This window comes from Gobio gobio (genome assembly GCF_949357685.1).
Source record: "Gobio gobio genome assembly, chromosome: 4".
Lineage (NCBI taxonomy): Eukaryota > Metazoa > Chordata > Actinopteri > Cypriniformes > Gobionidae > Gobio > Gobio gobio.
Window position 1 is genome coordinate 15,999,194 of NC_137100.1, and position 72,089 is coordinate 16,071,282.

At 41.7% G+C, this 72,089-nt stretch overlaps 1 protein-coding gene across 1 annotated transcript; it reads left to right on the forward strand.

Annotated features, from left to right (window-relative positions):
• Positions 1–27,227: 27,227 nt before the first annotated feature.
• Positions 27,228–54,502, forward strand: LOC307124745 (uncharacterized protein; the record flags this gene model as incomplete). The annotated part of the gene is made up of 19 exons (XM_079814188.1): positions 27,228–27,236; positions 31,942–32,032; positions 32,112–32,299; positions 32,366–32,463; positions 32,534–32,697; positions 32,765–32,957; positions 33,027–33,168; positions 33,251–33,283; positions 38,227–38,341; positions 38,421–38,608; positions 38,675–38,772; positions 38,843–39,006; positions 39,074–39,266; positions 39,336–39,477; positions 39,560–39,632; positions 42,768–42,887; positions 43,394–43,448; positions 51,122–51,293; positions 54,329–54,502. 19 exons carry the CDS (start codon positions 27,228–27,230, stop codon positions 54,500–54,502), a joined length of 2,412 nt encoding a protein of 803 aa, XP_079670314.1.
• Positions 54,503–72,089: the final 17,587 nt, after the last annotated feature.

A 72,089-nucleotide genomic window follows, 5' to 3' on the forward strand; every position in this document is an offset into this window, starting at 1 on the left:
GCTTTGTGGCAGGGCGCATTATCCAGCTGAAAGAGGCCACAGCCACAGCCACAAGGGAATACCGTTTCTATGAAAGGGTGTACATGGTCTGAAACAATGTTTAGGTAGATGGTACGTGTCAAAGTAACATCCACATGGATGGCAGACCCAAGGTTTCTCAGCAGAACATTGTCCAAAACATCACACTGCCTCCGCCGGCTTGCCTTCTTTCCATAGTGCATCCTGGTGCCATGTGTTCCCCAGGTAAGCGACGCACACGCACCCGGCCATCCACATGATGTAAAACAAAACATGATTCATCAGACCAGGCCACCTTCTTCCATTGCTCTGTGGTCCAATTCTGATGCTCACATGCTCACTGTTGGTGCTTTCAGCGGTGGACAGGGGTCAGCATGGGCACCCTGACTGGTCTGCGGCTATGCAGCCCCATACGCAACAAACTGCGATGCACTGTGACACCTTTCTATCAGAACCAGCATTCATTTCTTGAGCAATTAGAGCTACTGTAGCTCATCTGTTTGATTGGGCCAATCGGGCCAGCCTTCGCTCCCCACATACATCAATGAGCCTTGGCCGTCCATGACCCTGTCGCCGGTTCACCACTGTTCCTTCCTTGGACCACTTTTGATAGATACTGAACCACTGCAGACCGGGAACACCCCACAAGAGCTGCAGTTTTGGAGATGCTCTGACCCATGGGAAAGAAAGGTGATTTAAGCAATCTTGAGCGTGGCATGGTTGTTGGTGCCAGACGGGCCGGTCTGAGTATTTCACAATCTGCTCAGTTACTGGGATTTTCACGCACAACCATTTCTAGGGTTTACAAAGAATGGTGTGAAAAGGGAAAAACATCCAGTATGCGGCAGTCCTATGGGCGAAAATGCCTTGTTGATGCTAGAGGTCAGAGGAGAATGGGCCGACTGATTCAAGCTGATAGAAGAGCAACTTTGACTGAAATAACCACTCGTTACAACCGAGGTATGCAGCAAAGCATTTGTGAAGCCACAACACGCACAACCTTGAGGCGGAAGGGCTACAACAGCAGAAGACCCCACCGGGTACCACTCATCTCCACTACAAATAGGAAAAAGAGGCTACAATTTGCACGAGCTCACCAAAATTGGACAGTTGAAGACGTTGTTGTTGCCTGGTCTGATGAGTCTCGATTTCTGTTGAGACATTCAGATGGTAGAGTCAGAATTTGGCGTAAACAGAATGAGAACATGGATCCATCATGCCTTGTTACCACTGTGCAGGCTGGTGTAATGGTGTGGGGGATGTTTTCTTGGCACACTTTAGGCCCCTTAGTTACAATTGGGCATCGTTTAGATGCGACGGCCTACCTGAGCATTGTTTCTGACCATGTCCATCCCTTTATGACCACCATGTACCCATCCTCTGATACTTCCAGCAGGATAATGCACCATGTCACAAAGCTCGAATCATTTCAAATTGGTTTCTTGAACATGACAATGAGTTCACTGTACTTAAATGGCCCCCACAGTCACCAGATCTCAACCCAATAGATCATCTTTGGGATGTGGTGGAACGGGAGCTTCGTGCCCTGGATGTGCATCCCACAAATCTCCTATCAATATGGGCCAACATTTCTAAAGAATGCTTTCAGCACCTTGTTGAATCAATGCCACGTAGAATTAAGGCAGTTCTGAAGGCGAAAGGGGGTCAAACACAGTATTAGTATGGTGTTCCTAATAATCCTTTAGGTGAATGTATGTGTATTTGTGCAGTATTCCCTCTCTTACCATCTCTTCTTTGGACCCTGCATGTAGTCACTTGACTATACAACACATAAACAATAAAATGAATTCCCTACAAATTTTCATAATGAAATCTTACAATTGAGTAATCTTTGATATACTATTGCAGTGCACTTGGCCGTTCCAAACATGAAGCTCTCCTCCATGTATAAAAAGGAAGTCCAGGTGAAAGCGGTGGTCTGGACCTTTAAAGCAGTCTTATGATGAATGCTTTTGGCAGGCCGGCGGATGATAGAGTGGAGCGAGTGATACGATAGCGCCAGGCTCTTTGAAGCCTGGCAGAGCCTGAAGGCATGACTCCACAAGTCCTTCAGTCCCTCATGAGTTAATGTCCTAATCTGTTTTCAGCAGAGCCCTCACAAGCATGCGCAACAGCCAAGGGCAAAAACTAATGAAATGCTCTTTTAGCCAGCCATCATTAATTGGTCACAGTTAGAGAGGGAATGTCAACACCGAGGCTATTATCTGCTCTCAATCTCCACAGACATCCACACAAATGTTCCAGGGCTTTCAATGCTCACTCCATCTCTGTCAAAACACCTCCATCTCCAGCCTTTCAGCCACTGAGAAAGTGTAATGACTGTATTCAGTTCCTATATATATATATATATATATATATATATATATATATATATATATATATATATATATATATATATATATATATATATATATATATATATATATATATATATATATATGATAGATATATATATGTAGAAAGTATGGTAACACTTTAGTTTAGGGTCCAATTTTCACTATTAACTAGTATCTTATTAGCATGCATATAGGATGTTGACTGTTTATTAGTACTTAAAGTACATATTAATGCCTTATTCTGCATGACCATATTCTACTTCCTTTAATCCCCAATACCTAAACTTAACATCTACCTTACTAACTATTCATAAGCTGTAATTAGGAGTTTATTGAGGCAAAAGTTGTACTTAATAGTTAGTTAATAGTGCGAATTGGAAACTAGATTTTGTTATTGACCATCTTTGCATGTATGTACATTAATAATAACATGTTTAAAGTGTACTGTTGTACTGACAAACATTTATGGTAAACTAAAATACATGTTTATAAAAAAATGTTCAAGCCATTTCTATTAAAACTTATGTCATGCATTTCAATCTATTTGCATTTACACATTTTTAATGATGAAGTTGCAATGCAATGCATTTACTGTAGAATGTTAACTTAAACAACACACTACAAGTAGCCCTTTACATGTGCTTCAGTTTGTTAGTCACATCAAAATTACTTTACATATTTAAGACATGACCAAACATGACTAAAGCATGATTTAAAATGTGATTTTAATTTGACATTATGGCAAAGTGTACTTTTTAAACTGTGTACTTAAAGAAATGTATAGTCATGAAAGTGATTTTTATGTGGGTTTTTAAAGTAGGCACATTTAATAAAGTTAAGAGCACTTCTTTTTTCACAAGGATTCCAACATGCAAAACAATTATTCAGAAATATTTTTTTTTGCAGTCTACTGAATGTATTTTTGTCTAAATTTGTTGAAACATGCCAACCCGAAGAAAATGGTTCCTTTAGCTTAATTTTGGTTAATAAATAAAATAAAATAAAAATAAAGAAGTGAAGTAAAGTGAAGGTAATTAGAATCCTGAATCAGTTAAATCAGGTCAAAATTGAGCAAATTCAATTTATGTACATTGAATCAAAATTAAATCAAATGTTCAAATGACTTTCCACTGTGTCAAAACACACAAACTGATCATACTGAAAAATATATATATTGAGAGATTCAAAATGTACAATACAATGTTCATATTTAAAAAAAATTATAAAAGCTAAAACATTTTATTACAAAATTAAAAAAAGTATTAAAAGTCAACCAGCCAGCATTTAAATGCACTGTATGAAAGGAATTATTTAAAAACTCAGACTATCCTGTGAGGGTTGTTCATGACAAATGGAGCATAATGAAGTGTGGCCGTTGTGTTTAGTTGAATGTATATCAATAGATATGATGAGACAGTATGTTCTTGTGCAAGGCGTAGTGGGTGCCATGAACACTGACCTCGGGCTGAGGTGTGAGGGGCAGTGGGTTAGTGCTAATGGAGCTGTGGTGAAGAACAGCTGATCCCAGAGCTGGAGAACACAGGCCTCTCTTCAGTGTTTTGTTAAGGTACTCTGGCTTCTTCAGTTCTGGACTGACGTGAATGCTCAGAACAAAACATCACAAATATGGTGGTGCCAATCGACAACAGCCTTAGGCCCCTCCAGAGTCCAGCTCAACACTCCTGTTCAATACATCACACAGCAGGAGAGAGCCAAAGGACTGCAACCAGCCCTCCAGCCTGCAAGAGGCCTGCAGGGACACGCATAAATATTCCATTCCCAGGACTTCAGCATCCAGAATCAGCCTTGGTTTGTCTGTCATTGGGGCTGAGAGCAAAGCCTACAGATGCTAATGAATGATGAATTATCCAAAACTGCATTTGTATTAATACTTTACTCATAAAACTTTGCTGCATTTGTATTAATACTTTGCTCATGCTGTCAAAGCTTACAGTGAGTCACAAAACATGGGCTACATTTATTTAAAAATAATAATCATTCATAATGTTATTATAAATATAATTTTGTATACACTGCTCAAAAATGTGGTGTCAGTAATATTTATTATTTTTATTATTATTATTATTATTATTATTATTATTATTATTATTATTAATGTCTTATTCGAAATGAATACTTTTAGCAATTGATCATTTATAAAATACATTTATATAGTTACAAACAATTACTATTTCAAATAAATACATCAAAGTGTCCTGAATTTTTTTTTAATAATGACTCCACAAAAAGATGAACTGTTTTAAATATTGATAATAATAATAATAATAATAAAAAAATCTTGAGCATCAAATCAGCATATTAGAATTATTTCTGAAGGATAATGTGATACCGAAAACAGCTAAAAATTCAGCTTTGCCATTACAGGAATAAATTACATTAAAAAAGTATGTATATATATATATATATATTTTTTTTTTTAATTTTTTTTTTTATAGAAAACAATTATTTTAAATGTTAATAATATTTTACAGTATACCTGTTTTTATATTTGATCAAACTGCAGTCAAAACATTAAAAAATCTTACAGAACCCAAACTTTTGGATGGCAGTGTAGTATAGAAACCCCACAGCAAATGGAGTTGTCATATAATTCACCCGCCTTTAGTTATAAACCGACACCTTTTAATTAAATTATATCAAAATTAAAGTTCTGCTTTACAGACAGTTTAATTTCATAAGCTGTAAGTGATTTCCTATTAAATATTCTACAGATTCCCTTCAAATGAGTGGTAGAAGTCCATCATGGAACTTTAATAGAAAAGTATAATTACTTATCAGAGTGAATTATCTTTTACAGGGCACTAGTTATCAAAAGTTATCTAGCCATGGCTGGCAATTATTAAAGCCTTAATCAAATATGGATGGTCATTTGTTAATTGAATTATTGCAGACCATCAGAGCGCGTTTGGGAGGTGAAAAATGAGCTGTGAGACAGAAACTGAGATCTATGCTAGATATGAGCTTGAGACATGTGTGGCACTGAGCAGTTGCCTGTATAGAGAAAAGTTACAGGAAATCAAATGTAAGAGGCTTGATGGATCTGAATGTTGAGTTATAACTTCATTTACATTTACATTTGGCAAACACTTTTATCCCAAGAGATTTATACATTACAATGTATGCATTTTATCAGTTCATGCATTACCCAGGAATGTGTGACCTTGACCTTGTTGATGCTAGCGCCATGCGGTTTGAACTGCAGGAACATTTTATGTGAGTCTTATGAAACTTTTTCTTTATCAAATGTAGTTTTCCGCAACATGCCATTCTTTTCCTTCTCATAAATCGTATGACATTGCTGCAGGCCGTGTGAACACAAGAACATTACAACAGTGTCACATGTCCAGCTGTGGTTTCCACAGTTTTGATCTCAGAAACGTCTGTGACTCTGTGACTAACTGACACCCACTGATGGGCCAAAACAGAGATAATCTAACAGTGATTCAGCTGAGTAGCAAACACACTCCTGCTCCATACGTCAGTCGCTTATTCCTAACTCTCTCTCGCACACGCTCAGAGGAAATGGAAGCAGGCAGTGGAACAGCAGTAAGAGATTCAGAGGGGAAATGAGAGGCAACAGCTTGGAACAGCACTTCCTGCCTTTGCACTTCAGAGAGCATATGAAGTATATGCCCAGTCCTTAACAGTAGAATACAGATAAATGCAAAAATATCTTGTGTGTGCTTTTAAATGCATCAGACTGGATTTTTAATTTGCGTGTCCCCTTTCAACATCTTTACATTTTTATGCACTGTATAGAATAAAACAAAATCTATTGTTATTAGTCTATTTCCTAGTATTATTCCTCGTCTTCATGTGCTTCTATACCACATTCCGTAACAGAAGAACCAACCGATACCGTATCAGCATAGATTTACCTGCTGTGCTACTGCTTTGCTTGGAGCTGCTTGCATCGCAGAGGGAGTATTAGTGAAACTCGAGGGTTCGTAGGGTAGACCCGCCCACATTCCCGTCACTGTGTGTGAGCCTGAGATGGTCCCTGAAGGATATTTGGATGAACTAAAGGACTTGTTGACTTAATAAACTAGTTCGAGAGGTGATACTCAAGCCCCCTATATCTCCAGTGGTTCCTGTATCTCCAGCGCCCTCTGCATCTTCAGAATGCCTGCCCAGCCTCCCTCTCCCACCTCCTAAAACAGCCTGTTCCTCAGCACCGCCAGTGTCCTGAAGCCCTTCTGCATCTTCCTCTTACTATGAGGATCTGCTGAGTGTCTACAGGCCACCAGCTCCAGCCAACCTAGAGGATCCCCTAGCTCTCTAGATCCCCCACGCTTCCTCTGCCTGTTGACACTTCGGCTCCACCCTGACTCCTCCTTCCCTCTGCTCCACCAGAAACCATCTGCCATACGGCTCCACCGGGCCCCCTCGTTCCTCCGGCTTAGCCTTGGTCAGACCTCATCCTGCCTGCATCTTTGGCTCCATCTGGCTCCGCCCTCCCCCCGGCTTCGCCTCTGTCCTCTGGTTAACGGGCTCCACCTCGGACACTCGTCACCACGGCTCCACCTCGGTCTCCAGTGCCATCGATCTCAGAGAGCTCATCTGCTCCACCAGGTCTCCATCTTCGTTGGCTACATCTCTGTCAGTCATCCCCAGGGTGTCGTCTTCTATCAAGTCGGCGTTAGCATGGCTCCTCCCGCCTTCAACTCTGCCCTGAGGCCTAGTCCTGGCTGGCCTCAGGGTCTACATCCGGCTCCTCCTGCTCCTGGCTCCTCCCACCTTCCACTCATCCATGGACTGTATTATTTATTCTGGACTCTTTTGTTTCTTTCTTACTCCACTCCCTCCTCTAGAGCCCCCTCCCTCCTCAGTTGGACTAGGTATGGTGGGGGCATAATGTAACGTACGTTCTGTGCCCCCCCCCCCCCTTCATTGTTTTTTTGGTTCTGTCCTGTGACCTATTTTTCTGCAGTCTGTTTAATAAGTCATTTAATTCACCTTTGTCTTGTTAATCAACTTATTAGTTCATGCTTATAAGCCTTCAGTTCTCTTTAGTGTTTGTTGGTTCTCGTGTTCTACTCCTGCGTTTATCCCTGTTTCCTCAGAATCTGTACAAAATTCCTTTTAGAAATCCTAGACAGTGGATGATTGTGCGTACATGCATCCCCACTCAGTCTCCTCCACTCCAAACCATATATGAAGTTTACAACACCTAGTTTGACTATGCATAACCTCATCTGCATATCATTTCCATATGCATATTCCCATCCATGTGATACTACCTTTAATAGTTGACTATAAGACAAAAACAGACTGTACATTTGGTTTGTGCAGTTACACTGCTAAAAATCAGTCAGTTTCCTTGTCCTTCCTTGTCCTTGTTCCACAGACATTCAAATATTTTTTCCAAAGTTGTATAAATTACTTTTCACCAAAAAACTCTGTGTAAAAATCATTGCTGTAAGTCCAGCCCAGAATGTAAAGAGTGTAAATGCTTGCTGTACTCACATCAATGTTTGTGATGCTATTTGTTTTGTGAGTTTCTTATTTAAGTATCAAACAAATATCATCAGTGCAGGTATATATTCTGTCCTTCTCTCTATATGTACACAGCTTGTCCAAATCTGTTCTGGAGATGCAGATGTAACATTTGTCATGTCAATAAAACTATTTGCACTGAATTGATTAGCTGTAAGGCTGAGGGGCTCCCTGTGGACTTTCTGACAAGAGAGAGTGAAAATATGTGTGTTTGTGTGTGTGTGTGAGAGAGAAACAGGGAGCAAGAGCTGATTCACTAAACACAGATTGTATCAGTCGTGTCGCTGCTGACGGGGCTGCGCTGACTGTGTCTGGGCCAGTGCTGTTCAGGGCTGATACTGCACCCTGGAGATAGTCCAGATAACAGCACTGACATCCTCTCTCATTCACACAGCTGCGGGGGTGGACAGCCTCTCCCCTGGGACAGAGGACCGCTTCACCGAGGGGCAGGAGGGGGAGCCTGAGAAAGGGCAACTGGAGGAAGAATAGAAGAATTAAAATAATCTGCATTAGGTCTGAAGTTACCAATTAGTAATGTTTAATTTGCAAATAAATCATTATTTATATTGCTACTTTATATAGTTGAACTTGCACTTTTTATAGGCTTTGCAAAGCACTTGCCTATAAGGGAGGGATTTGTTTGGGAGTAAAATTTATCTCGGTTACTGTTGTAACCTCCATTCCCTGATGGAGGACACAAGGCATGGTGTCAAGGATTGACACTAGGGGTCGCACTTGGGACCCCCAAACACCTCTGATACTTGAGAAAAGGCCAATCAGGATTGGAGAGTGGAATTTGCATGTCCCACTCCCCCAGACATATGTGTCTAAAAGTAGATGGCGTGCATCCACTCATTCAGGCTTGTGCTGAGGAGCCGAGAGAGTGTCCCGCCTTCCAGCAGGTAGACCAGACCCTTGTGGCAGGAGGGACACCACATCTTGTTCCCTGGAGGTTACAACAGTAACCAAGACGTTCCCTATCTGTCAGTCATTTCAACATGTTGAGGACTGACATTAGGGGTCCCTATGGAAAATGCTACAACCGCTGAAATGAGTTACAAGATATTGGCAATGCTAGTTGCCCACAGCTCACCTGCTCGTACCTGACAACACACGGGACAAAACTGGCTCAACCCAGAGATTATAAAATCTCACAAAGGTATTGGGTGTCGTCCAGCCCACTGCTCTGCAGATGTCTGTTAGAGAGGTGCTATTACCTAAAGCCCAGTACGATGCAACACTGGAGTGTGCTCGATCTCTGAAAGGGCACAGAACATTTAAATATGCTGATATGCAAAGGCAATAGCATCTGCGATTCAGTGGGCCAACCTATTTCCTTAAGCCTTCCCCTTCTTCTGTCCCCGAAACAGACAAAGAGCTGCTCAGAGCTTGTAAAGCGCGTACAGGACACAGCAATGATAAGGTGGGGTCTGCCTCATCTCAAGGCAGCACTTGCAAGTTCACCACCCCAAATGGGTTAGTGGGAACTTTAGGCACATAGCCCGGTTGGAGTCTCAGGAGTATGCCGGACGGAACTCAAGGCATGTTTCGCTGACAGAGAATGCCTGCAGGTCCCCATCCATCTTGATGGAGGTGAGCACGGTCAGGCGTGCCGTCTTCAATGAGAGGGCCCTAAGCTCAACTGACTCGAGTGGCTCAAAAGGTGCTCCCTGTAGGCTCAGCAAGACTACAGAAAGATCACATGAGGGAAGAAGGCATGGCCTAGGATGATTCAACCTCTTGGCACCTCTGAAGAACCTGATGATCAGGTTGTGCTTCCCTAAAGACTTCCTGTCTTGCAGGAAGGAAAGCACTGACACAACTGCACATCTCTGTGGGTCTTCCCCTCAGTAAGCTCACCAGTTAGCGAACAGATTCCACATCAAAGCATAGGCCTGCCTCATGGAGGGGGCTCTAGCCTGAGTTACTGTGTCTTTTGCACAGTCAAGTCTTCCACGTCCTATTCAGGGGCCAAACATGGAGGTTCCAGAGGTCTGGGCGTAAGTGCCAGATTGTGTACCGTCCCTGAGAAATTAGGTCCCTCCTAAGGGGGATTCGCCAAGGAGGGACTGTCGCAAGGACCATGAGCTCTGAGAAACAAGTCAGGGTGGGCCAATATGGCACAAACAATACAACAAACAATAGTTCTTGCTGACTTTGCACAATGTCTGTGCAATCAGGCTCACTGGGGGAAATGCATATTTGCGCAGGCCCCAGGACCAGCTGTGTGCCAGTCTCCATTCTACTTGGAGTGTCACTTTTCGTAACATAAACACACCGAAATCGCACATTCCACCTGAGGAACCTCCGTATACCCCCTGGGTGCCCCACCGTCAAGGGTAGTGAGGGCGGAAGACCTTGTGAATTGGGAACAGTCAATAAAAGGTGCCCTGCACGACTTTGTGAGCTCCTCATGTACTTCCAGGAAGAAAGGCACAGTGACGAGTCACACTTTGAGCCCATATACCAATCATCCAACCATGAGTGCTCAGAACAGGGCAGAGGATTCCACTCCAGCCCAATGTTCATGACAGCCTGGGCAAGCATGGCCACCAACTCTGCGCCATACTCAGACTGGGCTACCGCACCCACGCTGATTCTTCTGTGTCAGAAGGCACTAGCCCATGCTCCGATGCCACTATTGACAGCTCATCCTCATCCGGAGTTCAGAATGGAAAATTAAGCCCATCATGACCCTCAAAACACTTTGGCGCAACCATAGGCACAAGTTAGGAAAGAGCCGATAGTGTTTTTCCAAAGAGAATATGATATTGTTGGATCCACAACCTCACATAAAGTAACAGCACAAGCCTGATCTTGGCCTGTCTCATTCATCTGAGTATTTATAAAGACAGGCCAATTCTTCTGCTTAAATCTGTAACTGCCCACAAAATGAGTGTCTGCCTTTGAATTTAGAGTGTTCATTAATAGGATATTATGTGCAGCAGGAGTCCATAGTAATAGAATATTACACACATGGTCTAAGGGATCCTCACTGTCTCTGGGGTTGATGAAATATCAATATACTGACATCACACATTAAATAGGAATTGGGGACAAAACATTTTAGTTTAGATTAGGTTTAGATGTTAGTTTTTATGAATTTATATATTTGTAGACAAAGCTAAAGGACCATGTAACAGACTATGAACAGGCTATGATTTATTTTAATTATTATTTTTTTTTACATGTATTTACATCATAATTTAATTTGTGTCAACTCTAAAAATGTTTAATTTGATCCATCTAACAACAGTGTGAAGTCTTCAATTATGTAATAGTCAAGATAAGTCAAGTCCCCTTTATTTACAGTATATAGCACTTTTTTATAGTACAGATTGTTTCAAAGCAGCTGTACAGTAATAACAGGAAAATAATGCTACAAAGTTTGTTTTGGCTGCGCAGCAGATCTAGAAGAAAATAGGTTCTTAGTCCAGCTTAAGTAAGTTCAGTGATGGAGGCAGATCAATAATATTGTTGAATATTTAGTGTTCCCAACTAAATAAGCCAAAAGCCAAAGGCGACAGTGGCAAGGAACCAAAACTCCATCAGGTGACAGAATGGAGAAAAAAACCTTGGGTGGAACCAAGGCTCAGTCAGGGTGCCAGTTCTCCTCTGGCCAATGACAATCACAATCAATGATTATGATTCAGGCAGCATTACAGGTCAGAAGTCAGATAGGATCGGAACATTCAGAATATGTAATATACAGAATATGTAATATTCAGAATATGTAATATTCAGAATATGTAATAATTGTGTACAGTAGAGGATCTAAGTGATAAAATACATTCTTTATTTTTTTATGAACAATCCAGTTCCTAAATTTCTTAATTCTCTACCCTCCTTTTTAAAAAATATCAAGCATATAACTAATGTGCTTAGGTACATAAGAGACAATATCATGTAGTTCAGTTGATGTTTTAATATTTTATCACAATAAATTGAAAAACAAAGAATAAAACCTTCATCTGGTGGTGTTAAATACTGACGGTGTTGATAAAAGTTATAGGGTTAGGTTAGTTGTGATGCTTAAGGTAAGAGGCTAGGGATTGCACTATATTAATGAACGTCCTTACAAAGACAGCCTTACAAACAGGTGTGTGTGTGTGTGTGTGTGTGTGTGTGTGTGTGTGTGTGTGTGTGTGTGTGTGTGTGTTTGTGTGGGCATGTCTGCAAGTCTGCAGTAGATCATACACTTCCATCTTCTTTTAAAGTTCACAGGAGAAATAATGTGACTGTGAGCATATTTGTAGATTTTATGACCAAAAAAATTGATTTTCAGGAAAGAAAGTAACATTTTTCATTAGGATAATTTTTTGCCTAGCAATCGTTGAATTGTAGGCTTTTAAATAGAATTATTTAGCTTATTTAACATGACCTGAAGACGCTATTTCTCTAGTTTAATTTGATGCTTTGTATTTATGCTAACTTACAAAACACATGCTAAAACAATTAGCTAAGCTATGGCTGTTAGGTGTGGGGATAGTTGTAACAGTTTATTTAAAATGTTACAACCAACCCCTATGAGGATTCCAATGAGTATCCAATCCTGTGTCGAGGCAAAATCAATTGCGTTTTTTTGTTGTGTATCGAGGGATTTATTCAGTAAATGTGTTTCCATCATAGTTTATGCTCATGTCTTCTTACCAGCTAAAAATGATCTGCATCAATTGAACGCACAAGATTTTTTGTGCATATTATAAGAATGAGCATCTTGATGTTTCCATCCAGCGTTTTTTATGCAATATCTCAAAATGTACATAAAAATAGGTGGATCTTGGAAACATAGCTAGTGATTGAACCCTTATGTGACAGGAATACAGAGGCCTGTTGCATGAAGCTAGCTGAACAAACTCTGAGTTTTAGAGTAGGTTTAGAGTTGACAAATCCAGATAAATCCAACCTGGTGTAGATCACGTTCAACGGTCTCTCAAAGCTTGGTATAAACGTTCTCTGTCAACTCAGGTTTAATCCAGAGTTTGTGATTAACTCTGAAGCGCGTGCACCTGAAAGTGTGACACGTGCGGTAAACAGCCAATCACAGTGTCCGTTTGATTCACTTCTCGCAAAAGAGATAGTGCAATTCACTTCTCTTCTAAAGAAAATTATCAGGATATTAAATGCGTTTACAAAGCAGGAATAAACACTGCTGCTGCAGCGAAAGTTTGAGAAGGCAACTGAAAGAATATCTGACTACATCAATACATGATGTGAATCAAAGAAATATGCCTAATAATTATAGGTTCACAAAGAGCTCAAATGAAAACACGTTGTCAAAGAATTATGAATGTATGTATTATATTTATATTAATATTAATATTTGGCTACTTGTCAATTAATATAATAATTATATGAATATATTATATGGATTAAAAGTAATTATAATTCATATAATTTAAATATAATGAATAATTAGTACCAGAAGACGAGCAATTTTGTCTCTAAAGTTTTTTCACTATAAACTGCTTGAATTTGGAACGAGAGGTACAGGAGGTGTGGCTTTATTGCATCTTTACTTGCAGCTGATTGGTCCAGTTTGGGTTTGCGATCCCTAACCCAGAATAAAACCTGCTCCAGAACAGGTTAGCGGTGTAGTGTAAGTTACGATGGTGAATAACACTGCTAAAAACCAATCCACCTTCTTGAGCGCGAAAAACCAGAGTTTGCTCAAACTAATCTCTAACTTACCTGGGTAGCAACTGAAACCAGCTTTGTGCAACAGGCCACAGCACTTACACTCACACAAACGCACAGCAATTCTTTTGCGCAAGATTTAATGTTCTAAAAATTACAATATAATGTTTGTTTTTTTTGTCAGATTAAATTGTTCAAAACAGTTTTTTTTTGTTTTGTTCTTCAATGATGTTTATTTAAAAAAATGTATCATGTACACTATAAAAATGTTTAAGGTTGTACAACAAAAAAATTCTTAGTACCAATTTCCCGTAGCTTTTGCCACACACAGACATGAAGAATCAGCATAAGAATCTCAACAATGGTGACATGCTTCATGCCGCAATGCGTGCTGGGAGCCAACAAACTATTAAAATTATGGCTCCCAGCACGCATTGCGGCATGAAATATGTCACCATTGTTGAGATTCATATGCTGATTCTTGATGTCTGTGTGTGTGTCTAAAAAAAAATCCCACAATGCATTTAAAATTCAAAATTCAGAATGACTGATCTGCTGCACAAAACTTTTGCTGGTAAATATAATATATTATTCATACATAATCACTTTCAAACAGGAATAAAGTAGTACAATACTCCACTTTATAATGCTGTTATCTAGATCTGATCATTGGTTACGGCTTTCTTTGCAACAAATTAAGCGTTTTGTTAAACACTGTTACAAAAACCACAAGAGTCAAACTGCCCAACTAAAGGAAACACTCATCACCAAAATGGTGACCAAACATTTTCAATCAAAAAATTCTACATCGGAACCGCTTAATTCTTAATAAGAACTTCTGTTTCCAATAGACAAAAATTGCTGAATTGGCTCAACTACAAAATATTTGTTACAGAATAGTTGCACCTCTCCAAAAAACAAATAATATCAAGTTGACTCAACTAAAAAATTATTTTGTGTCACAGACAACTTATTTTCAGTTCGTATAACTGTTATTAACAAAAGTTGAGTCAACAAGAAAAAGTTAAGGGAAATTAGTACTAAGATTTTTGTTGTTGTACAAGATTTTTACAGTGTGGATTTTTGCTGAACCAATAAAACAAAATCCGTCTTTTCAACTCTTTTTCAATTTGTGATTTTTACAGTGTGTGAATTTTTGCTGAACCAACACAACAAAATCAGTAATTTCAACTTTTTTCAAGTTGTGTTTTTTACAGTGTAGGTGTTATTTCAGCAAATTACCCCTCAGTGTTACATCTATTCCCAGCTGGTGTTACAACTCACCCCAGTAGTGGGGTAGATTGTAACAACTGAGCTCTTTGTATTTGACATTAACTCACATAATATGTGATTTGTAGCAGAGGGTTAGGCTACAATGTATCGATATTTGAGACATCTAGCACAAACAACCACTGAGTAAATGATGCTCAAACAAAAAGTGTTACAACCATCTCCAGTCTCCCCTACAAGGCATGTAAATCAGGCCAAATATATACAGTATGTAAATAAAATCATGAAACAATTTTAGAATAATTCCCCAAATGCAAAAAAATAAATATGTATTATATCACTAAAGGGTTTTGTGAGCACTTATCAACTCCATTAGCTTAGCTACAATTCAACTCTGTCATAAAACCTGACTGAGTTGACAAAATTTTATATTTTTCCATCTTAACCATGTGTTGTAGAGTGGAGCAATTTTGTCCATTTTGGCAGTTTTACATTGTGACCTCATGTCTTTTCCAAGAATAGAGAATGTATTTAAGATAATACTTAAATATGTATAGATATTTAAGACATGTATGACATGTAAGACATGTTTTATCCTTTACAAATCTATATCAGTGGCCAAGAGAGCTCAACACGTTGCAACAGAAGAAAACACATGCAAATAGACAAAACACCAGTGTCAGAGATCAGCCAGGCTCCACCACCCAATCACAACGCTCCAGATCACCAGAGTACTAAATCACCCACACCTGCACCTCATCTCCTCATCAGCATGGACACATATAAGCACACACCTCACATTCACTCATTGTCTGGTCTTGTTTGAGTAAGGACTCACCCACTCGTATTACTTACCTGCGTCACACGAAGATTACCTACCTCCTGAAATCTCCTGTGTCATCGTGTCTCCTTTTTCTTCCTGGTCCTCTGTGTCTGTTCCTCGTCTTCTTCTCCATTCCCGGACTCCCTTCCTGTCATCGAGGTGTGTGCACTGGTTTCCGTCAACATCGCCATCTAAAATCTCCACATCATCCTACAATAACAGACTGTCAGTATTCTAATTCTCCATTCAGCTACCATCCCTCATCTCTGATATACTTATTAATAAGCTATTTTATATTTACATTATTTCTGCTTGTGAGTCTCTGTTCCATAACAGAAGACCAGACCAAAACAGCAACATGAGTACCCTGGATCCGTTTCAGGAGATTGTGGATGCGCTTAAGCGAGCACTTGGTGGCACCACTTCCGCATACACGAACACCGCCACTCCTTCACCACCAGTGGCCGCCAGTCCCGTGGCCAATTCAGCGCCGAGGGGGACTGCGATGGATTCCTCCTGCAATGTTCACTGGCCACTAAGAGATGCAGTCACACCGCTTCCCCACGGAGAAGTCCAAGGTCACCTTTATGATTTCCTTATTGATGGGGCGAGCACTCCAGTGGGCCAGAACAATCTGGGATCAAGACAGCAGCGTAACTCAAATGCTAAAGAATTTCACTACACACTTCCATGATGTGTTTGGAGTTCCCAACAGCGATTCTTCTATCGGTGAGCAATTGTATCATCTCCAACAACGGAAAATGCCTCTGCCTGATTATGCTCTTCAGTTCAGGACCCTTGCTGCAGCCAGCGGATGGAATGAGCGCTCGCTCCTCACCACCTATTGTCTAGGACTCAATCCTAGGCTGCGACTGCATCTCGCTGCATACGGCGATGCCATCGGACTAGAACAATTCATCCATCTCTCTCTCAGCACTGATCGCCGTATGCAGGACTAGCTCTCCAGAACCAGAGCCCATGCAACTGGACACCACTCAGCTCACTCCCACTGAGCGGCAGAAGAGGCTGACCCAGGGTCTCTTTATTTACTGTGGAGCTGGAGGACATCTCATCACCGCCTGTGCCATCCGTCCACCACGCACCATTGTGAGTGTCATCCAGTCAGAGACAGTTAATATGAAACCACACACTACCAAAGTAATCATTACTGCCTCTTATGTCTCTCTATCAGTATCCGCTCTCCTCGACTCTGGGTCAGCCGGGAACTTCATCTCCGACTTCCTCTGCTGCCAGCTCAACCTCCAGAGGAGATCCACAGAGACCCATTATCAAGTTACTTTGTGGATCCTGTCCAGTTGCAAGTGGGTCAGTTGCACACCAAATCCATCTCCTTCCTGGTTCTGGAGAATTCCACCGCTGGTATCATCTTAGGGCGCCCGTGGCTAGTGCAACATGACCCCGTAATCTCCTGGACATCTGGGGAGGTCCTGAAGTGGGGTGACTGCTGTTTCCCAGGATACTTCCCTTACCTACCTCTACCTGTCACGACACTTCCAGTTAATTCCACCTCCATCGAAAGTCCAGCTGAATAACAATCCATTGACATTCCCTCCTGTTACGCCCCCTTCAGTGATGTGTTCTGCCCCAAACGGGCGTCGTCGTTGCCTCCACACCGGCCATGGGACTGTGCCATCAACCTCCTTCCAGGTGAGCCAGTGCCCCACGGGAAGATCTACCCTCTCTCGATTCCCGAACGGAAGGCCATGGAGGAGTACGTGGAAGAGGCTCTCCAACAGGGCTATATCCACCCAAGTCTCTGTCCTGGACACCAGCCGCCACCCAGCCTTTGCAGAGCCTCAAGGATGCCCTTCACCAGCGCACCGCTCCTGGTCCATCCAGACCCCAACAAGCCCTTTATCGTAGAAGTTGATGCTTCCACCACCGGGATAGGAGCGGTGCTTTCGCAGCAGCGGGGGAACCCAGCGCGACTCCATCCAGCCTTCTTCTCTAAGAAGCTATCCCCGGCGGAGGTCAATTACGACATTGGGAACCGTGAACTGCTGGCTATCAAGCTATCCCTGGAGGAGTGGAGACACTGGTTGGAGGGTGCTAAGGAGAAAGTCATGGTGCTCCCTGATCACAAGTATCTTCAATATCTCTGGGATGTTAAATGGCTCAACCCAAGGCAAGCTAGATGGGCTTTGTTCTTCACTCGTTTCAACGTCATAATCTCATATCGGCCAGGAACCAAGAACCTCAGAGCAGACGCTCTCTCATGTCTCCATGCTCCCGATGAAAAAATCTGAAGATCCCGAGCTCATCCTGCCCCAGAACATCCTCCTTAGCCCCATCCAGGGGTCCATCCATCAACAACCTCCCTCCTCCAATGCAGCGGAACCTACTCCGCCGGGGTGTCCATCAGGAAGGACGTATGTGCCCAGGTCCCAACGCATTCCTCTCCTACACTTGACATATACGTCTGTGGGTACTGACCACCCAGGGGCCAACGACACTCTCTCACGGCTACAAGAATGCTTCTGGTCGCCTAACATGGCGAGAGCGGTCAGTGGATGTACAGACTGCGCCATCTCCAAGAGTCCACGTCATCTTCCATCCAGCAAGCTCCTCCCTTTGCCCGTTCCTCAATGCCCCTGGTCACACCTAGGAGTAGACTTCACCACAGATCTGATCCTTCTGATGGTAACACCTGTATTCTCATTATTGTTGATCGATTCTCTAAATCTTGCTGTCTGATTCCCCTGAAAGATTTGCGCACGGCAGAAGACCCAGGCAGACACTAGGAGATCTGAACCAACCACCTTCCAGCCGGGCCAGAAGGTTTGGCTCTCCACACGGGACATCAAACTGCGCCTGCCCTACAAGAAGTTGAGTCCTAGATATGTTGGCCTCTTCACCATCCTCCGGCAGATCAATCCAGTCACCTACCACCTCCAACTACCTGCACACTACAGAATTCACCCCACATTCCATGTTTCACTCCTCAAACCATTCCACTAACCTGTTTCTGTTCCTTCCACATAGCCAGGCCAGACAGAGGAACCCCCCCCCCTTCCGTTGATTCTGGAGGATGGAGCAGTCTTCACGGTGCGGGAAATCTTGGACTCCCGGCGCCGTGGTGGTTGTCTGGAGTATCTGGTGGACTGGGAGGGCTATGGAACCTCCTTGCCACGTTCCACGATTCTCACCCAGACTGACCGGCACCTCGAGGGAGAGGTCGACCACTGTGACGTTGGGGTCCTCGGCCCACAGGAGCAGGCCATGGAGAGGGGGGGTACTGTCAGAGATCAGCCAGGCTCCACCACCACCCAATGCTCCAACGCTCCAGATCACAAGAGTACTAAATCACCCGCACCTGATCCTCATCAGCACGGACACATAAGCATACACCTCACGTTCACTCACTGTCTGGTCTCGTTTGAGTAAGGACTCACCCACTCGCTATTTCCTACCAGCTTCACACGAAGATTACATACCTCCTGGATATCTCCTGTGTCTCCCTGGTCCTCCGTGTCTGTTCCTAGTCTCCTTATCCATTCCCGGATTCCCTTCCTGTCATCGAGGTGTGTGCATTGCTTTCCGTTTCCGTCACCCTCGCCTTCCACAATCTCCACATCATCCTACAATAATAGAGACTGTCAGTATTCTCATTCTCCATTCAGCTACCATCCCTCATCTCTGATATACTTACATATTCATCTCCATAACCTTCTGTTATCAAACTCTTTTATATTTACATTATTCCTGGTTGTGAGTCTCTGTTCCATAACAACCAACAATTGAAAAAAAACATCTTCATTAGTTTAACACATGTGCTGCAAATACTCACAAGGCAACTAAATAAAGAAATGCGCTGCAAATACAATGCACATATGATCAGGATGTTAAAATAAACAAACTCACTTTCAGTTCATCGACAACACCATTGATGAGTAGACATTGAACAATAAGCGGTTTGGTCCCCTTGAAACATTCCCATTGTGGTCTGTGCTATTTGCAGCGCTTTTCTGTATTTGGCTGTGTTGTGCTTGTGCACATTTGCAGCATATGTTTTCAAACTGATGAAGATCTTTTCTTAACCCTCAGAGCCCGACGGCATCGCCCACGACGTCACACGGCACCTCCGATAAATATCTATATTATTTCATGAAACTTTTATCGATTTTCTTACCGTTTTTCCAGCAGAAAGCTAACGAGCTAGCCATCACGGGGGTGTCTTTGGTGTCTTTGTAGCCTTTACAGAAGGTTTTCTATCCAGCCTGGAACATGTGCATCTTTTTGGAGTTGTTCAGCAATAAATCAAAACGCTTACATCCAAGATATATCCACTTGATGTCCATAGTTTATAAATTTGCCGTCATTTTTGCCGCTAGCGCGATGCTAGCTGCCATTTTGGATGAGGGTTTGACCAATGACAGGCTGATCCGTCATCCACGTTGGTGTGCGTCATTACGCATGAACCACAGCTCTGTTATTGTGGAGAGATAGAGACGCACGGCTAGTGTTGAGGAGAGAGAGAGAGAGAGAGGCGCTGCAGTTTTGTGGAGAAAGTTTGAGGAAAAAATCCAGTAAATATCCAAAATCCAAAGAGGCCAAAAGCGCCTGGACTTTTTTTTGAAAAATGTAAATAGTTTTGGTTCTGTATAAGTTATCATGTTTATTCATGAGTTCCAGGACTCCAAAGACTTGAACAAACTGTTTTCCAGAGGAAATATGCTTAGCTTTTATTTATTTGTGTGTGTTTTCAATAAATATTTGAGTGATTCAATTTCCGTTTTATGTTTTCATTTGTCTTTATGGTCCCATAACTTATTTTACATTCAGGTGACATCAATGCAACACAAATATACTGACAGTGCAACTTGTCTTGAAAAAAAAGGTGTGTCAATTGTCTGTGCACAACAGGGTTGATGTTTTACAAGCTTTTTTAGTAAATAAAACCAGGCGGAAAATTAATTGTAAAAATACCCTTAGGTCTTAAAGGGTTAAAGGGATAGTTCACCTAAAAATGAAAATTCTGTCATTAATGACTCACCCTCATGTTGTTCCAAACCCATAAGACTTTCGTTCATCTTCAGGACACAAATAAGGGTCTTTTTGATGAAATCGGAGAGATTTCTGTCCTTCCATTGACAGCTACACAACTAAGAACTAATGAAACTTCAAAAAGTTCATAAAGAGATTGTATGAATTAAGCGGTTTAGTCCAACATTTTCTGAAGATGATGAACAGATTGAATTTAGGCTTTTATTCACATGTAAGCATTCATCAACTCACATCCGTTGTGGTAAACAGAAGCTCAAGCATGTTCATTTGAAGTCAGAGAACCAATGAGGATTCTCGTGTTACGCAGCACGTTTGAGCTTCCGCAAGAACCAATGAGGATTCTCGTATTACACAGCACGTTTGAGCTTCCGCAAGAACAAATGAAGTTCATTCTTGTGTTAGGCAGCACGTTTGAGCTTCCACAAGAGGTTTGTTCAAGTGCGTCTGGGTTGATTGAGATTCTGTTTATGTTCACTGATAATTGTTTATCTGTAAATAAAAGTCTAAATTAAATCTGTTCATCATATAAAGCGATCAAGTCTTTTCATTTGGACTAAACTGCTTAATTCATATGGGTTCGTTTTACTGTCTCTTTATGAACTTTTTGAAGAGTCAAAGTGGTAGCTGCATAGCTGTCAATAGAGGGACAGAAAGCTCTCAGAAAGTTTATTCTCTCTTGGAATAAAATGAGGGTGATTTAATTAATGAGTAATTTAATTTGCGGGTGTTTTTTTCCGGCCAATGTATTTCTCAATTATCAATGCATTAAAAAACAAAACAAAAAAAAAGGTACAAGACCAATCACATTTAGTACAAAGTTAGAAATACCTAATTTTGCACACACACACAAAAAAAAAAAAAAAAACCTTTTTAGTGGTGCTTAGATTTGAACAAAGTCATAACTCTAACATTAAACTTTGTTGGTAACTTGTTGCACATTGTTAGTCTGGTAGAACTTTATTTTACAGTCCAGTTCTGCATGTACATACTATGTACTGGTAATTGCAATATCTAGATCATATCTAGTATAGTTATATCCTTATAGTTATACCTTTATAATACTCAATACATTCTTGTCTGGTTCGCTATCTTTGTGGGGACTCTCCATAGACGTAATGGTTTTATTCTGTACAAACTGTGTATTCCATACCCTTACACTAAGCCTACCCTAAACCTACCATCACAGAAAAATTTCTGCATTATTATATATATATATAAAAAAAAAAGTATTCTGTGTGATTTATAAGCTTGTTTCCTCATAGGGGGCTCAATTTGGGTTGCCACAGTGACACCGGTCATTGTCATGAGATTGTGTAGTACCAACCCGTTCTCATTAGTCTGCGTATAAATGACACGACTTTACACTTTCTAAGTGCGTGTAATGCATACGCCAAAGTCCAATTTTGTGTGCATATGATACACCAATCTTTCCCATTAGCTTCAGTGGAGAGCAGATGCGTCCAAATACCACGCATCATCTTTAACGACAATGAAGTCACCAGCGAGGCTCAGTTCGCCCAGTTCACCTGATGCGCGAACATCTTCAAAAAGGTAAGTAAGGGCAAGAGTATTTTTTTGTAATGAGATCATGGTGTTAACGGTATTATTTTAATTATTTCAGCGTTTATAGGCCTACATCACGTTACATAGGGTATGCGTTCAAATGAGTTGTTAGTGGAATAATGGGCTGCTCAGTTATCCCAGCGGGTAGCCTACCATTGACATTAGCCTAAACTAACCTGTACCTGTTGCAGATTTTTAAATAAATAAATCTGTAAAAAATAATAATAATCATGCTGTCTTCAGCTTTTAGACATGGCTGATGACAGCACTACAAACATTTTTATTTATTTATTTAAATTTAAAACAGATTTATTTTATTTATTTATTTCCAAATTGTGGGCAAAAAAAAATCAATTTAACGTTACTGTCTATAAATCGCCCCTGCAAAAAAAGCATTCCCAGCTAACACACAACGTAACAGTTACGTAATTTATTCGGACTTTTTGGTAATTTCATGACTTACCAACTGACAACGTAGTCTCAACGTTGTTTGTCTGTAATTTCCTTACCATAAAATTACCTTTTCACAACCTTGTCAGTACGATCTCTGGATGTTACAAGATTACCAACAACGTTCAGATACGTACTCCACACGTAATATTTTGGTAATTTTATGACTCAATGACAACGTAACTACAACGTTGCATGCCTGTAATATCATTACCATCAAATTACCAACACACAACGTCGCCAGTACGATCTCCTAACGTTATTAGATAACCAAGGACGTCCCAGATACATACTAAATTCGTAATATATTGGTAATTCCATGACTTACTGGCATCATAAATGCAACGTCACCTGCTCGTAATTTCATTACCATCATTTGCAGGTTCTTTATGTTCTGATTTATTATGTTCTTATTATCAGAATTTGCCATTTAAACTGTGTAATTAAACGTCAAACACAAGATTGAAATTCCCTTTAAGTTAAATTTTTCTTTTCAACAATTAAGAATATGAACAATCTTTTTAAATACAGTGACGTGACCAGCGCGGGCCTCCACAACTGAAGAGGCATTATTATTAGGCACATTAGGCAATATTATTATCAATATTATTATTAACAATAGTAATTTTTTTCAGGAGTGTTAAACTTTTTATTACATAATATTTCATAGAAAACTTTGGAATAATGACAGACATGGCCTGTCTACATCTAACAGATCAACCGATACAGAATGAGAACGCGCTTGCCTGGTGGCCGTTGAGAGTTGCCATGGTAACCGTAAACACAAACAGAAACAGCTGGAGAGGACAGCGTCGACATTTCTCTCTGTTTTATCGCAAGTTATCTAAAAAATAAATAAAAAAAACTTCAACAACGGCGTCAGATTGGTTGAGTAACATAACCTACAGTCTCCTTCAAGTATTTTTGTTACTATTTATACCTCTTTGGTATCTCCTGAATCATTTGAAATGTCACCTAGCAAATGGTACGTCGCTAGCATAGCATATACGTTATGTTTATAATGCTGAGCACAGAGCATCTTGAATGCTTTCATTCATGTTCCGCTGTATGTCCTATGTTTTTGTTTAATAATTTGGGTGTGTTTTATAGTTCGTTTTTGTGTTTTTCAAAATAAATGAACTGAAGTCACTTTGAGTCTGCATTCGTCATTCACAGCTATTGAAATAGCCTTTAAATTAGTTTGGGCAAATGAGGACATAAATTAAGATAAACTACAGCATGTCCGCCTATTGAAAAATAAATAATTATAAAAATTACCAACTGATTACCAACACACAACTATTGATCCGTGACGTTAACTATTGATCCGTCACACAACTATTGATCCGACTACGTTGCAGTCACTAACTGGCAACGTTACAAAGTTACGTTGTGACAACGTATCCGGGAATTTCCCTTTTCCAGTAGCCACAACGTAACTAGTTATGCCACCACAACGAAAGTTTAGTCAGCAGATTACGTTGCAGCTACGTAACAGTCATGTATTTGTGTTAGCTGGGACTGTGTATGAAATGTGCTATACAAATAAACTTGCCTTGCCTTGCCTTGACGGATAGATCTGTAGAGATAGCTCTGGGGGTTCAGTCAATGAAGATTTTTCTGTAAGGGGAATGTTTAAATGCACAGTTACCTGACAAATATTTTTTACGTAAACCTGACTCTCCATTTTCTTCCACTTCAGATAGGGGTTATACTATATATAAATATTTTATTTTATTCACTACGAATATTTGAATTCTATTTCTGTGTAAAGCACTTAGAATTGCCATGGGTTTGAAATGTGCTGTACAAATAAACTTGCCTTGCCTAATGCTAGTTACCATTTCAGCACGTCTACAAGCAAAGCTGAATGCACCAAACATCTACCCAAGGTACTTTGGGCAAGCTCCAGTAGCAAAACTGAGAATTAATCTTTTTATTTGTCTTCAACATGACAAATCTGACCAATTGGAATCAAGAAACATCACATGCATATAATCTTGAGAACCAATGGAATCTGCCAGTTGCATAAACTCTCACTCGTGCAAGTCTGGAGAATCATGACTGCTAATGAAGAGGGAGGGATTATCGTTAATTAGCCAAAATCTGTAGAGTACAAAAAGACCAAAGAGCAGCATCTCAGCAGTGTGACTAGCTGTTGAACAATGGCAGGAAGTTGGTGTGCTGTTCAGTCTCTGGCACTTTGTGTGTGGTTTTGTGCTTTCTGTCATGCTGTTCCACAGTGGAATTATCCGTCCAAGAAGCCTCAAACTCTGATATTACAGCAAACTGACCAGCGGCTTCAACAACAAGCTAGTCAACAGTTTTCTCCGCAGGTTCAACAGAAAGCTAGTCAGCAGTTTCCTCCGCAGGTTCAACAAGCTAGTCAGCAGTCTCTTCCGTGGGGTCAACAGCAAGCTAGTCAGCAGGTTCAAGCTAGTCAGCAGTCTCCTCCGTGGGGTCAACAGCAAGCCAGTCAGCAGTCTCCTCTGTGGGGTCAACAGCAAGCCAGTCAGCAGTCTCCTCCGTGGGGTCAACAGCAAGCCAGTCAGCAGTCTCCTCTGTGGGGTCAACAGCAAGCCAGTCAGCAGTCTCCTCCGTGGGGTCAACAGCAAGCCAGTCAGCAGTCTCCTCCGTGGGGTCAACAGCAAGCCAGTCAGCAGTCTCCTCCGTGGGGTCAACAGCAAGCCAGTCAGCAGTCTCCTCCGTGGGGTCAACAGCAAGCCAGTCAGCAGTCTCCTCCGTGGGGTCAACAGCAAGCCAGTCAGCAGTCTCCTCCGTGGGGTCAACAGCAAGCCAGTCAGCAGTCTCCTCCGTGGGGTCAACAGCAAGCCAGTCAGCAGTCTTCTCCGTGGGGTCAACAGCAAGCCAGTCAGCAGTCTCCTCCGTGGGGTCAACAGCAAGCTAGTCAGCAGTCTCCTCCGTGGGGTCAACAGCAAGCTAGTCAGCAGTCTCCTCCGTGGGGTCAACAGCAAGCTAGTCAGCAGTCTCCTCCGTGGGGTCAACAGCAAGCTAGTCAGCAGGTTCAAGCTAGTCAGCAGTCTCTTCCGTGGGTTCAACCGCGAGCTAGTCAGCAGTTTCCTCAGAAGGTTCAACATCAAGCTAGTCAGCAGTTTCCTCAGCAGGTTCACACTAAGCAGCCAGTGGCGCAGGCAGAGCCTCTTGACAAATGTGCTGTAGCTGATTATGAGCAGATCCAATGTGGTCCACCTGGTATCAGTGGTGCTGAGTGTGAAGCTATCAACTGCTGCTTTAACGGACAGCAGTGTTACTATGGGAAGGCAGGTAAGAGTGTCGAGTCAATGTAAAGGTGTTCATGTTCTACTGATCCTCAGCAATAACCTGCTCTTTTGCCCTTCCAGTGACTGTCCAGTGTATAAGAGATGGTCAGTTTGTGGTAGTGGTGGCTAGAGATGTTACTCTGCCTCGCTTGAGCCTGGATTCAGTCCGTCTCCTGGGTGGAAGCGACCCACCTTGCAGTCCTGTGGGATCCACACCTTCCTTTGCTATATACCAGTTCCCTGTCACTGCATGTGGCACGAGCATGATGGTGAGTAGCTGCTTGTGGTTCTGCATGGCTTAGAATGGACTGGATGCCAACAGTTACTATTTGCAGGAGGACAGTGGATATGTGGTGTATGAGAACCGAATGACCTCCTCGTATGAAGTGGGTGTTGGACCACTTGGTTCCATCACAAGGGACAGCCATTTTGAGTAGGTGCTCTTACGCTTTAGCATGAATGTTAATCCTTGGCAAATGCTACAAGCTCACTTTGTTGTCCAGGCTTCTCTTCCAGTGTAGGTACTCTGCTACTGCTGTGGAGGCTCTGGTTGTGGAGGTCAACACTGTTCCTGCACCACCACCAGTAGCTGCTCCTGGACCCCTCAGAGTGGAGCTTAGACTGGCGAATGGTCAATGTGTCACCAAAGGCTGTGCAGAAGGCAAGTGTGCATAAGTATATTCTAAACTGCAGGTTACAGCAGTTTCTGATTGAATGCTGGTGTTCTTCCTCAGGGGACGAGGCGTACACGTCCTACTACAGTGGTGCTGATTATCCGGTCACAAAAGTCCTGCGGGAGCCTGTGTATGTTGAGGTGCGCATTTTGGAGAGGACCGACCCCAACATTGTCCTAATGCTGGGACGTTGCTGGGCGACATCAACCCCCAGTCCACTCAGTCTACCCCAATGGGACCTTCTGGTCGATGGGTGAGTAAGGCCAGTCTTTATCCATCTAGTGTGCTGTAAGGCAACTCTGACGGCCTCTTTGTCTTTCAGATGTCCTTACCAGGATGACCGTTACCTGACCACATTGGTGGCTGGATCTTCTGGTCTTCAGTTCCCAACCCACTACAAGCGCTTTGTTGTGAAGATGTTCACATTTGTGGATCCAGCATCACTGGCTCCTCTGCAGGAAACCGTACGCTCCGCAGCCTTACCTGAACCCTTAATATTAGTCTTATAGTGATTTCTGTGGCTTAACCCTTTTCCCTCTCTGTTAGATCTTCATCCACTGTAGTACAGCGGTGTGCCATCCCTCTTCTGGTTCCTGTGAGCAAAGCTGCGCTAGGAAAAGTGAGTGCTTGCTGTAAACTGACTTCAGGAACCATGAGAGTGGTATTTAAATGCCTAATGTTTCTACCCCTTCTCTTACAGGAAGAGACACGCATGTCAAGACCGTCTCTAGTGGACAAACTGTGGTGTCTAGTGGAGAAGTTACCCTGGTCATGTGACTTTGGTTGTTTTAATAAACTTCTTGAATCCACATTAGTCTTTGGCATTGATTTCTGACTGGAGTTAGCTCTTTCATGACTGTTCTCAGTTTGATTTATTGGGATTCACTACTATAAACCAGTTCCATTAGCAAGGTTGTGCAGTCTAACTGAGGTGCTTAACTTGAACTAAACAAACCAAGCTTCTGCCCAAGCCTTTGAACTGAACTATTTGCAGAGCTCCAGTTGCTAACCAGGGCCCCTGTTCTTCATGGTGACTAATTAGGGGTTTAACTTATCTGTTTGGGTCTTTAGGTATGACTGGACCTATAATTGAATTAAAACCTGCTTTAGTCCCTTAACTAATGTATCCCACCGGGGTTGTCTGAGGACCTATTTACACCTGGTACTAAAGCATTTAATCTGATCACACGTGGACCATGTTAAATACAAGTATAAACTGGTTCTAAATTGTTTTGAGCTGGGGGGTGGGGTTATTTTTAGAGACTTTAGGTCTGTGGCCAGTTGCATAAACCGCTTGAACTAGTACCAAAAGTTAGTCATCTAATTTCTTCTTCACTTTACCTAACTGTTTAAAGTCTGTTACATAAGTTAGATTAAACTAAATTTTATTGGTTAAATCTTAACTGCTAATAGGTTAAACTAGTTATAATAATACTAATAATACTAGTTATGATATTAAAATAAGAAACTGAGGGCAAGTGGACAGGCTGATTCAATTCACTTTTTCATGCCCTTTCCTCACTACTGTCTGTGATTCAGATGTACTGGTTGAATTGGAAACTCCTAAGTACATATGAGTAGACTCGTCCCTTCTGTCATAATCAAGGAGTCGAGGGTCTGTCCATATAAACCTCCCTTGTCCACTTGTGGAACACTTCAAACTGGTGACAGGGATTACCCCGAGGGGAAGTGCTTAGGGAGGTTTGTGAGTGTGTTGCCAAATCTGGAACTACATATTACTCTATTTCTGCCATATGAAGATATTGTAAAAGTAGTAATGTGCAACCTCAGTGCTGCATTTGACACTGTCGTTCACAACATACTTCTTGACAGGCTGGAAAACTGGGTTGGGCTTTCTGGGATGGTCCTTAAATGGTCCAGGTCATACTTAGAAGGGAGAGGTTATTATGTGAGTATAGGTGACCATAAGTCTGAGTGGACATCCATGACATGCGGAGTCCCACAAGGGTCAATTCTTGTTCCACTCCTATTCCACCTGTACATGCTCCCACTGAGCCAAATAATGAGAGAGAACCAAATGGCTGACCACAGCTATGCTGACAACACCCAGATCTACTGAGCCCTATCACCTAATGACTACAGCCCCATTGACTCCCTGTGCAAATGCATTGATGAAGTTAACAACTGGATGTGCCAAAACTTTCTTCAGTTAAACAAAGACAAAACTGAACTCATTGCATTTGGAAACAAAGATGAAGTTCTCAAGGTGAACGCATACCTTGAAGCTAGGGGTCAGACAACTAAAGATCAAGTCTGGAATCTGGGTGTGATTCTGGAGTCAGACCTGAGTTTCAGTAGTCATGTCAAAGCAATAACTAAATCAGCTTACTATCATCTCAAAAATATATCAAGAATTAGATGCTTTGTTTCCAGGCAAGACTTGGAGAAACTTGTTCATGCTTTCATCTCCAGTAGGGTGGACTATTGTAATGGTCTTCTCACCGGCCTTCCCAAAAAGACCATTAGAGCTGCAGCTCATACAGAACGCTGAGCAGAACCAGAACATATGACCATATCACACCAGTCCTCAGGTCTTTACACTGGCTTCCAGTTACATTTAGAATAGATTATAAAGTATTATTACTTGTATATAAATCACTCAATGTCCTAGGACCTCAATACATTGCAGATATGCTGATTAAATACAAACCCAACAGATCACTCAGATCATCAGGATCAAGTCAGTTAGAAATACCAAGGGTTCACTCAAAGCAAGGAGATTCTGCTTTTAGCTCTTATGCCAGCCGCAGCTGAACCAGCTTCCTGAACAGATCAGATGTGCTCGAACAGCAGCCACTTTCAAATCCAGACTCAAAAGATGAGTACTCCCTCTGGTGCGAGGAAGACCCGTTTAGATCTGGTCTGACGGGTAAAACATCTAGAGAACGCCCTCAAGTTAGGCCAAGAAGATTTGTCTGTAAGTGTACTGTCTAAACGCACAGTTACCTGACAAATATTTTTAAAGTAAACCTGACTCTCCATTTTCTTCCACCCCAGATAGGGGTTTTCATCTTTATTTTTGATTTATTTTCATTCCTATTATAACTGTTTTAATTCACTTACGAATATTTTCATTTCATTTCTGTGTAAAGCACTTTGAATTGCCACTGTGTATGAAATGTGCTATACAAATAACTTGCCTTGCCTTGCCTTGACGGATAGAGCTGTAGAGATAGCCCTGGGGGTTCAGTCCATGAAGATTTTTCTGTAAGGGGAATGTTTAAATGCACAGTTACCTGACAAATATTTTTTACGTAAACCTGACTCTCCATTTTCTTCCACTTCAGATAGGGGTTATACTATATATAAATATTTTATTTTATTCACTACGAATATTTGAATTCTATTTCTGTGTAAAGCACTTAGAATTGCCACTGTGTTTGAAATGTGCTATACAAATAAACTTGCCTTGCCTTGCCTAATGCTAGTTACCATTTCAGCACGTCTACAAGCAAAGCTGAATGCACCAAACATCTACCCAAGGTACTTTGGGCAAGCTCCAGTAGCAAAACTGAGAATTAATAGGCTTGTTTGAGATGCGCCTCGCCTCGCCTGAAATTCAGCCGAGACTAGGCGGCTGCAGTGAGGGGAGGAGTGAAAAAAGTGCAGGCAAGCCGGACAGTTCTCTCTTCTCGTAGTGGATCAGACACCTGCGAGATCAAAGGCGGATATCGCGGGATTCACACTCGTGCGCTTTGTTGCTGATAAACTGGATGTAATTTAAGTTCTGTTACTTTTATATGAAAATAAATATTATGAACAAGACACCCAAAGTTGTTGTTATTTATTTCCATTCGAAAGACGTGTTTATCAATCATTTTGACTTTAATTAGGCCTACATACATGTTTTTATATATATATATTTTATAAATATGACAAAATCACATAACCCACAGAGAGATCGCCTTTGCTAGAGAGTTTGGGAATATTCACACATAAAAACATGATCTCAGAGTTTTAAAATCAAACATTTTAAAAAAGAACCATACATCACGGTTGTTTAAACCAATAAGCATTAAGCTGTGTCGTCAGCAAGTCGTTTCCCATCATGCTTTTGCTCCGCGCAGTCGGTGGAGAGCAGCTGCGCTCGTCTGCAGAATCCGACACATCCGCCTTTCGCTCGCGAGAGTTATTTGTCATACGTCAGCATGACATCAGAGCAAGGCGGACCGCCCTCGGACACTTTTCTAACCGGAATGCATCTCGCGCTGATCACCGGTGATCGGTTCTGCGCAGATTTTGCTCATCTCAAACAAGCCTAATCTTTTTATTTGTCTTCAACATGACAAATCTGACCAATTGGAATCAAGAAACATCACATGCATATAATCTTGAGAACCAATGGAATCTGCCAGTTGCATAAACTCTCACTCGTGCAAGTCTGGAGAATCATGACTGCTAATGAAGAGGGAGGGATTATCGTTAATTAGCCAAAATCTGTAGAGTACAAAAAGACCAAAGAGCAGCATCTCAGCAGTGTGACTAGCTGTTGAACAATGGCAGGAAGTTGGTGTGCTGTTCAGTCTCTGGCACTTTGTGTGTGGTTTTGTGCTTTCTGTCATGCTGTTCCACAGTGGAATTATCCGTCCAAGAAGCCTCAAACTCTGATATTACAGCAAACTGACCAGCGGCTTCAACAACAAGCTAGTCAACAGTTTTCTCCGCAGGTTCAACAGAAAGCTAGTCAGCAGTTTCCTCCGCAGGTTCAACAAGCTAGTCAGCAGTCTCTTCCGTGGGGTCAACAGCAAGCTAGTCAGCAGGTTCAAGCTAGTCAGCAGTCTCCTCCGTGGGGTCAACAGCAAGCCAGTCAGCAGTCTCCTCTGTGGGGTCAACAGCAAGCCAGTCAGCAGTCTCCTCCGTGGGGTCAACAGCAAGCCAGTCAGCAGTCTCCTCTGTGGGGTCAACAGCAAGCCAGTCAGCAGTCTCCTCCGTGGGGTCAACAGCAAGCCAGTCAGCAGTCTCCTCCGTGGGGTCAACAGCAAGCCAGTCAGCAGTCTTCTCCGTGGGGTCAACAGCAAGCCAGTCAGCAGTCTCCTCCGTGGGGTCAACAGCAAGCTAGTCAGCAGTCTCCTCCGTGGGGTCAACAGCAAGCTAGTCAGCAGTCTCCTCCGTGGGGTCAACAGCAAGCTAGTCAGCAGTCTCCTCCGTGGGGTCAACAGCAAGCTAGTCAGCAGGTTCAAGCTAGTCAGCAGTCTCTTCCGTGGGTTCAACCGCGAGCTAGTCAGCAGTTTCCTCAGAAGGTTCAACATCAAGCTAGTCAGCAGTTTCCTCAGCAGGTTCACACTAAGCAGCCAGTGGCGCAGGCAGAGCCTCTTGACAAATGTGCTGTAGCTGATTATGAGCAGATCCAATGTGGTCCACCTGGTATCAGTGGTGCTGAGTGTGAAGCTATCAACTGCTGCTTTAACGGACAGCAGTGTTACTATGGGAAGGCAGGTAAGAGTGTCGAGTCAATGTAAAGGTGTTCATGTTCTACTGATCCTCAGCAATAACCTGCTCTTTTGCCTTCTTCCAGTGACTGTCCAGTGTATAAGAGATGGTCAGTTTGTGGTAGTGGTGGCTAGAGATGTTACTCTGCCTCGCTTGAGCCTGGATTCAGTCCGTCTCCTGGGTGGAAGCGACCCACCTTGCAGTCCTGTGGGATCCACACCTTCCTTTGCTATATACCAGTTCCCTGTCACTGCATGTGGCACGAGCATGATGGTGAGTAGCTGCTTGTGGTTCTGCATGGCTTAGAATGGACTGGATGCCAACAGTTACTATTTGCAGGAGGACAGTGGATATGTGGTGTATGAGAACCGAATGACCTCCTCGTATGAAGTGGGTGTTGGACCACTTGGTTCCATCACAAGGGACAGCCATTTTGAGTAGGTGCTCTTACGCTTTAGCATGAATGTTAATCCTTGGCAAATGCTACAAGCTCACTTTGTTGTCCAGGCTTCTCTTCCAGTGTAGGTACTCTGCTACTGCTGTGGAGGCTCTGGTTGTGGAGGTCAACACTGTTCCTGCACCTCCACCAGTAGCTGCTCCTGGACCCCTCAGAGTGGAGCTTAGACTGGCGAATGGTCAATGTGTCACCAAAGGCTGTGCAGAAGGCAAGTGTGCATAAGTATATTCTAAACTGCAGGTTACAGCAGTTTCTGATTGAATGCTGGTGTTCTTCCTCAGGGGACGAGGCGTACACGTCCTACTACAGTGGTGCTGATTATCCGGTCACAAAAGTCCTGCGGGAGCCTGTGTATGTTGAGGTGCGCATTTTGGAGAGGACCGACCCCAACATTGTCCTAATGCTGGGACGTTGCTGGGCGACATCAACCCCCAGTCCACTCAGTCTACCCCAATGGGACCTTCTGGTCGATGGGTGAGTAAGGCCAGTCTTTATCCATCTAGTGTGCTGTAAGGCAACTCTGACGGCCTCTTTGTCTTTCAGATGCCCTTACCAGGATGACCGTTACCTGACCACATTGGTGGCTGGATCTTCTGGTCTTCAGTTCCCAACCCACTACAAGCGCTTTGTTGTGAAGATGTTCACATTTGTGGATCCAGCATCACTGGCTCCTCTGCAGGAAACCGTACGCTCCGCAGCCTTACCTGAACCCTTAATATTAGTCTTATAGTGATTTCTGTGGCTTAACCCTTTTCCCTCTCTGTTAGATCTTCATCCACTGTAGTACAGCGGTGTGCCATCCCTCTTCTGGTTCCTGTGAGCAAAGCTGCGCTAGGAAAAGTGAGTGCTTGCTGTAAACTGACTTCAGGAACCATGAGAGTGGTATTTAAATGCCTAATGTTTCTACCCCTTCTCTTACAGGAAGAGACACGCATGTCAAGACCGTCTCTAGTGGACAAACTGTGGTGTCTAGTGGAGAAGTTACCCTGGTCATGTGACTTTGGTTGTTTTAATAAACTTCTTGAATCCACATTAGTCTTTGGCATTGATTTCTGACTGGAGTTAGCTCTTTCATGACTGTTCTCAGTTTGATTTATTGGGATTCACTACTATAAACCAGTTCCATTAGCAAGGTTGTGCAGTCTAACTGAGGTGCTTAACTTGAACTAAACAAACCAAGCTTCTGCCCAAGCCTTTGAACTGAACTATTTGCAGAGCTCCAGTTGCTAACCAGGGCCCCTGTTCTTCATGGTGACTAATTAGGGGTTTAACTTATCTGTTTGGGTCTTTAGGTATGACTGGACCTATAATTGAATTAAAACCTGCTTTAGTCCCTTAACTAATGTATCCCACCGGGGTTGTCTGAGGACCTATTTACACCTGGTACTAAAGCATTTAATCTGATCACACGTGGACCATGTTAAATACAAGTATAAACTGGTTCTAAATTGTTTTGAGCTGGGGGGTGGGGTTATTTTTAGAGACTTTAGGTCTGTGGCCAGTTGCATAAACCGCTTGAACTAGTACCAAAAGTTAGTCATCTAATTTCTTCTTCACTTTACCTAACTGTTTAAAGTCTGTTACATAAGTTAGATTAAACTAAATTTTATTGGTTAAATCTTAACTGCTAATAGGTTAAACTAGTTATAATAATACTAATAATACTAGTTATGATATTAAAATAAGAAACTGAGGGCAAGTGGACAGGCTGATTCAATTCACTTTTTCATGCCCTTTCCTCACTACTGTCTGTGATTCAGATGTACTGGTTGAATTGGAAAGTCCTAAGTACATATGAGTAGACTCGTCCCTTCTGTCATAATCAAGGAGTCGAGGGTCTGTCCATATAAACCTCCCTTGTCCACTTGTGGAACACTTCAAACTGGTGACAGGGATTACCCCGAGGGGAAGTGCTTAGGGAGGTTTGTGAGTGTGTTGCCAAATCTGGAACTACATATTACTCTATTTCTGCCATATGAAGATATTGTAAAAGTAGTAATGTGCAACCTCAGTGCTGCATTTGACACTGTCGTTCACAACATACTTCTTGACAGGCTGGAAAACTGGGTTGGGCTTTCTGGGATGGTCCTTAAATGGTCCAGGTCATACTTAGAAGGGAGAGGTTATTATGTGAGTATAGGTGACCATAAGTCTGAGTGGACATCCATGACATGCGGAGTCCCACAAGGGTCAATTCTTGTTCCACTCCTATTCCACCTGTACATGCTCCCACTGAGCCAAATAATGAGAGAGAACCAAATGGCTGACCACAGCTATGCTGACAACACCCAGATCTACTGAGCCCTATCACCTAATGACTACAGCCCCATTGACTCCCTGTGCAAATGCATTGATGAAGTTAACAACTGGATGTGCCAAAACTTTCTTCAGTTAAACAAAGACAAAACTGAACTCATTGCATTTGGAAACAAAGATGAAGTTCTCAAGGTGAACGCATACCTTGAAGCTAGGGGTCAGACAACTAAAGATCAAGTCTGGAATCTGGGTGTGATTCTGGAGTCAGACCTGAGTTTCAGTAGTCATGTCAAAGCAATAACTAAATCAGCTTACTATCATCTCAAAAATATATCAAGAATTAGATGCTTTGTTTCCAGGCAAGACTTGGAGAAACTTGTTCATGCTTTCATCTCTAGTAGGGTGGACTATTGTAATGGTCTTCTCACCGGCCTTCCCAAAAAGACCATTAGAGCTGCAGCTCATACAGAACGCTGAGCAGAACCAGAACATATGACCATATCACACCAGTCCTCAGGTCTTTACACTGGCTTCCAGTTACATTTAGAATAGATTATAAAGTATTATTACTTGTATATAAATCACTCAATGTCCTAGGACCTCAATACATTGCAGATATGCTGATTAAATACAAACCCAACAGATCACTCAGATCATCAGGATCAAGTCAGTTAGAAATACCAAGGGTTCACTCAAAGCAAGGAGATTCTGCTTTTAGCTCTTATGCCAGCCGCAGCTGAACCAGCTTCCTGAACAGATCAGATGTGCTCGAACAGCAGCCACTTTCAAATCCAGACTCAAAAGATGAGTACTCCCTCTGGTGCGAGGAAGACCCGTTTAGATCTGGTCTGACGGGTAAAACATCTAGAGAACGCCCTCAAGTTAGGCCAAGAAGATTTGTCTGTAAGTGTACTGTCTAAACGCACAGTTACCTGACAAATATTTTTAAAGTAAACCTGACTCTCCATTTTCTTCCACCCCAGATAGGGGTTTTCATCTTTATTTTTGATTTATTTTCATTCCTATTATAACTGTTTTAATTCACTTACGAATATTTTCATTTCATTTCTGTGTAAAGCACTTTGAATTGCCACTGTGTATGAAATGTGCTATACAAATAACTTGCCTTGCCTTGCCTTGACGGATAGAGCTGTAGAGATAGCCCTGGGGGTTCAGTCCATGAAGATTTTTCTGTAAGGGGAATGTTTAAATGCACAGTTACCTGACAAATATTTTTTACGTAAACCTGACTCTCCATTTTCTTCCACTTCAGATAGGGGTTATACTATATATAAATATTTTATTTTATTCACTACGAATATTTGAATTCTATTTCTGTGTAAAGCACTTAGAATTGCCACTGTGTTTGAAATGTGCTATACAAATAAACTTGCCTTGCCTTGCCTAATGCTAGTTACCATTTCAGCACGTCTACAAGCAAAGCTGAATGCACCAAACATCTACCCAAGGTACTTTGGGCAAGCTCCAGTAGCAAAACTGAGAATTAATAGGCTTGTTTGAGATGCGCCTCGCCTCGCCTGAAATTCAGCCGAGACTAGGCGGCTGCAGTGAGGGGAGGAGTGAAAAAAGTGCAGGCAAGCCGGACAGTTCTCTCTTCTCGTAGTGGATCAGACACCTGCGAGATCAAAGGCGGATATCGCGGGATTCACACTCGTGCGCTTTGTTGCTGATAAACTGGATGTAATTTAAGTTCTGTTACTTTTATATGAAAATAAATATTATGAACAAGACACCCAAAGTTGTTGTTATTTATTTCCATTCGAAAGACGTGTTTATCAATCATTTTGACTTTAATTAGGCCTACATACATGTTTTTATATATATATATTTTATAAATATGACAAAATCACATAACCCACAGAGAGATCGCCTTTGCTAGAGAGTTTGGGAATATTCACACATAAAAACATGATCTCAGAGTTTTAAAATCAAACATTTTAAAAAAGAACCATACATCACGGTTGTTTAAACCAATAAGCATTAAGCTGTGTCGTCAGCAAGTCGTTTCCCATCATGCTTTTGCTCCGCGCAGTCGGTGGAGAGCAGCTGCGCTCGTCTGCAGAATCCGACACATCCGCCTTTCGCTCGCGAGAGTTTTTTGTCATACGTCAGCATGACATCAGAGCAAGGCGGACCGCCCTCGGACACTTTTCTAACCGGAATGCATCTCGCGCTGATCACCGGTGATCGGTTCTGCGCAGATTTTGCTCATCTCAAACAAGCCTAATCTTTTTATTTGTCTTCAACATGACAAATCTGACCAATTGGAATCAAGAAACATCACATGCATATAATCTTGAGAACCAATGGAATCTGCCAGTTGCATAAACTCTCACTCGTGCAAGTCTGGAGAATCATGACTGCTAATGAAGAGGGAGGGATTATCGTTAATTAGCCAAAATCTGTAGAGTACAAAAAGACCAAAGAGCAGCATCTCAGCAGTGTGACTAGCTGTTGAACAATGGCAGGAAGTTGGTGTGCTGTTCAGTCTCTGGCACTTTGTGTGTGGTTTTGTGCTTTCTGTCATGCTGTTCCACAGTGGAATTATCCGTCCAAGAAGCCTCAAACTCTGATATTACAGCAAACTGACCAGCGGCTTCAACAACAAGCTAGTCAACAGTTTTCTCCGCAGGTTCAACAGAAAGCTAGTCAGCAGTTTCCTCCGCAGGTTCAACAAGCTAGTCAGCAGTCTCTTCCGTGGGGTCAACAGCAAGCTAGTCAGCAGGTTCAAGCTAGTCAGCAGTCTCCTCCGTGGGGTCAACAGCAAGCCAGTCAGCAGTCTCCTCCGTGGGGTCAACAGCAAGCCAGTCAGCAGTCTCCTCCGTGGGGTCAACAGCAAGCCAGTCAGCAGTCTCCTCCGTGGGGTCAACAGCAAGCCAGTCAGCAGTCTCCTCCGTGGGGTCAACAGCAAGCCAGTCAGCAGTCTCCTCCGTGGGGTCAACAGCAAGCCAGTCAGCAGTCTCCTCCGTGGGGTCAACAGCAAGCCAGTCAGCAGTCTCCTCCGTGGGGTCAACAGCAAGCCAGTCAGCAGTCTCCTCCGTGGGGTCAACAGCAAGCCAGTCAGCAGTCTCCTCCGTGGGGTCAACAGCAAGCCAGTCAGCAGTCTTCTCCGTGGGGTCAACAGCAAGCCAGTCAGCAGTCTCCTCCGTGGGGTCAACAGCAAGCCAGTCAGCAGTCTCCTCCGTGGGGTCAACAGCAAGCTAGTCAGCAGTCTCCTCCGTGGGGTCAACAGCAAGCTAGTCAGCAGTCTCCTCCGTGGGGTCAACAGCAAGCTAGTCAGCAGTCTCCTCCGTGGGGTCAACAGCAAGCTAGTCAGCAGGTTCAAGCTAGTCAGCAGTCTCTTCCGTGGGTTCAACCGCGAGCTAGTCAGCAGTTTCCTCAGAAGGTTCAACATCAAGCTAGTCAGCAGTTTCCTCAGCAGGTTCACACTAAGCAGCCAGTGGCGCAGGCAGAGCCTCTTGACAAATGTGCTGTAGCTGATTATGAGCAGATCCAATGTGGTCCACCTGGTATCAGTGGTGCTGAGTGTGAAGCTATCAACTGCTGCTTTAACGGACAGCAGTGTTACTATGGGAAGGCAGGTAAGAGTGTCGAGTCAATGTAAAGGTGTTCATGTTCTACTGATCCTCAGCAATAACCTGCTCTTTTGCCTTCTTCCAGTGACTGTCCAGTGTATAAGAGATGGTCAGTTTGTGGTAGTGGTGGCTAGAGATGTTACTCTGCCTCGCTTGAGCCTGGATTCAGTCCGTCTCCTGGGTGGAAGCGACCCACCTTGCAGTCCTGTGGGATCCACACCTTCCTTTGCTATATACCAGTTCCCTGTCACTGCATGTGGCACGAGCATGATGGTGAGTAGCTGCTTGTGGTTCTGCATGGCTTAGAATGGACTGGATGCCAACAGTTACTATTTGCAGGAGGACAGTGGATATGTGGTGTATGAGAACCGAATGACCTCCTCGTATGAAGTGGGTGTTGGACCACTTGGTTCCATCACAAGGGACAGCCATTTTGAGTAGGTGCTCTTACGCTTTAGCATGAATGTTAATCCTTGGCAAATGCTACAAGCTCACTTTGTTGTCCAGGCTTCTCTTCCAGTGTAGGTACTCTGCTACTGCTGTGGAGGCTCTGGTTGTGGAGGTCAACACTGTTCCTGCACCTCCACCAGTAGCTGCTCCTGGACCCCTCAGAGTGGAGCTTAGACTGGCGAATGGTCAATGTGTCACCAAAGGCTGTGCAGAAGGCAAGTGTGCATAAGTATATTCTAAACTGCAGGTTACAGCAGTTTCTGATTGAATGCTGGTGTTCTTCCTCAGGGGACGAGGCGTACACGTCCTACTACAGTGGTGCTGATTATCCGGTCACAAAAGTCCTGCGGGAGCCTGTGTATGTTGAGGTGCGCATTTTGGAGAGGACCGACCCCAACATTGTCCTAATGCTGGGACGTTGCTGGGCGACATCAACCCCCAGTCCACTCAGTCTACCCCAATGGGACCTTCTGGTCGATGGGTGAGTAAGGCCAGTCTTTATCCATCTAGTGTGCTGTAAGGCAACTCTGACGGCCTCTTTGTCTTTCAGATGCCCTTACCAGGATGACCGTTACCTGACCACATTGGTGGCTGGATCTTCTGGTCTTCAGTTCCCAACCCACTACAAGCGCTTTGTTGTGAAGATGTTCACATTTGTGGATCCAGCATCACTGGCTCCTCTGCAGGAAACCGTACGCTCCGCAGCCTTACCTGAACCCTTAATATTAGTCTTATAGTGATTTCTGTGGCTTAACCCTTTTCCCTCTCTGTTAGATCTTCATCCACTGTAGTACAGCGGTGTGCCATCCCTCTTCTGGTTCCTGTGAGCAAAGCTGCGCTAGGAAAAGTGAGTGCTTGCTGTAAACTGACTTCAGGAACCATGAGAGTGGTATTTAAATGCCTAATGTTTCTACCCCTTCTCTTACAGGAAGAGACACGCATGTCAAGACCGTCTCTAGTGGACAAACTGTGGTGTCTAGTGGAGAAGTTACCCTGGTCATGTGACTTTGGTTGTTTTAATAAACTTCTTGAATCCACATTAGTCTTTGGCATTGATTTCTGACTGGAGTTAGCTCTTTCATGACTGTTCTCAGTTTGATTTATTGGGATTCACTACTATAAACCAGTTCCATTAGCAAGGTTGTGCAGTCTAACTGAGGTGCTTAACTTGAACTAAACAAACCAAGCTTCTGCCCAAGCCTTTGAACTGAACTATTTGCAGAGCTCCAGTTGCTAACCAGGGCCCCTGTTCTTCATGGTGACTAATTAGGGGTTTAACTTATCTGTTTGGGTCTTTAGGTATGACTGGACCTATAATTGAATTAAAACCTGCTTTAGTCCCTTAACTAATGTATCCCACCGGGGTTGTCTGAGGACCTATTTACACCTGGTACTAAAGCATTTAATCTGATCACACGTGGACCATGTTAAATACAAGTATAAACTGGTTCTAAATTGTTTTGAGCTGGGGGGTGGGGTTATTTTTAGAGACTTTAGGTCTGTGGCCAGTTGCATAAACCGCTTGAACTAGTACCAAAAGTTAGTCATCTAATTTCTTCTTCACTTTACCTAACTGTTTAAAGTCTGTTACATAAGTTAGATTAAACTAAATTTTATTGGTTAAATCTTAACTGCTAATAGGTTAAACTAGTTATAATAATACTAATAATACTAGTTATGATATTAAAATAAGAAACTGAGGGCAAGTGGACAGGCTGATTCAATTCACTTTTTCATGCCCTTTCCTCACTACTGTCTGTGATTCAGATGTACTGGTTGAATTGGAAACTCCTAAGTACATATGAGTAGACTCGTCCCTTCTGTCATAATCAAGGAGTCGAGGGTCTGTCCATATAAACCTCCCTTGTCCACTTGTGGAACACTTCAAACTGGTGACAGGGATTACCCCGAGGGGAAGTGCTTAGGGAGGTTTGTGAGTGTGTTGCCAAATCTGGAACTACATATTACTCTATTTCTGCCATATGAAGATATTGTAAAAGTAGTAATGTGCAACCTCAGTGCTGCATTTGACACTGTCGATCACAACATACTTCTTGACAGGCTGGAAAACTGGGTTAGGCTTTCTGGGATGGTCCTTAAATGGTCCAGGTCATACTTAGAAGGGAGAGGTTATTATGTGAGTATAGGTGACCATAAGTCTGAGTGGACATCCATGACATGCGGAGTCCCACAAGGGTCAATTCTTGTTCCACTCCTATTCCACCTGTACATGCTCCCACTGAGCCAAATAATGAGAGAGAACCAAATGGCTGACCACAGCTATGCTGACAACACCCAGATCTACTGAGCCCTATCACCTAATGACTACAGCCCCATTGACTCCCTGTGCAAATGCATTGATGAAGTTAACAACTGGATGTGCCAAAACTTTCTTCAGTTAAACAAAGACAAAACTGAACTCATTGCATTTGGAAACAAAGATGAAGTTCTCAAGGTGAACGCATACCTTGAAGCTAGGGGTCAGACAACTAAAGATCAAGTCTGGAATCTGGGTGTGATTCTGGAGTCAGACCTGAGTTTCAGTAGTCATGTCAAAGCAATAACTAAATCAGCTTACTATCATCTCAAAAATATATCAAGAATTAGATGCTTTGTTTCCAGGCAAGACTTGGAGAAACTTGTTCATGCTTTCATCTCCAGTAGGGTGGACTATTGTAATGGTCTTCTCACCGGCCTTCCCAAAAAGACCATTAGAGCTGCAGCTCATACAGAACGCTGAGCAGAACCAGAACATATGACCATATCACACCAGTCCTCAGGTCTTTACACTGGCTTCCAGTTACATTTAGAATAGATTATAAAGTATTATTACTTGTATATAAATCACTCAATGTCCTAGGACCTCAATACATTGCAGATATGCTGATTAAATACAAACCCAACAGATCACTCAGATCATCAGGATCAAGTCAGTTAGAATTACCAAGGGTTCACTCAAAGCAAGGAGATTCTGCTTTTAGCTCTTATGCCAGCCGCAGCTGAACCAGCTTCCTGAACAGATCAGATGTGCTCCAACAGCAGCCACTTTCAAATCCAGACTCAAAAGATGAGTACTCCCTCTGGTGCGAGGAAGACCCGTTTAGATCTGGTCTGACGGGTAAAACATCTAGAGAACGCCCTCAAGTTAGGCCAAGAAGATTTGTCTGTAAGTGTACTGTCTAAACGCACAGTTACCTGACAAATATTTCTAAAGTAAACCTGACTCTCCATTTTCTTCCATCCCCGATAGGGGTTTTCATCTTTATTTTTGATTTATTTTCATTCCTATTATAACTGTTTTAATTCACTTACGAATATTTTCATTTCATTTCTGTGTAAAGCACTTTGAATTGCCATGCTTGCTGCATCTATACATTTGCGGGCCGTGAACATATTACACGTGGGTGCGGACCCCAAGAGGTAACCTTAGCTGACGCCAGATCAGTATTTTGGATCATACGGCCTACATTCACTATACAAGCCGATCTGAGATCTCTAGAATAACGGGCACGTTGGTATAATTCAGGCAGGCATTACTAGTTGCTTGCAGATGCATGATACAGTAGGGTTGGATTAGGCTCCTATTCCCGGGATTTTTGACTTATAATACTTATATTTATACTTATAATACTTGACTTATAAAAAAATATTATTATTGTTACAACCAGAAGTTTAAAATCTGCATTTTCCTGCCCCCTAAATGGCAAATATTCAGACACCACTATCCACCAGAACATTTAAAATTTTAATCACCCTTTACCCTCTCAGATCTAACTGACACCTTATTTATTTTTTGTTTAGTACAATGTCAAGTGGACATACAAACAAATTAGAAGCTGTTCTTCTGTTCGGGGATGCATTTGTTGAAGGGATACAGGCAAGTTTCATTCTTTTTATACAGAAATGTGTAAAAAATTAACTTCAGTTAGTTAATACCTATGTTTCACCCATCTACGTTTCATTACATGCTATGTCCATAAAGAAGAGTCACAAAGTTCGAAGCCTGAAGTCACAGGGCGGTCCAAAGTGACCTGGTGGAAGAGGGACAGTGATGGGCAGCGTGTGACCACCAGCAAACGGAGGAAAAAAGCTTCCTCTCCTGGTTAGTGTCCATCTTATAAAATTAATTAAAGAAAATGGTAGTGGAGAGTGATGTGTGATTTGGATTAAGTGCTGGTTTGATAGTGCTCTTGGTACTCAATATTCTGTATACTTATAATGATTATAACATTACAATGCCAAATACATTTAGCTTTGATAGTTTCCATGTTGAAAGTTTGCCAAAGGTTTCAGTGTTTATTTTTGTATATATCTGGCAAGTTAAAAGGAAGCCTCTCATTGTACCTGCACTTTTGCTATGTTTAGTAACCAGCCAGCTAACAATGTTCCTTCCAATATGCTACTGACAGCCAGCACATACACATAATCTTAAGGGTCATGAGTTTGATTGCCTATTTCCAACTATCCTTTCACCCTCTGCTTTCTCTGCTATCACTGGACTGTCCCTGTATTAAAAGCAATGGCAATTCCACAAAAGAAGTCAGTGATAGTGGAATTGCAATGTTGGATTTCTGTTATGTTTGTATTTTTCTCTTTCTCTTTTTGAAGATTGCAATATGCAGAGGCTTAAGGATCTTCTACAGGGTTCAGAGAGCATTGATGGGCAATATTTTTCTCAGCAGACACCATTGAGTCCCCATGAGTCTGTGTGCATCCCCACCAGGATAGAAAAACATGAATACACACACATGCACGCAAGCATGCACGCAAACACACACACACACACACACACACACACACACACACACACACACACACACACACACACACACACACACACACACACACACACACACACACACACACACACACACACACACACACACACACACACACACACTGAACACATCTGATTGCCAATACACCACATCTGATTGTAAATGTCTTGCCAACAAACTACGACACCCTATAATCATTCCGACAAATTTTGTATAGGGAAGCACCATATTTCATGTTAATATTTAGTATTATATTTTCGTATGCTCATACAGACAGTATTTGATTTCTCTTACTTAATGGTAGTTCAATTCACAGCATATCTGCAGTAGACAGACAGCCTTTCTGCCAGCCAAAAGACAGGTGATAGTCAACAGACAGGTGGAGAACAAATGGAGAACAAGGATTAGAGAGCCTCTTGAAAAAGAGGGGAAACATGGAGGGTGAGGGTGGATTTTGTGAAGGGCTCTCTGAATCCCAAAGGACATGTGAATATCAGTCTATCTGGGGATAATTCATGTCAGAGCTTGTAACTCACATCTAAAGAAGGCCAGAGAGTGAGCCTGGTGACTCTACTTTACACTGATTCTTGCCCACCTTCCACATTTAAACTTGAAAGTGAAACTTATGCCTCATGTCAATGTCAACAATCAAAAGTATGGAAAAAGGTGTAACTGGCACAGGAATTTTACAGTAGATATAGATTTAATTTGCAAACATCCTCTCTACAATTAAATATCAATGATGTTTTATTTTGTGTTTATAATTTGAAATAAAAGTAAACAAAAATCTGCACACTGTTGATACTGCTCCCAAAGATGTATTAAAACATGCAACGTTTCAACCGTAATTCATCTAGAAAGAGTGAATCTGAACCCCCGACATCGGGTAATGATTTTTTTTAGAAGACGATCTAACAAGGAGCAGCTTTCGACCAACTCGAGACCCCAGATCACGAGGAAAAAGAGAGCCTGTAGGCGGGGTAAGAAGAAACCGTCAATATGGGACTCGTCACAAGTCTCGTTGCTGAACTGTCAAAATGTAGTGAATCTTTCGAGTAAATCTGTATCATCTGATTGTTTGCAAGCCTTTGAAAAAGGTTTGTCTTTTGTCCCTACCACATATTGTAATGAGTTTGGAGTATTTTTTTAGAACATTACGACTTAAATAATTTTTTTTTATAATTTTTTTAAATAAGTTGTATTATTATTTTTATTTTTTCTGAATTATTGCTCCATGAACCGCGTAATCTAAATATGCAATCTTTAGACTGTGAAACTAGCCTGCCAACTAACTCTGAACTGTTCCTTAAAAAAATCGACTTTTATTCCACCAAAAAAAAATTCTTCACTAGAATAATACTGTCGAGATGTGGGACAAGTTATAAACAAAACACCTGTGATATATATTTTACCTAAGATACACAAATCTCTCTAAACCACCAGGCAGACCCATTATTGCAGGTAATGGCTCTTTAACAGAAAAAGTGTTGGTTTTTGTTGATTCATTTCTGAAACCCTATGTACAAAAACTTCCTTCTTATGTACAGGACTCTATGGATATGATTAAAACACTACAGTCTGTAATATTGCCCCACAATAATGTATTTCTTGTGACACTTGATGTAGAATCATTATACACTAACATCCTACATGATGGTGGTATTGAAGCTATACATTTCTTTTTACGTGACTGTTTTCTTAACGAGAGTCCTAGCATTGACTGCCTAAACGAGTTCACAAAACTGGTGTTAACTAAAAACTTTTTTATGTATAAAGATGATTATTTTTTACAGATTAACGGAACAGCTATGGGAAGTACAATGGCCCCTAATTATGCAAACTTATATGTTGGTCATTTTGAACATGAATGCGTATTGAATCCTGAGGTTAATTCTTTTTTACCTAAGATGCATATGGCGTCGGTATATTGATGACATTTTCCTTATATGGTGCGGCTCGGAGAGTGAACTATGTGAGTTTCATCAGTTTCTTAATCGTAGTAGTGAACATCTCAAATTTACTATTGATTATGATGAGTGTCAAGTCAGCTTTCTTGACTTACTCATAATAAAATATAATGATTGACAGATCTATATAGAAAGCCTACTGATAGAAACACTATATTACATGGTCAAAGCTTCCATCCGACACGTTTGGAAAAAAAGTCTTCCGATTAGTCAGTTCAAAAGAATTCGTAGGATTTGCACACATAATGAAATGTATGAAACACAATGTAAAGAGTTAAGTCAGAGGTTTCAGAAAAGAGGTTATACTGATTCTTGGATTCGAGAGGCTGTAGCACAATTTGAAAATACTGATCAAAAAGAATGCTTGTCTGGAACACGTTGAAAGTCTACCGATAACAGCTAGGGTGTCTTGCATGATTCAGTACTCTGCATTAAGTAAGGAATTTGCGCATGTAGTTCGTAAACATTGGCACATTTTAAGTTCAGATCCAACAATGAGTCATCTTTGTAAAGAGCCTCCACTATTTGTTCACAAACAAGCTCCAAATTTACATCAAATGGTGGTGAGAGATGACCAAGGTTTGGCACGATCCAACAATCCATTTCTAGTCCCTGATGGCAATTATAGGTGTGGAAAATGTGCACAATGTAATTTTACAAATAAATGTAACACATTCAGCCACCCTCATTCTGGGAAACAGCTAAAAATTAAGGGAATAATTTTGTGCAACACCATCCATCCATCCATCCATCCATCCATCTTCTTCCGCTTATCCGGGGCCGGGTCGCGGGGGCAGCAGTCTAAGCAGAGATGCCCAGACTTCCCTCTCCCTAGACACTTCCTCCAGCTCTTCCGGGGGGACACCGAGGCGTTCCAAGGCCAGCCGGGAGACATAGTCCCTCCAGCGTGTCCTTGGTCTTCCCCGGGGCCTCCTCCCGGTTGGACATGCCCGAAACACCTTCCCGGGAAGGCGTTCAGGAGGCATCCGGAACAGATGCCCGAGCCACCTCAGCTGTCCCCTCTCGATGTGGAGGAGCAGCGGCTCTACTCCGAGTTCCTCCCGAGTGACTGAGCTTCTCACCCTATCTCTAAGGGAGCGCCCAGCCACCCTGCGGAGAAAGCTCATTTCGGCCGCCTGTGTCCGGGATCTTGTCCTTTCGTTCATGACCCAAAGCTCATGACCATAGGTGAGAGTAGGAACGTAGATTGACCGGTAAATCGAGAGCTTCGCCTTACGGCTTAGCTCTTTCTTCACCACGACAGACCGGTACATCGACCGCATTACTGCAGAAGCTGCACCGATCCGTCTGTCAATCTCCCGTTCCATCCTCCCCTCACTCGTGAACAAGACCCCTAGATACTTGAACTCCTCCACTTGGGGCAGGAACTCTCCACCAACCTGAAGTGGGCAAGCCACCCTTTTCCGACTGAGGACCATGGCCTCGGATTTGGAGGTGCTGATCCCCATCCCAGCCGCTTCACACTCGGCTGCAAACCGTCCCAGTGCATGCTGAAGGTCCTGGTTAGAAGGGGCCAACACGACAACGTCATCTGCAAAGAGCAGAGACGAAACCGTGTGGTCCCCAAACCTGACACCCTCCGGCCCTTGGCTGCGCCTAGAAATTCTGTCCATAAAAATTATGAACAGAACCGGCGACAAAGGGCAGCCCTGCCGGAGTCCAACATGCACCGGGAACAAGTCTGACTTACTGCCGGCAATGCGGACCAAACTCCTGCTTCGGTCATACAGGGACCGGACAGCCCTCAGCAAAGGACCCCGGACCCCATATTCCCCCAGCACCCTCCACAGGACGCCGCGAGGGACACAGTCGAATGCCTTCTCCAAATCCACAAAACAAATGTGGACTGGTTGGGCAAACTCCCATGAACCCTCCAGCACCCTGTAGAGGGTATAGAGCTGGTCCAGTGTTCCACGACCAGGACGAAAACCACACTGTTCCTCCTGAATCCGAGGTTCCACTATCGGCCGAATTCTCCTCTCCAGTACCCTGGCATAGACTTTCCCGGGGAGGCTGAGAAGTGTGATCCCCCTATAGTTGGAACACACCCTCCGGTCCCCCTTTTTAAAAAGAGGAACCACCACCCCGGTCTGCCATCCCAGAGGCACTGTCCCCGACCGCCACGTGATGCTGCAGAGGCGTGTCAGCCAAGACAGCCCCACAACATCCAGAGACTTGAGGTACTCAGGGCGGATCTCATCCACCCCCGGTGCCTTGCCACCGAGGAGTTTCTTGACCACCTCGGTGACTTCAGCTTGGGTGATGGACGAGTCCTCCTCTGAGCCCCCAGCCTCTGCTTCCTCAATTGAAGACGTGACGGCGGGATTGAGGAGATCCTCGAAGTATTCCTTCCACCGTCCGACAACATCCCCAGTTGAGGTCAACAGCCGCCCATCGCCACTGTAAACAGCGTTGGTAGGGCACTGCTTCCCCCTCCTGAGGCGCCGGACGGTTTGCCAGAATCTCTTCGAGGCCAGCCGATAGTCCTTTTCCATGGCCTCACCGAACTCCTCCCAGGCCCGAGTTTTTGCCTCCACAACCACCCGGGCTGCAGTCCATTTAGCCTGCCGGTACCTGTCAGCTGCCTCAGGAGTCCCACAAGCCAGCCAGGCCCGATAGGACTCCTTCTTCAGCTTGACGGCATCCCTTACTTCCGGTGTCCACCACCGGGTTCGGGGATTGCCGCCTCGACAGGCACCGGAGACCTTGCGTCCACAGCTCCGAGCAGCCGCTTTGACAATGGAGGTGGAGAACATGGTCCACTCGGACTCAATATCTCCAGCCTCCCTTGGGATCTGGTCGAAGCTCTGCCGGAGGCAGGAGTTGAAGATCTCTCTGACAGGAGACTCGGCCAAACGTTCCCAGCAGACCCTCACAGTACGTTTGGGTCTACCGAGTCTATCCAGCTTCCTCCCCCGCCATCGGATCCAACTCACCACCAGGTGGTGATCAGTTGACAGCTCCGCCCCTCTCTTCACCCGAGTGTCCAAGACATACGGCCGCAGGTCAGATGAAACGACCACGAAGTCGATCATTGACCTACGACCTAGGGTGTCCTGGTGCCATGTGCACTGATGGACACCCTTATGCTTGAACATGGTGTTCGTTATGGACAAACTGTAACTAGCACAGAAGTCCAATAACTGAACACCACTCGGGTTCAGATCAGGGGGGCCGTTCCTCCCAATCACGCCCCTCCAGGTTTCACTGTCATTGCCCACGTGGGCGTTGAAGTCCCCCAGTAGAACGATGGAGTCCCCAGTCGGAGCACTCTCCAGCACCCCTCCCAGGGACACCAAGAAGGTCGGGTACTCTGCACTGCTGTTTGGCCCATAGGCACACACAACAGTGAGAGACCTATCCCCGAGCCGAAGCCGCAGGGAAACGACCCTCTCGTTCACCGGGGTAAACTCCAACACATGGCGGCAGAGCTGGGGGGCTATAAGCAAACCCACACCAGCCCGCCGCCTCTCACCATGGGCAACTCCAGAGTGGTGAAGAGTCCATCCCCTCTCGAGAAGTGTGGTTCCAGAGCCCAAGCCGTGCGTGGAGGTGATTCCGACTATCTCAAGTCGGAACCTCTCAACCTCACGCACAAGCTCTGGCTCTTTCCCCGCCAGCGAGGTGACATTCCATGTCCCAAGAGCTAGTTTCCGTGTCCAGGGATCGGGTCGTCTAGGCCCCCGCCTTCGACTGCTGCCCGATTCGCTTTGCACCGGCCCCTTACGGTCCCTCCCGTGAGTGGTGGGCCCACGGGAAGGTGTCCCCACGTCGCTCCTTTGGGCTGAGCCCGGCCGGACCCCGTGGTGTTTGTGCAACACCAAAAACGTTATTTATATGATCAAATGCCATGTGGTCTAGCATATATAAAACGCAACGCTGCTTAAAAACACGCATTGCAGAACATAGAAGCAATATACGTTTGAATGACCAAAAGAACCCCATTGCTGTTCATTTTAATCTTTGTAAACACAATTTGTCAACTCTTTAGGAATATTTAGGAATAGAACAAGTAAGAATACCCAGAAGGGGTGGTGACATCAACAAAATCCTTTTACAGAGGGAAGCTTTTTATATATACACACTTAACACTATTTCTCCAAAAGGTTTGAATATGGAGATTGATTTGAAACCTTTTTCTGTGAATATTTACTATTTCTTTTGTATTACTATGTATTGTTATAAAAATCCCCCTTTTCTTTTTGTTCTTTTTCCCTGCTAGTAAATTGTTTAAGATTATATTTTGTATTATATTTGGGTTTGTAAATTATGGGGTTTTCCTTTCCTTTCCTTTCCTTTCCTTTCCTTTTTTTTTTTTTTTTTTTTTTGATTGTGTCTATTTTGATTGGATGATTGGGTAATCAGCTCATTAATGAGGTCAGGTGTGATGGTTCACACAGATATAAATTCTACCTGTTTATGCTTCTTGTTTGCCTGACGAAGACCCTTTTGGGTTGAAACGTTGCATGTTTTAATAAATCTTTGGGAGCAGTATCAACAGTGTGCAGATTTTAGTTTACTTTGATTTATTCTTTATTGAATCTGGCACCTGTAAAAGTTTCATTGAATGTGCGCACAATTCTTCCTCTTTATAATTTTAAATTAAAATTAATTTAATAAATGAGTGTAATAAAGCCCTGTTTCCTCTCCCTTATTTTTTCCAGGCTGGGTTGTATGTAGGCTGGATCAAGGGGAATTCTGGGTAATGACACTGTGAGTGTCCTAGTTGTCTGAGATCCCTCACTAAATGACTTGTGAGGATAGTAATTGGAGAGGAGGGAGAGAGGTGCATAATGAGCAGTGGTTTCACACAGAGAGCAGAATAGAGTCAATGTAAAGGCAGACACACAGGATGCACAGGCAGATTGCATTCATAGAAAATAGACATGATGTCTTGCTGAGGAAATTAAGCAATTTTAGAACAAAAACACTTGATCGGACTTTAAAAAACATTTCACCAAAAACTGTTAATTATGTCATCATTTACTTTCCCTCATGTTGTTCCTGTTTGACTTACTTTCTTCTGTGGAACACAAAAGGACATGTTCATGCTGCTCTTCAAAAGACTTAAAATACAAAATATAGACAACCTTTATGGAGCTTTACGGCAGCGGTTCCTAACTGGTTTTGCTTTAAAACTCAGATTTTACATCCAACATAAAGAGGCAATCCAATAGTATTTGTATGACCCAATTATTCTGTACCAGAATTATTTATTGTCCATAAAATCTGTGTCTAAACTCTCTGTCTTTTTTATTGTTGTCTGTCCCGATATAGTACAGCTCAATATAAACAAAATAATGGCGAACAAACAAGCATTCAAATCGCGTGCCTCTTCCTGCCCTTGTTTCATTACGGGTGGGGATACGCACGATTTGTGTGTGATGTGTTTGGGAGCGGAGCATGCTCTGTCAGCCTTTGAGGGGGCTGATGAGCATTGTGAGAGGCTGCCGTTTTGCACGCTCCGCTCTCGCCTGTCTCTCTTCGAGGTGAGTGTTCAGGTTCATGTTCCCAATGGATCTCTCGAAGGGGTTTGAGACGGACCCTGCTCTTTTTCTGTCTTCACCCAGGGGATCTGGTGCTCTCTCACCAGGATTGGAAGCCTGCAATGCAGCTTCTTCCTCCCAGAGGGAGAGCCCGGTGCTTCAGCTTTCCAGCTCTGAGGAGGTGGATGTGCTGAGCATCGAGGCAGGGGAAGAGGATTCATCATCTCTTTCCCTTACATATGAGGAGCTGGTGGAGGTAGTTTTTAGGGCTGTGTCAAAGTTAAGCATTGATTGGCCAGCTGAGAAACAGGGTGCTCATCCTAAAAGCAAGTTGGAACGAGTGCTTTCGAACGCCTCGGTTATATGGAGAAAGCCTTGGTTCTTGTCCCAAGGCCCTTTGTTAGGTAACTTTACGTGGAGGGTCTTTGCTTCTTCGTGCAGAATGTGACAGTGGGATCCAGTAAACTGCCCGGTCGGTTCTGTACTAGAGTTTCTGCAAGATTGTTTTTCTGCAGGGCTATCCCCTTCCATACAGAAGGTATATGTGGCAGCCATTGTGGCTTACCATGTCCTTTTGGGTGGTATGTCTGTGGGGAGAAACCCATTGGTGACACATATCCTTCATGGTTAATTGAGGCTGAGGCCTGAAATTCATAGCAGAGTTCCAGTTTGGGACTTGGCTATTGTGATAGAAGGCTTATCTGCAGCTTGAGTTTGCACCGGGTATGGTCAAGGCAATCCCTTACCCTAAGACCCCGTGCTTTGGATCGCCTAAGAAATGTCTCCAGGCATCCAAACAGAAAGTCAAGTTAGTGCATAGTCAAGGCCATTTCTCTTGCTTTTGAGTCTTCCTTTGTGACTTTTGGCTGTCAGAGCTCACTCTACTAGGAGTATGGCGGCCTCCAAGGCATTGATTTCGGGTGTGTCCCTTCAAGAGGTTTGTGATGTGGTAGCCTGGTCCTCTCCGCTCCCATTGGTAAAGTTCTATAACCTGGACCTGGGTGCTACCCCAGGTTCACAGGTGCTCATGTCTTAGTCGTGGAGTTTTCACACAGACAGGCACTTGTAAACATGGCGTTTGGGCATTCTCGTTCCCAAAGCGTCATTGACACAGCGCAAGTTCCCTCAAAAGGGAACGTATCAGGAATGACTGCATCCCTGTGATTGTCTTGCTTCAGCTAATTGAAGCTAACGCTGGTCATTTACGGATGTGTTTTATGCTTTCCTGGTAGTGACGTAACCCGATCGTGACATTCTGTCTCACCATTAGACTAGTCGGCACACATGCTTCAGATGCAATCACACAGAGGTGATGGGAATGCAGAATCCGTTACTGTCTGAATGTGAGCTACGGACGGGGTCTACGCCAAATAACCTTATCATGCAATATTTTGCTTTCATTTGCTGGTCTGTTAAAAAAATAAATGTCATTGTTATGTTATCTTGCTCCCTGGGTCTTTCTGGTAGAATTAGGGTTGCAGTCATAACCTGAAACATTTTCTCCCTTATTTTCACTTAAAAGCCTATTGCTTTTCTACCAGTGCATTATTATTTGGTTAGTTATTTGAATTTAGCATTGTATTCTGACTATTTCCCCTGCTTTTCAATGGATTCTGAGCCACTATTGTATGGTACATTTTGGAGGTGGACAGTCCCAGCTAGTCATATACTTTTGTTTTATGCAAAATGGCAGCATAAACATTGTTCAAAATATCTTTGTGGCGGGCAGCGAGGCTGAGGGACCGTGAGAGCGGGACGAGGCCGCGGTCATTATTAGGATGATGAGTGCCAGCTGCGTGCCGCATTGGCCTCGTCTCTCGCGGAGGAGTGACGGGAGTATAAAGGAGGAGCGACGACAGTGAAGGACGAGAGAGGGCCAGGCCTGGATTTTAATTTGTTTTATTTGTATTTTGTTATGTGTGTGCGGCAGTCGTCCGTGAGGGGCTGCTGCTTTTACTTTCATTTTGTGTTCAGTTATTTTATTAAAAGTTTGTTGTTTATTGTTCGCCGGTTCCCGCCTCCTTCTTCCCACACGAACAAACATCGTTACAATCTTCTTTTGCATCATACAGGTCTGGAACAATATGAGAGTGGGTAGAATTTTTGGGGCTTTGGAAAGCACATGGGGGTATTCCAGAAAGCAGGTTATGTGATATACCCAGGCATGTTTAAGAGTAAGTAAGTGGATAACCTCAATGATTAACCTTATATGATTTATATAATTATTATACTCCTAATACATTACACATGAGCGATTTTAGTTTAACACTTTTTATTTAACATTTAGTACAATTGAACATAATTATATACAAATAATATATAATATAAATAAGATTTGAAATTGGTAGATAAAGCTTTAAAAATTACTACATGTGAGGATACATGTCCGAAGTCTCTGTATACCTATATCTATTATGAATAAACTAACTTCATAACTTTCACTTGCACAGATAAAGCCAGATATATTATTCTTGCTGTGTAAATGCATTTATATACTTCATATTCTTCAATCTGTTAACTTGCAGAAGAGAGAAAAGAATCTTGCTGACTCTCTTACGAGATGTGAATCGCAGTTTCTCTATGTTTCAAGGCATCTGATTGGCTGTTCACTACTGATGTCACACTTTCATGTGCTTGCGCTTCATGAACTTGAAGTTGACAGAGAAAGTTGATGATCAGCATCATAGTACCAACAAAGTGTGACTGAATTGGTTTGGTTTTGTCAACTTGAAACTAATTCTGTAAACCTGCGTTTGTTCAATTACTATCATTGTACAAAGCCCCAGATCTCTGATTGTGCACAATAAACAGAATTTGTAAATAAATATCCGTATAAGCTTTACAGCTCACATTGCTCTGATCTGATTCATATGAAAAGCTTCATACATTACAAGAGTGAGGAATTAAACAGTGGCCCTACATTAAAAATAAGTGAAGAGAGTGAAGTGAGTGTAAGTACCAAGCTGAGAGTGGTGTAGGTGAAAAGAGCCAAGGCAGATGGCAGAAAGCTGAATAAAATACCGCTTTCGGATCTAAGCCTATATTCATATGAGCCGCCTACCTTTGATTTTCAAGAGGATTACACCTTGTGCTCAAACACACAGAAGAGTGGAGACAGAAGGAGAATGAGGAGGTGCAGAATGCATTGAATGACTGCTTAAGGAGATCTTCATTCATACTTAATTCCTTATGTCTCATTAACACTAATCCTTATTAGTCTGTGAGTAAAGCAGGTCTGAATGGTCCCACGGTGGATAGGCAGACATGTGCTACTATTGTTATGAGGCGTAGGGGGTTAATCCAGCTCTTAAGGCTCTGGTTGAAGAGGAGAAGCCAGGTTACACCCATCCCCCTATTTCCCCCACCGAGGTCAGGGAGGAAAAGGACACTGCAATGATGGTTGGCATAGTAACAGGCATGTGTAGCTCCAAACTTCAGCGACATACAAATATTGCCATGAGGTGATGTTAAGCTAGTTGTAAATGCTATGGGCATTTACTGTAAATAAAGGTCATTTCTGTCACACTACAATTACTAAATGGTATTGCAAAAAGTAATGTTTTCAAACAGGTTTCCCAAATTATCTCCCTGTCTGCCAAACAGGTAGCCCCACCCTATCTCATGCCACTGGTTGCCAACTTGAAAATGTTCAAACCGGACTTAAAAGTGTGTGATGCAAGGTAAAGGCCATTGGCCTTTTTTTTTATTAAGGGACAAGCACTTGGAAATGTCCCAGACTAAGTGTGTGATGTAAAGGGTAAAATCAATGACCATATAATACATTAAATAATGGCAGCAATACAATATTTGTAACTTTTAAATCAATGACATTTAAAACAATCAGTGCAATAGAACGTCACTTGAAGTCCAACTGAACTTTTAAAACCAGACTTGGCCAACACTCAAATTATTCATTTGAAATTTCCATCCATTTAACATAAACTAATAAAAAATTACGTGATGCATATTTGTCAGTCATACATATTGAACGGGAAAGAAACAGGTAAGAATTCTGCACTAGAAAAATAGCATTGTTTTTTTTTGGCATGGTGGTTGCAGCAAGGATGAGGTTGAGCAGGATCTATTTGCAGCAGTAAAACTATAATAAACAATAAATCAAAATAAACACTCAGGAGATTATTAGCACACAGGAAAGGGGTTGCTGGGGTCTGGGGGCTGACAGAGGGAACCACCACGGAAATGGAGGAAGGAGCCATGCAGGAGACGATAGAGGGAGGAACCTGAGACTGACCCAGAGCAGAGCCATTATGAAGGTCCACTGTTGAGGCAATGGAGGGATGAGCCATGGTGGAGCTCCGGTGGATAAGCCAGGTGAAACCAGAGGGACAACCGAATGAGGTGGAGCCTTTGGAGTTGGGGACCCAGGGTGGCACAGCTGTACTGGAGGGCTGAGGTGGAACCGCTGGCTCGCATGACCGAAGTGGAAACGGGGACTCAGCATACTGAAGTGAAGTCGGAGGGAGCGAGGACAACGGTGGAGCTGGAGGGAAGGAAGGAAGAGCCCGGTGGAGCCAAAGGGTTGGAGGGATGAAGCATTGCCATAGGACTGGAAGTCCATGGCACAACCAGGGTGATGACTGTCCAAGGCGAAGCTGGAGGGACGAGCGAGCACAGCATAGCTTGAGGGATGACGGGCCACGGTGGAGCCGAGGGACTGTGGAGCCAAGGTGGAGCAGCAGGGTTGATGGGAGTCCGGGCTCGGAGGCTCGAGGCAAGCCAGGGGATTGACACACCTAGGCGGAGCTGGTGAAGTGGAAGCCCAAGGCAGATCCAAGCTGCAAGATCTAGCCAACGAAAGAGGAGCTGAATGGAGCCAGCAGAGCCAGGGCTTAGGAACTGGACAGGAAGAGGGAGTGGGAGGCTGGGCAGGACCATCAGCGACAAAGGTGATTTGGAGCTGGGCTGGACCAGTGGTCTCGGGCTGAACCAGTAAACACTTGCACACTTTTGTGACGTAACACCATTCTGACTGACGGGAAGAAGTTTGCTGCGGAGCTTGCACCAGTGCTAGCTCAGCAAAAGTGCGCATCGAGGGCACATATTGACCACAAAGGGGGCGCTCACGAGCACCCTTCTGAAACCTAAAATGACAAATGGGACTCATGGACTTAATGGACACGCGCACGTGGCAGCCATTGTAAGTCCACAAGACCAAAAGTGCATATGAAGTGTGCCATTTGGGACAGGGCTTTTGAGATTTGTCAGTATCCAGATCATCATACCAACTTGTATGTACCGGGCTCATCTCACCCTCAGTGGCAGGAGTATGGGCAAGGCTCCACTCCATGCCCTTGAAGTCCACTAAAATACATTCTGTGATGGCCGTTGGTCTTCAACGTTACCTCATTCCAGTGATCCTGATGGCGAAGTTCAATAAAGGGACAAAAATTGGTCCTCTGGACGAAGAGGAACTGCTGCTAGATCCATATTCAAGGGCTGTTAAATTGCATTTATTCAAATTGCTTAGAATCAACACAAATCTTTTCATTGCGAAAAATACATGTATTCAGTTAAAAAGTATAAACATTGTAAAATATGTTTAGCTGTGGAATAAACAATATTCGTGAAGTAAAAATACAGTATATGAGATTGAAATAAATTGGATTAATTTATTTTAAATATATAAACCTGGTAAATCGTACCTGTTTAATTTATGTATGACTGACAAATATGCATCACATTAAGTTTAACAGTGTATGTTAAAACTGTGTATTCCAAAAGAATGAAAAAAATCTAAAACAATTTGAGCTGTGAGTGTAAGTGTATGATGCCAAATGAATATGGAAGAATCATTTAATATACTAACTAATGAGTTAAAATTTCTATATTACATGAAAGTTAAACCTGTTCATACACAAAGAAATCCTGTAATGATCTTCTTTGTTCACAAGAAATTCTACCATTGCCATTTTATTTCTTTATAGAATATATTCTCAGAATACACAAGAAAAGTCTGTAAAAACAGGACCCAATGTACTGTGATAATATAAATACATTTTCTGCATTGATTTTGCCCTCGTGTTTACCCGTATTTTGAATTGCATGTTGCATTTGTGTTCTGCTTTAAAGTAAATGTGCGTAAACGTAAAGGATAATTTCCTGGCAGAAAATTATCTGTAACTTTTTTTTTTCTTTTCTGCTGATATTTTTCTTACAGTGTAGGACACACTTTTCACCTTTTTTTTTTTACTTTTAAAAAATATAAGACAATAAAATCTGGAGATGTCAATTTGAACTATCCTACATTTGACTTTGAATGGAACACAGCATAAAACCACTGAAAGAAAAAGAGCCACATGGCCTTTACCCACTTTTAGATACCATCTGGGACCTGGGGTTCAACCCTTCTGGCTCCTCCAGAGTTCTTACCAGACAACCTTGTTAAGGCTGGTCAAAAATTAGCACCTGCTGTTCTCTCGTTAGCGTTTGAGTGAGGTGTTAATGGAAGCCTAACCTGTTGAGAGAATCCGGCTGTGAGGTAAAGCAGAGATTGATAAGGTGAGAACATTGTATTGGAGGAAGCAGTACTTTGTACATTGTCAAAAGTCACTGGTTATGAGGACTTCTTTCAGTGTTTTTCTTCTGACAATGGCCTAGATCAGTGTTTCCCAACCTTTTTTCAGTCATGGCACCCTTTGAAAATGTTCTCCATTTTGTGGCACCCCCTCGCATACGTTACGCTAGGGGTGTAACGGTACAGTTTGCTCACGGTTCGGTTTGTATCACGGTTTTAGGTTCACGGTTTCGGTACGGTTCAGTATTTGCTTTGTTCAGGGAAAAAAGGACTACTGCCAAATAAAAATTAAGAAAATAATAAGAACAAATAATTTAAATACAAGCAGCAGCACAAATAAATTCTATTGAGCAAAGATACTAATAAAATAAACTATGCTTTTCAGTTTTTTCAGGTATGTCTAACATTAGTTTTCAGGTACGAAATTGATGTAAAATAACATTGCATATTTGACTGTATAAATTAAAGATTAATCCTATTAAACTTACAATAGCTATTAAATCAAGAGCAGTGAGTGATGTCCTTGTCTTTTGTTGTTTGACATTAAACAGACAGCAGTAAAGGCTACTGCCCCTTTAAGACCTAATGCTCGGATATGCGTCGTCTTTCTCGACTATTAAGTTTACTTAAGGCATATACAGACTATGTCTGCTAGAATACTCATCAAGATGGATATGTTGACATACTTTTTGTGTGAGTTTGTCCGTTCAAGAGCGAGACTTGAAAGAGAACTCAATATTGGCGCGCTGTGAGACGTGTGCGCGCTTTCGGATGAGTGCACAGCAGGTGCACAGAGACAAATTTTCTCACAGCGTGCGACTTCTCATTCGCGTCTTCTGACACTACACCCGGGTGATGACGGCGAAAATGACTGGTCATATTCAAATATACGGCAGCACTCGCATGCAAGTTTACAAAGAGAGAATTATTTGAAAAATGTGAAGAAAAAAAAAATTTCTTTGAAGGACTTTTACACGGCACCCCTGCTCTCGCGGCACCCCGGTTGGGAAACACTGGTCTAGATAACTAACTCTGCATACTCAGTAACTATGTAAAGTTGGACATTTGGACACTCTGCACATTTTGGATGCCTAATCAACCCAACTTAATTAAATCATCAGTTGATTGAAAATACTATGTATTTTCCTACTTATACTACGCCCTAAAAGTATGTACTCTTTTTGTGAAGAAAAAGAACATACATTTGAGTGTGTAGCAGAAGAGTATGCAAGCTTTGGGACATCATTAAAGCAGCACTAGGTAACTTTTCAACCTTTATAATATATTTTCAAACCTCTTGTGATGATACATCGACTTACAATAGGTTGAATGACATGTCTGCCATAGCCTGGCGGGGTCTGTATCGTTTAAAATCGTACTTTTAAACTTCGGGTTTCGGGTAGTAACCCGAGAAAAAAAAGAACTACAAAATTCGACTGCTTTACGGCATATACGTCACTTCCACCACCACCCCCACTTTCTTAAATTCGGACGTGCGAGCCCAACTATCATTTATTTGCCGAATGTTATAGTCATGGCCGAAGCAGCACAGAAAAATAAGAAAGCAAAGGTTTTGTCGGAAGAAAGCAAAAAGAGGAAACGAGAAAGTGATCGGATTAAAGGCAGGACGAGGATCAACATTGGGCCAGCGTTTGCTCGTTGACGTGAGCTGAAGGAGGAGGGGCTACATTCTTGCAAGTAAATACGTAAGACGTACAAAATCATATTTTAGGATACCTAACATGTCTGTGATATTGATTTATTTGTCTTGGCTCAAGCTATAATGCAAATCGATTTTTCAAATTTGCAGATTCCTCTATGGTAGCTTGATATTATAATATTGACGATATATGGTTATTACCTACCACTCAAACATTGAATTGAAGTATCATGTAGATTCTGTAAAAACGGGAACCAATGGACTAGGCTACTATAATGACGCTGGCTTGTAAACGTGAGCATCGCGATCATTTGGCGTTTAAAAAAAATAAAACCCATGAAATTATATTCATATGACATGCTGAAACATATGCCACTGTAACGTTACCTCGGATGAAGACATTTCACACGCGACGCAAGCAAAACACCTGCATGTGAACTCCGGCAGTGTTCAGGGCTATCATGGTTGTCATGTCAATAAATGCACGTGCGATGCATCCCCTGATGTAGAATGACAGTTTACGACAGTAGTAGAGGACAATACTGTTTCCCAACTGTAGGGGGACCCAGAGAGCAAAACCTACCTAGTGCTGCTTTAACGGACGCTCTGTCGCTTAGTTACGTGCAACCTGTCACCGTTTAAACTGCCCTGTCAATCATCTTATCACAGTTAAAATACTTCACATTCAATTTAATTTCCTACCATATCAGAGAGAAAGGTATAGGACATTGATCTGCCAGTCGTTGGTTTTTCATGTGAACTCTCCTCATGTGTTTAAAGTTTAAATATAATATGCATTTAAAGTTGATGGCCAAATGTAATATAATGTGGATAACACTGAATAAATATCTTTTCATCAATTTAGATACTGATAATTATTCACTCAATCCCCTTTATCTAAATCTTTTTACTTAACCGTCGAACTCGCACATCCGTCATGTTTGTAGTTTTTTAACACTTTTTTATCCGTGTTTGTAATTCTAATCGAATCCTCGTCCAACACGTAATGGGTTTTGGGCAATATTAGCTGTTAGAGTGAGCATCAATCTGCACTTCGAATTCTAACCAGAAATTAGTAGACCATCAGCATATCTTTGGAATCCTCATTTCAACATACGATTTGGAACGTAATTCTATTTTCAAATACTATTTAGGACGGATAGTATGCAAATTGGGACACACATACCTCTTTTCCACCAAGGCGGTGCTGGTGCTAGTTCGAAGAGTTCAGAGCCTAGTTCAGAGCCTAGTTTCAAATCGGTTCTTTGTCTTTCCACACCCAAAACACCAGCTCTGAACCAGGAAAAGTGGTTCTTAAGTAGCACCAAAACATTGCTGGTCTAGAAGTAAGAACCGTTTGCATTAGGGGCTGGGGACGGGGTTACCATGACCAACAAGACGAACACAAACTTGAAATCTGCCATTTTTGAAATAGCAGCTAATGGAGCTAATAGATGCTGCTCGTTTGTAATCTCCGTCTATACAAATTATGGCGAGCTGCACGAATTCGTTGGATAAAAATGGAAGACCTTAATGTTTTCTGCTCGTTCATTTATATGCCAAAGGCGTTTTGGTGGCCTGAAAACACAAGCTTTTGAAAACGGATTTCAAAGTGCAAGGTTTTGAAACGGTGACGTCATGCGCATGCATATTATCTTCATGCATTATGTATTCGCGGGTGTTTCTTGACAAAGCGACATCTCCAACTACTTGCCTGGCATGCATAATACAGCCTTTTTAGTCATTTTTGCAGTTTTGTGTGAACAAGAATCGTTTTGATAACACTGTCATCTGTTTTCAGTACATCGTTATCATGTAAACATATATTAAACCCACATAAAATGGTGTGGTGCAGGGGCGGAATCTCATGAAATCTTTCAAAAATGGGTTGTTCCCAGCCAGGTTATATTTCAACCTAGCCTAGAAATCTAGACGCACCCTAGCGGCAGCAAATGTAATTTGCAGCCAGGGTAGTCTAGCAACTCTCCGTTGGCTTACGAGCTGGGAAAACCAAACTCTGGTCAGGCCAATCACATCGTGTATAGAGTCGGTGGGCGGGCTTAACATAATGGCGGCCGAGTTGTGGCGGTTACTCGTGCTACTTGTAAACAAAGAATCTGGCGAACAGTGGTCTTTCGAATCGGCTTTGGCCGCGACTCTGGAAGACTTTTCTTTGAGGAAAGAACAAAGAATGGCACTGAAGTCATTCTTAAGAAAGGAAGATGTGTTCGGAGTTTTGCCAACCGGATACGGCAAAAGTTTAATCTATCAACTAGCTCCGCTTCACCTTCTTCGTTGCTCTGGTTTGTTGTAGCGAATTTGAAAGACAACCGTTTATCCCACCCCTCGTATTGAGCCCTGCCAATGGTGAGTTCCCAGACCCAACATCTGGATGTGGGTCTGGCTTGTCAGGCTAATTTCAACTCATAACCAAAAGAAAACATATGAAATAATTTTCTGCATAAAGACAATGTAATCTGCTATTCAGATAACTTGTTAGTGACACTATATTCTCTTTACTGTAATGCATCTGGTTTTGTATTCTCATTCTATTATTGTAATAAAGTAATTGCAGTAAAAAAAATAGTACACTGTAAAAATGTTTAACTTTTTTACTGAAAAAAAAGCTAAAAATCCTACATTAAAAACCTGTTCTTTGTTTAACTGTTTAACTTTATTTACCTTACCATATACAGGGAAAACTGCAAATAGTTTAACATTGCATTATATGTAATTTTACTGTAAAACACAGTCAAATATATGTTTTTTTGCAAGTAAAAACTATGAATTACTTCATTTTGGTGGACAAGATCTGCTATGCTGCTGTTGAGCAAATGCAAGAATTTGTTCAGCTTAGTTAAAATAAAGGACATGCTGCTGCAAGAATATATAAGATCCCCTATAGCAGATCTCTACAGGTGGCGCTGGGAAGGAGGAGGGGTAAACATAATTTTTCATAATTGCACAGCAGGGCGATCGCAAGCAACAGGCTTTGCCACCCCAGAATTATACCAGTATAAAATAAAAATGCAAGCATGCAGGCCTACTTCATACCACTTTTCACTTTTCACTTTAAGCGTACCGCAAAAACACATATTTTTATAAATTGTCGTTGCGGGTTTGCTTGTGCATGCAGCACACCCATTGTAGTCAGCTTCATTTAAAAAAAAAAAAAAGACTTTTATGAATCAGTTCTTTGTGAGTCAAAAAAAAAAAAAAAAGACAAAGAGGTTCAAATTGATTGTTTTCCCATTTGTTTGTGAATTGGAAAATTACCACCTCTCGGCTAACTCAGAGGTCCTCAGATAAATCAAATCCTGTCCAGATAGGATTTGTACAGTACCTATTGTTTGCTCTACTTTGATCATGGATATAGGCTTTTTTGCCATTCAACGACAAAAAATAATGAAACAATAAGATTACAGAAATGAACAGCAGAGTAAGAATCTAATCTTAATTAACTAGATGTAAAAAAGTCAACTTAAAGTTTTGTTTAAAAACTTTTGTTAGGTCAGACTCAGAATATAGATGTTCGCTAAATGGTTGCTAGGCTATTCTGGGTGGTTGATAGGCTCTTGCTATGCAGTTTGTGGGGTGTTGTTACAGTATATGGTAGCAAGGGTGTTCAGGGTGCCCTTCCATTAGGGATTCCAACGGGCATTTCCACTTCTGTTAATAACAGAAACTCAAACATTGTTTGCAAAACTGATTCAGTTTCAGTGCTTTGATATTTTGGTAGGCTTTTCTTTCTAATGTTAGCAAATTAAAATGTTTTTGTTTCTCTAAGACTTGCGATTTATATCATCCATGTAGCCTACACACAGAGAAATAGGGTGTCAAAATTGTACCTTTAGGGGTACAACAGCTTGTCGCCGGGGCAGTACCCTTAAAAGGACACGTTTGTACCTTTTTTACCACAAAAAGGTTCATATTAGGACCTTAAGGTGCGTATTTGTACTCTAAGGTACTAATATGCACCTTTTAGGAGTAAAACGGGTACAAATATGTCCTTTTAAGGGTACTGCCCCAGCGACAAGTTGTTGTACCCCTAAAGGTACAATTTTGACACCCTATTTCTCTGTGTGTATGTATTATTAATACAACTATTTTACCTCTCTATCTGGTAGCCTATACTGTAAAAATGCCAGGAATGTACAGATTTAAGATTATTATTTTACAATAAATTATTGTAGTCAGACATTTACTGATAATCAGTGCATGTTGAGTCATTTTCTAACAAATTTCTATGCAACAACATGATGCTGACATCACAGTACTTTACTGCTCTTGTTTTACTGAATACACATTATAAAGTTGACAGATGAAAATGTGACAGATGAAAACATTTGTTACTATAAATAAGTGTTTTGGGTGTAAAATGTGATCTGAAGAACTTGAAAAAACAGCATGGCAATGTTTGCATTTGTTTTATAAATGTGGGATTTTCGACAGAAAAAAAAAAACACTAAATGCTAAAAAGGTTTTATTATAATAAAGGCTAATGTAGAAGCTTAAACCAGTAACATTTTTATTTTCTATACACACAAGGTTTTATTATTTACATAAGCTTTTGTGAGATATTGATTGTTTACTGGACATCAAAACACCATCCTTTTGCACATTCCCTTCATTTAGACTATCACTGCCTCAGTAAAATCACCCCCTGCCAGAGTTTAAACATACACTGCAGCACACACACTGCACCATATCAAAATGTAATTAAATTATGAAGTGATACGCATCAGAGCGGTCACGCTTATTTGTTTCTCCATTATTAGAGAGGGAGTGCTTCATGCGGGGAATATGAAGTAGGGTTTGTGTATGACTCTCCTCTCTTTGCTGTGCGCCAGGGGCCGTCTACTCCAGCGAGACACGCTCATGCTGGGAAAACACATCTTCTGCTGGGAGCTCTGATCTTAAATAGTTTTACCCTCTCTGCAGAGCATACGCTACATTATCTGTTGTGCTAATTGAATTGTGGGGAATCTCTGTGAAGATATTAGACTGCATGTGACAACAGCAGTATAATTAATGCTAACCAGGCTGGTCGAATTGTAATTGTTGGGAGAAATGCATATGAAACCTTTATTGACCAGAAACCTCCAAAAAGCCCTGAGAGTAAAAGAAGTTCAAAACTCTGAAATCACATAAAATCCTTAAGTTAATAGGAGTTTTGAAAATCTCTTCTGACCAATGTTGCTATTGACACTTAATGTTACAATCATTTGTGTATTTTGGATAAAATTGAGGCTTTTATAAGAGACAAACTAGGAAGGCTCTGCTTAGAAAGTGTTTAAGAATATGCTTGTATACCACTCTATGCAAGGGGTATGAACATGACAATTTATGATTACTTAAATATTATTTGGTATATTATATGGATTATGAGCATGTGACTGTCGTCATGAGAAGTACACTTCCAGGTAAGTCGGACGGACAACAAAACTTCTTTCTCTTCAGTCAATTACTTACCATCTGGATTAATGTTTTTTTTATGAAATTTAATAGACTTCCATCAAAGTGTTTTAGCTTCACAACAACACCTGAAGACGATGGCTTAAATAAATTAAGTTTTGCACTACTTGTTGTTGACTTTTGGACCTAAACATAAACATATATGAGTCTGGCTGCATTTCTAAACTAACAATTTAGTCTTTTTCCAACAAATTGGACTGACCCTGTACCAGAATTACATTGGCTATTTTTCCAGAATTTTCCCATGTCATATTTATAACACATAGGGCAAAGATCGCCCTAGTTCAATCCTTTTGACAGAAACAGTTTTGTTGGCATCTCTTTTGTTCGCAAGCTGAATCTTTGTGTCTTTGTTGTGTAGAGAAATTGGTATATTACATTTGATGCTTTTTGCTTTTTCAAATTGAGGACACATTATGGTATATGGGACTCACAGCGAGCACCACTGAGGTGAGGGCAATTCATAAAACGCTCAGTGTTTAACAGCTTTAATGACCTCCAATGGGTGATGTTTGTACTGTTTAGAACGTGTCTGAATCAATATGAGGCATAATTGGCTCTGATGGGACTTTATGACATGTTAGTGGTGGGACATGACAGTGTAAACACTCATTTGTCTAAAGGAGGCTTTCTGAACACAGTCACATGATGGTGAAAATACAGGTGAAGAGGAAGTGTGGAGAAATACAGCAATCTACAGTAATCACCTCTCCATTTGCTAAAGGAGCTCTTTATTCCGCTCTGTATTTCGGCAGCAGCCAATTTGAGGCTGTTTGCTTACTTATTAGCGTGCTTATGTGCTGTTTATTTGGTGGTGCTTGCAAAATCATTGCATTTTATTTAGCTCTAGAAAATGTAGTCCAGCAGGTCATTTTGAGACATTAGCATACACAATCTTATCTTCATTGATAGATACTAAAGCATAGCTTGTTATTGTCATGCTTAGTTCCAACACAGGTAGATCCAAAGGTAATCGCAAACTAAACAGCACGAAGACACAAACAATACCGGACAATGAAGGAAACAAACAGAGGGAAATGTGGTTTAAATATGATTCAATTAAATATGATTCAATTAGTTTCAGTTTGTTTATTTAGTACTATTACATAAATCTCATTCTCATAGCATGTAGGGGAGAGCAGGGCACAACCTAGCACAGGGTTAGTTGTAACACACATTACACTTTCCACACATGCCAGGATGACGAAACTAGTGTAATGACGAAACTACTAGTGTAAGTGTATTTACTAGTTGCCATATCAATATTATTTAGAGAAAAATAGATATCACTTAACATTTATTTAACCATAGCAAAAGTAAATTTCTTAAATAAGTCAATTTTTCATCTCTGTTTTTTGTGTTTATTTAAAATAAGACAAATCTGATATTATTTTAATCTTCTATCTGTTATTTAACAGTTGATATAGTTCTTTAATGCTGATCTAACCAGCAGAAGACACGGTTGTGCAGGTGGGGCATGTTGTAACACTGCGTTACAATGTGCCCCTATTAGAACTATGATATTCTATTCTATACTTTTATCAATTCTATTGAGAAACCATGAGAAAAAGGTAAATAAAGACAGAGTCAATATTCAGAAATGCTTATCATGAACTATGCTGTATGTGTTTTGAGGTGTGTTTGTTGTCAAACTCAAAAATTAGTTTATTTTAATGATTAGAAAACGCCATTATTTTATTTGAAAAAGTTCATCATTGTATTTTATTGACAAAATATTCTAGTTTGATTGTATTTTTGATTATATCAGGTAACATTTTAAGCTGTCATTTGGTCATATTACAATATGCCCCTCACATGTCACAATGTGACACCATGAAATATGACCCCATGTTGTCACATTTCACTTCCATTCTTTTGGGGGAAAACAAGAAAAAAGTATACACTGTATTAATGAAACAAAACCACATAATTGTACTAGACATGAACCACAAGTGAATTTACACAAACTGAGAAAGTCAAAAAGCGGTAGGTTGTGCGCCGCTCTCCCCACACCTGACAAATATGCATCACATTAAGTTTATTAGTTTATGTTAAAAGGATATACATTTTATACGCAATTAAAATACCGGTACATAAATCTTACATAAATAGAACATACATAGTTTTCGAGTGGCAGGTAAAATGAAACACTTTACATTGCATCTACTGTTTGTTTACATAGACATATAGAATATAAGCTTATGAAACTCATCAACTGTATAATCATTATGTACTGCCAGATTTCAAGGCTTAATTAAGAATAATAGTTTGAATATCTCTGATGTTGGTGACATAAGCAGTTCAAGACAGAGGCACAAGCAGACAACTATAAATGTACTTATTTTTTCCCAAACAGTACAAAATACAATATTTAAAAAAATATTTATGACTGATCAGTTTCCACTATTCACCCGCCATGTACCTTACAATCTTATATTCAGTACATTTCTAGACAGAGCAGATTTTACTGTCTAAAAAGGAAGATATCAAACATTCACCCAAAACTCTTTTGATTTGATGTATTCCATCTGACATGTAAAGCTGTGGTGAATGTGTATGTGAAGTGGATGCATAGTATATCAGCATTACTCTCGTCAGCCCCTGAAATCAATTCAGTCTAATTAACAGAAAGGGCTCTCCAGTATAGACACTGTCTCATTGACAAGATGACGCCACTCAACCTGATACAAAGTTACCACAATTATGGCAATTACATGTGGATGATTGCACTCAAACTGAGCAGAGCTCTGAGAGACTCTCAGCTCGATTATCACTCTATTCCTACGAGCTCTCTGATGGAGGGCTGTGCTGATGACACATTAGGGGCCCTCACAGGCCCTTTGACACACTGGCCAACATTACTCAGGAAAAACAAAACACAAACATATTGCACCTTGTTACACTAATATTCAATGGTCACATGGTGTTTACTTTCAGAATTTCAGTCAAAGTCCTCACAAGAGATCTGTTTCAAAACCTGGTTAGTTAGCTTGCTGTTTAGGCTACTGTCTACTAAAATTAACCTTCATAATTGACTAATTAGGGCTTTTCACTTTAAATATTTAACTCTGGGTCATTCTAAACCATGGGCAAATGGAATTTTGGGTTATCCTGATTCACATTTCATACTGCTCATCATTTACCGGGTTAACAATTACCAGTAATAAAATAATGGGTATTCATAAACTGATGTCTCACGCTGTACATTCCTAAACTGTTTTATTGTTCTTATTTGCAGATTTGTGATGTCAGTGTCATTGATTGCATGAACGCAGCACCTGACCTGTTTACATGAAGGCTCTAGCATAGCATATCTTCATATTATGTATTACCGACTGCACTTTTTTGGCTTTTTTGACTATCCCCCTGGGACCCAGGAATAGACTTTTCGTCCACTGTAGTGGACATTATATTTTAGTGAATTTCTCTGACATACATGGCACAGTTTTAAGTCTGGATGTCCTGTAAAGAGCACATTCGGGGCTTTGCAGTGATACCAAATGTTTGGAGGTTTCACCAGGACAACAACTTCTTATTGGTCTTTAAAAACAGCTGACATTAATGTTTAGCACTCTTATGGAAATATGATAATATTTTGTAAGTATAATTTAAATCGGATTAATTTTCAAATTGTTTGTTATAAATCAACATCTCAGGAAAATGTAATGGGGTTTCTAATCAAAATATGACTTCCTGTTACAAAACAGGGCATTGATTTCAGAAATGTTCACTGTAGTGGACGCCAGGACTTAAATCATGTTTATCAGGCATTTTGGAGACACAACAAGTGAATGGGGAAATAAATTACATATCAATATTCCTATGAAATATTCGATATTATTATGAAAATGTTGCCAATTATTACTCCCATTATTACACTTCTATTTGCATTACAAGTTGCACCAAGAACACATTAATATGCAAATTAGATGTAGTGTATAGATACATTGTATTTAATGGGAAAATCCAAGTATGGCCATTTTACCCACATATTGCATAAAGTAAAATGGCATATCAATGCATTTCGTTATATCTTTCATAACATAGTTGAGAATCATCTTTAAACAAAGTTTGTTTAAAAAAAAAAACTGAAATCTAAAAATGGATTGGTGAATTAAAAATAAATCCCATAGTTTTTGCCTATACATGCAAATTCATGTCATTTGATTTTTTAAACAACTGAGTCCTGGTGTTAACTACAGAGGACATTTCATAACCTATGAATAAAATATAGTTTTTCAAAAATGTTTTTTTTTTCCCCCATGTGTTTCTTATTCTCTAAACAATGTAATGACATGAAAAAATACTAAATTCATAAAACTTTTTTTCTGGGTCTCAGGAGGAAAGGTAAGAATGAAATGGTCTCTTAACTCCAGTTGATGCATTTTCCATCTCCATTTGACGTTTTTCTCCTCAAACACTTGTGTAACTGTCCAAATATGTGAATATGAGGCACGTGTATGGTAGCCGTAACATTCTAATGTCACGTTGTTTCACACTGTAAGTTTGGCACCTCAATGTGGTGTTCACAACATGAAACCTGTTCCCTGTTCCAGAACAGGTCTTCATAACCCCAGGTAAAAAGCGGTGCTCACTCTCATTCCTGAAAGCATTGCGAAACATGGGGTAAGAATGATGTCGTACATCACAGTTTCCAGGTAAAAATACTCTATCTGATCACAAAAACAACAAATGGTGCTAAGGTACACTCAGAGTGGGCTGTAATATACTGAAAAATCACAATCCTTAATATACTGAAAAATCACAATCTTTATCTTTATCTCCATACCAGAATCTAAGATGGCCAGACTGATTAATTTCTTTTTTAATGAAATGTTAAAATAACGTCTCGGATGCCATGATCTTTGGAGACTATAATGTACACCTTGAGTTTTTAAAAGCTTAGCATAAATTTGTGACAAGAAAAAATAGTGCTTATAAATGGCTGTTGAGATACTATTCTCAGTTGAAACAAGTAAAGGCATGGACCTGGAAACAGTTTTCCTTACCTCACGACTTAACAAACTAATAATTAACACTACTCTAATGGATTCCAACAGCATTTGCTGTTATATTGTAACTCTATATGCCTAAAATAGCACACACATATTGAATAAAATATTCCAACATTTTTATTGACATTTTTTGAAACTGAATGAAATAATCAATCCATCAATAATAATGATAAATACATCAATATTTCTCTCAGCTTATCTACCATCTAGGTTTTGGCACATAGCTAGCTTGCTAAGAGACCCTACAACAAGATTTCAGACTGAATGTGAGAATAATAGCATTTATCACTTTTTTTTTTTTGCAATTGTGTATGGGCAGTTGGTTGGCAAGGATATTGTATATAACTAGAGACTTAAAAAACATATAAAAAGGCCCTTGGTGATCTGGCTTTCTGACAACAACAGTTTATTAGTTAAGAGGCTGGTTCGGGTTAATGAAGCATTTAGACAATAGGTTGGGCTATAAAGGGAGAGGGGATTTATGGTTAATGGGTCATAGCTGCCAAATGCTGGCAAGTCTTCTTTAGCTACAGATAGTAGTCATCTTCTCAAGTTGGCAGCTCCCACCCACAATCCTATCATGTATTTAACACCTAATCACCATAGAGAATAAGCCTTGCTAACACTGTTATACACTAAACATTGGTGTCAATTACAATGTTGTAATTGTAATTTCACATGGAAAGAATGAGTGACAGTGAATGAGTTACGATTTAGCTACTAACAGAGAACAACATGCTAGTTTCGTCACAATTTATACATACACTGTCATTGTAAGAAAAAAAGAGGAAAGATAAGGTACTGGTAAGGTTCTGCTAAGACATTATCGGTTAAATTCACAGACATTTCCTTTAACCCTAAAACACAACAAAATGCAACAAATAATCCAAAATACTGGTAATACTCTATGGAAATTTCCATCATATTAACATAGTACATTGGGGAAAGTACAAATTTTACAGACTTTTCTTACAATGTACATATTTAAAAAAGAACGATTGTATTTTCCTGTATTGTATTGTATTAAAAATAACTTATGTGAAATAAAAAGTACATATTTAAGGAAGAAATATAGATTTTTTTTTTATAGGAAACATTCATACTGAAAAATGCATTTTCGTTTAATTGAAATAAAGCACATCACACATCTCTTCATCAATTTGCTGCCAATAGCCACTCATATCAAATACAAAGCACTGATCCAACACTTGACCCATTATTACTAGCACTCCTACGGTGCATCTTATCTTCATGCAGCAGATTTGCCAGTTCTTGTTGTGAGATGTTACTCTACTCCTCCACCAAAGCACTTGGAATTTCTCGAACACATCTGGGGGGACATATGGTTGCACATGGTTTGGCACTGCAAGGAAAGTTGTCCTTTCAGTCTCCCTGTAGCGTTTTCTTTACGGATATATTCAGATCAGCCATAACATTATGACAAACATGACTAACCCTAACCCTAACCCTAACTCTAACCCACCCTAACCCTAACTCCTAATATTGTGTTGGTCCCCATTTTGCTGCCAAAACAGCCCTAACCCAGTCGAGGCATGGACTCCACTAGACCCCTGAAGGTGTGCTGTGGTATCTGGCACCAAGATACCAGCAGATCCTTTAAGTCCTGTAAGTTGCGAGGTGGGGCTTTCTATGGATCGGACTTGTTTGTTCAGCACATCCCACAGATCCTCGATTGGATTGAGATCTGGGGAATTTAGAGGCCAAGTCAACATCTCAAACTCGTGGTTGTGCTCTTCAAACCATTCCTGAACCATTTTTGCTTTGTGGCAAGGCGTATTATCCTGCTGAAAGAGGCCACAGCCACCAGGGAATGAAAGGGTGTACATGGTCTGCAACAATGCTTAGGTAGGGGGTACTTATAGCGATTATAAATAAATTGTCACTTTAAAGAATCGATCATAGCTACGAGCTAAGAAAGTGATATTTTTCTGCGGCCACAGAAAATATCCTTTCTGAAGAGTTGATAGACAATCAGTACTGAATGTTCGCTAGACAAACAGATTATTTGATGCCATGTGTTCCCCAGGTAAGCTACGTACCCGGCCATCCACGTGATGTAAAAGAAAATGTGATTCATCAGACTAGGCCACCTTCTTCAATTGCTCCGTGGTCCAGTTCTGATGCTCATGTTCCCGCTGTTGGTGCTTTCGGCGGTGGACAGGGGTCAGCATGGGCACCCTGACTGGTCTGCGGCTATGCAACCCCATACGCAACAAACTGCGATGCACTGTGTATTCTGACACCTTTCTATCAGAACCAGAATTAACTTCTTGAGCAATTTGAGCTACAGTAGTTTGTCTGTTTGATCGGACCACACGGGCCAGCCTTCGCTCCCCACATGCATCA